Raw genomic sequence first — 72,089 nt, 5'->3', positions numbered from 1 at the left:
GCCCAATGACTCGGCCAAAATCTAAGTTCACTCTTTGCTGGAGACCACTGAATGGCTTTTTTCAATAAAGTAAAAATATATTTTTCAAGTGTCTGTTTGAAAATATTTGCTCTTTCAGATATTCTAAAAGCTATATCCCTTAGTTGATAAAACCATTTCCTGCTAGTCTGAGACTGAAACATTTTGAGCAAGAAGAATGGCATAAAATTAGGCTGAAAAAGAGAGGGTCCAGATCATGTGGGGCCTTTTATAAGCTTTTAAAGATTATGGAGTTTATCCTAAGAACAGCAGGAACCGACCAAAGGGTTTTAAACAGGGGAAACAAGATGATATAATCAGCATTTAAAAAAGACAGCCCTGACCAAAAAACATGAAATACTTAGGTATAAGTCTAACAAAACATATGCAAAATCTAAAATCTATATGTGGAAAACTATAAAAGAGTGAAGATATCAAAGAACTAAATAGAGAAATATATCAAGTTCTCTCCATGTTGTTAAGATGTCAATTCTCCCCAAGCTGCTCTGCAGCTTCAATGTAATTCTAACCAAAATCCGAGTAGGATTTTCTGTAGAAATCAACAAGCTGATTCTAAAATGTATATGGAAAGGCAAAGAAACTAAAATAGCCAGAAACAATTTCAAAAAAGAACAAAGTTGGAGGACTCATATTACCTGATTTCAAGACTTTTTAGCTACAGTAATCCTGATAATGTGGTATTGGCAAAAGGATAGAAACATAGATGGGGGAAATGGGATACACAAACTACAACCCATAGGCCAAATCTAGCCTGTTGCCTGTTTTCATATGTCCCTAAGCTAAAGATGTTTTTCAAATGGTTGAAAAAAAATTTTTTTTAATATTTTGTGACAAGTGAAAATTATATGAAACTCAGATTTCAGTGTCCATAAATAAAGCTTTATTGGAACATAGCCAGGCTCATTTGTTTGCATATTGTCTCTGGTGGCTTTTGTGCTACAATGGAGAGCTGAGTAGTTATGACAAACTATGTGGCACTCTCATCACTTTGCAGTGCTTTTCAGCACTCTACAAATTGCAGCGTTTCCACTGCTACATGAATCACATGTGTGAAAAGACATTTTCTTTTTTTTAATAAATTAATTTTTTTATTTTTGGCTGCGTTGGGTCTTCACTGCTGTGCACGGGCTTTCTCTAGTTTTGGCGAGCAGGGGCTACTCTTCATTGCGGTGCGTGGGCTTCTCATTGCAGTGGTCTCTCTTGTTGCGGAGCACGGGTTCTATGCACGTGGGCTTCAGTAGTTGTGGTGCACAGGGTCAGTAGTTGTGGCTCGCGGGCTTAGTTGCTCCGTGGCATGTGGGATCTTCCTGGAGCAGGGATCGAACCCGTGTCCCCTGCATTCAGGTGGATTCTTAACCACTGAGCCACCAGGAAAGTCCCGAAAAGACATTTTCAAAGATAAAAATATGTGAAATTTCATTACAGATATGCATCAATAGATGAACATTTGTAATCAGTTTTGATGACAGGAAGCACTAACTTTGAACCTGAATTAAGCAAATTAATCATTGGTGATCTTAGCACAAACTATCCCTGTCCCAAAAAAAGAATTCCATTCTTCTTATTAAGTAGAGCTGTGTTACAAAAAACTAAATTCAATTTTTATATTTTGAATTTTGTCTAAACAATTCATGGAAATTTATTTTTTTTCTTGTTATACAAGTACCTATATAATACTTTGGTTTTTGCTTTTTGGCCTGCAAAACCTAAAATGTTTATGATTTGGTTCTTTAAAGAAAAAGGTTGCTGATGCCGGATATAGATCAGAATTGACACAGAACAGAATAGAGACCAGAAATAGAGCCACACAAATATAGTTAACTGATTTTTGATAAAAGTGAAAAGGATACTCTTCAACAAATGTGCTAGAAAAACTGGATATCCATAGGCAAAAAAATGAACCTTGATCCATATATCACACCCCATACACAAAAATGAACTCAAAAGGGATCACAGATCTAAGTACAAAATGTAAAGCTACAAAACTTTTAGAAGAAAACATAGAAGAAAATCTTTGCAACCCTGGGATAGGGAGAGTTCTTAGGTACAACACCGAAAGCATGATCCATAAAAGAAAAAACAGATAATTTGGTCTTCATCAAAATTAAAAACCTTTGTTCTTGTATATGTATAACTGATTCACTTTGTTATAAAGCAGAAACTAACACACCATTGTAAAGCAATTATACTCCAATAAAGATGTTAAAAAAAAAGAATTAAATTCACAGCTATTGACTTTTTTCCTCCTGTATTTTTCTTCCCTCTTATAAAAGAAATAAACTATACTGATATATTAAACAAACAAACAAAAAAAACCTTTGTTCTGACAAAGGTACTGATGGTAAGAGAAGGAAAAGACAAGCCACAGATGAGAAATTTTTTGAAAAATACATATCTGACAAAGAACTCTGTATCCAGAATATACAAAGAACTTTCAAAATTCAACAAAACAAATCCGATAAAAATAAATAGGCAAAAGATTTGAGTAGATATTCTACCAAAGGTAAATGAATTGTATATAAACACCAGAATATCATTAGCCGTACGGAAATACAAATTAAAACTACAGTGAGTACCACCATACATCTATCAGAATGATTAAAATAAATTAAAACAAAACCAAAAACTGGGGCTAGGGAGGATGTGGAGCAAATGAGATTCCCAAATAGTGTTGGTGGGAATGCTAATGGTTCAGCCACTTTAGAAAACAGTTTGGCAGTTTCTTATGAAGTTAAACATAAACTTTCCATGTAACCCAGCGATCACATTCCTAGGTATGAAAAATTGTGTTTACACTAAACACTGAACACAAAGGTTGATAGGCAAAAACTGGAAACAATCCAAATGTTGTGTGGTGGTGTTTATACGCCTGTATGCATTTGTCAAAACTCATAGAATTGTACAGTTAAAAAAAAAGGTGTTTTACTGTATATAAATCAAACCTCTATAAATCTGACTTAAAAAAATAAAAGGCAGTTCTGGTTGCTCTATAGAGAATGCACTGGGGGGGAGAACAGTACAGGAGGCCAGGAGACTGTTTAAAGGGCTGTGGTGGACAAAATGAGATATGATAAGGATCTAGATTAGGATGTAGCTTCAGGGAAGGCAGACAAAGGTATATGCATGAAACATTGGATTTTGGATCTTGAGGTTTTGGGTTTATGTATTCAAATGATTTGTGGGGCCATTTATTGAGACAGACAATATTGGAGGATGTGTAACTTTTGGAGGGAAGATTGTGAGTCCATATTTTGTTAGCCTGCATACTATACAGCAAGTAGCTGAATTTAGAAGTTTGGAACACAGAAGGGAATTCTGCTGTTCTTGTCTGTTTGGGAACTACTAATATAGGAATCTCTAGGCCAAAAGGAAATTAGAGTGAGCTGGGGAGGTAGCCTTGGTGGGTGAACCAGGGAGAAGAGGATAACCCCCAAAGAAAACTCAAAAATAACAGCCTTAAGTGTGAGATATAGAAGCCAGATGAGATTTCATTATAGGGGGGGAGGGGCTGGGGAGGGAGCAGAAGACAGCTACTTCAAATGCTGCTGAGAGGTAACAGAGAATGAGGACTTAAATGTGCCCACTGGACTTGGCAATGTGAGCTCACTGGTGATCTCAGCACAGAGTATTTTGGTGCGGTGGTGGGGATGGAAAGCAGACTGCAGTGAGTTGAAGAGGGAAGAGATAGAGTAATTTTAGATAACTTTTTGGAAAAGTTTAAGTGGGAGGTGGAAGAAAGAACGAGCTGGGAGTATGGAGGAGGGGGTCCAGAAAGGATTTCCTTATTTTAAGATGGTAGAGACTAGATCATGTTGACTACAAATACTGGAAAAAGACACAGGGGAGTGGGAGAGGCTGAAAAGACAGAAAAAAAAGCAGTAGATAATTACAAACCTTAGAATGTTAAAACTGAGCAGGCCCCTAGTTCAATTCTTCTGTTTTATGGACAAGGGAAACTGAAGACCAGAATAGGCCACACAAGTGAATGAGAAAGACTGAGAACAGCAACTCAAGGCTACAGTTACCTACAATATGCTTTGTTTTTAAATTACTTTTTTTGTTGTTATATAAGATATTTTTTCTTTTCTTATGTACGCTCACTGTGAAAACTCAGAAAAGCATAACGAAAATGAAATCATGCATAATCCTGTTATTCTGAAGTAACTTCTATTAGAAATTTGAGGAAGTGCCTGTCAGTCACCAAGAATCTTAAAAAAAAAAAAAAAATTCCTGTCTATGTGGTACTGACGACAAAGAATACGGAGTCCTGGCCTAATATTGTGTCAACCAAGTTAAACCCACTGATGATAAGAGAGGGACTAAATTTTCTCTTTATAAGTAGTACAGTATATTCTCTTTTTCCAAGACTGGTAGATAAATAGTAAAAATAATTCTCCACTTTGAGTGCAAGTAAATTAATTCAGTCAAGAGATGCTGTTGAATTGATAAGCAGCTATCACATTACCAACAGGACAGACAAATAAGATTCACAGGGAACACAATTAGCTTATGTCAGTGCTGTGTGCAGTAGAAAGCTATCAATAAAACTGAGACCTTGGATTTGACATTCTTTTATAAGTTCTGTGTACATCTGTATTCATGCTGTTATAAAACCAAGAGATGAACCATGCAAACAGCTTTAGCAAGCACCAGATGGGGCTGCTGTCTAAGCCACAAAGCCTTAACTATGAGGGTTTCATTTTTCAATACTAATTATGTTTGGAGACAAAGATGTGCCCTTAAAGATACTGTCAAAACTATTTTAACTTATAACAGGCTCTTAGAAAGAGAAGCTATACCAGTTGTAGCTCTGTCCAAAGAGCAATCCTTGGGCCTTACTGTCTTTGTAAAATGACTTCAATGGCAATCAATAACTAGCAGCTTTGCCTGCTCAACAATGACACCTTCAAAATAGGAAACTCTAGCCACCAAAGTTATGCTTGAGAAATAAAAAATGTGCCTCCTGAGGCACTTAAGCAAGGATTTTTGACAGTCTACCCTGGTGTCTTCTATTTGTTTGCCAAAAGAGGGCTGCTATGGAGCATCAAAATGGAATGTTTGATAAGAAAAAACTCATTTGCCTCCACATTCCTTATAATCTCAAAGCAAATCCTGCAGATGAAATGGTCGATGGGAGAGTTTAATGGCTGAAGCTGCCCCGAGGAGCTAGCTAGGATTCCATGATCTAAAATCTGATTTCATATTTGACAGTTTTCAAGGCCAAAGCCCTTTGGGCTATAGATGAAGCTATTCAAGAGTAGCCTAATTTCACTTCCAGTCATGACAGCTTTTTAAGAATCTATTACTGTTTTTTACTCTCTATTGCTATACGGACAATGACATAATTAGTTTGCTTCTAGTCTAACAGTTTCAGGCAGATTTGATACAAAACAACCAAATCCACACAGGATTTCAATCTTGAATAGACAGGCCCACAGAAAGAGCTGGAGCTCCTCAAGCTAGATGCAATTTTCAAGTCAGTGAAGAAGGTGAGAGTGGGTAGGTAGTATATTAAATACCATATATGGAGCATTTCCTAAAGGCACCCAAGGAGAATCTGTTAATAAATGAGGATGGGGAATGGACTGCTCAGCTCCTTCCCCAATCCTGTGACTCCCAGAGTCCATTATCTCTCTTCATAAAATGTGTCACATCACCAAAGAGGCAGAATCAAGAATCCTCACTGTTGTACATGGGCTTTTAAGGATACTCTTCACTGAGAAACTATCGCCTATATGTCATCCGACACATTACTGTAGTCCATCTCCAGGCTACTAAAGTAAAATTTACAAGCCAAGGTTCTCATTAGGCTTCTGTAATGGAGGAAGTAGGTCACTTAAATAAAAAAAGGAAAGGAAAATGTGACAAGTACCCCCATGTCACTGTTTCCAACCTTTCCTCCTTCCACAGAGAAAAATGCTGACCCGATACCACAGCCAGCTGCCAAACCCTTCAGTATATGACTAAAAGGGTGGGGAGAGGAAGTGAAAGCAAAGCTGCAGGAAGAGGCTTTGTAGGAGATAAAACACAGCTTTAATTTGGTGCACAAATGGAAATTCCATGCGTAAAAGGAACCTTCTTAATTTGAGATCTGACCAAAAAAAAAAATCACAGCTCTTTGCTATGACAAGAATAGGTAAGATCTTAAGACATAAGGTTCTTCTGTCTAAAGAAGAAACCAAGGTAAAACCTGCTTAATTTAGAAAACTTAACCAAAGCTCTGTTGAAAGGAGGAAGCCCATCCACTTCCAGTTGTTCTAACCACAAATTTTTTCTAACAATTTATTGTTCCTGTCACATGGTAGTCATCTCAGGATAAGAATTGTGCAATAGCAGATGCTCCACTGTAAAGAGGCACTGCTAAGGTCCCAACTCATCTTTTAAGTTCAAACTCTTTGATGAACCAGTTAAATAATAATCATCATCATCATTATTATAAACTAGGTAACAGCTAGTTGTAAGATTATAAGTTCCAAAATGTTCACTGAACCTACCTCAGACCCCTACTTAAGAAGGCATACATCAGAGAGCAAGTTAAAATGTTATCTAATAACAGCCAAGGACTCCATAGTCTTTTACAGTTTTAATATGTTCAAAAACGATTCCCTCTGCTTGGAATGTATATTCTCTAGTGCTGTTCCATTTGGCAACACCCTGTTTATCCTTCGAGACCCAGTTCAAAATTTACCTGTGATGAAGCTTCACCTAACTCCCTAAATACCTTTATTATAAGACCATGTTGTATTATGTAAGTCCCTAGAAGGCAGGTTGTATCTTTTTGATCTCTGTATCTTTCGGATTGCTTGGAATATACTAGACACTAATAAATAAGTGCTTCCTGAATAATAATAATTTTAGCTAGCATTTACTACTAAATGCCAGGCACCATTTAAAGCTCTTTACCCATGAAAACTGTTAATTCTCACAAAACCCTATGATGTACATACTATTATTAGCCCCACCTTACTGATGAAGAAACTGAGACATATCCAAGGTCACATAGCTAACATGGCAGAGCCAGAATGGATGAACGCATGTACACATAAATGGTAGAGTTCAGCTACCCATGGCATCTGGAGGCTGCTTTAGATATAAGCATGGTGGTACCTGAAAAGCAGTCCACTCAGCAGCAGCAGCAGCACTGCTTACCATAGTGGAATTCCATCTTGAACAAATAAATGTTAGAAGCAAGCACAACCATACCTTCCCCAGCTCATCTCTGAGGTGGCAGAGTCCATGTACTCACTGCAGAGCAAGCTAGGAGTAAACTAAGAGGCAAACAGCTAGCTGGGCTGCCCCAAAGGAGTTTTTTTTTTTTGCTTCAGAGTGTTGGAGTGAATATTCTGAGGCAAATTAAGTATGATCTTTCATCCAGCCCAGACTGAGTCAGGAGCCATCCTTATTTGGAAGGGCCTATGAAGTCGCTGGTTGAGAGCGAATGGTGAGATGCTGCTAGAAGTTGCTTTGCTGTGTTCTTCACTGACCTCAACTGTCAAGTGAAGAAAGCCAGACTGTAGGCTAATTGAGATGTGAAAAGATAGGTGATCTCTGGTTTGAAAGAAGAGAATAAGCAAGAGGGGAAATGAGGGAGGTGAAAGATTCAAAGGTAAGAGAAAGTAGAAAAGGAGAGGAGGAAGAGGTTGGGAAGGAAAAAGAAGTAAGAAACAGCTGATTAGTTTGAGAGAAATTCCACTTGAATGTTTACAGCAACATAATCAGAGGAAGTAATAACGTCCTTTGTTACCACTCTTCACCATTTCTGGAGGCTTTATTGTCTTGCATGACTTGTACATTTGGTAGGAGGCATTATTTTTCCAGTCAAACTAAAATTTACCTTCCCCAGTTACAGAACAGAATGAACAATACATTCTGTAAGACATCTATAACTTAGACTTTTAAAGGGAAAAAGTACTTCTAAATTATTGAAAGTCTGAATTATACAGTACTTTAAAGGAATATGAATTTATTGCTTTCAAAGAGATACCATAGTAAGTTATCAATAGTATAACAGTCTTTCCTGGTTGAGGTATCTAGAGGACTTTTCTAATAAATGTATAAGAATTATTTTTATAATGGTTATAAATAAATAATGGCTTAAAATACATTAAGAGTATCTTTCAACCTGGGATCCAGGATGTATTTTCAAGGGTCTATGAGTTCTCCAAAACAGTTCACATATTGAACTGAAAGCAAAGTTTACAATATAAAATAAATTAATGTAAACATATGATAGAGTATTGTAATGGTCACTTATTAACTAAGCACATCAACATGATTTGTAACATTATTACAAATGTACATATACATTTATTTGTTTTCCTAATCTGAGCTGGTATCAAGCACACTGCTTTAATTGTACAGAATAATGAGAAAAGGAGGCTCACTTAATATGTAAATGACACAGTCCCACTAAGTAAAGACCAAAATGACATCACTGGTACACTGTACCAATCTTGGATTTTCAATATCCTAGAAAGAGTGTGGCAGAAGAAGAGAGCCAATAGTAATGAAAACTGCCAAGAAGCCTGTGGGGCTGCAGGCAGCTCCATATTCATATTGTGAGCTGCAATTGTTTCAGCAAAACATCATCTATTGTATAAAATAATGTTGTTAATTTGAATTTTATTAGTTTTATAGGCTTTTTTTTCTACTTAACTTTTAAATTTGTTTCAGTTTATAGCTAAATGAGAAATATATGCATAAAGAATTTATACCTAATTTTATGTTTGTTCATATTTAAGTAAAATTATAAAAATAACATACATCAATACTAAAAGACCGCAGTTTTAAAATCAATGAAAAGCAGCCTATAAATTACTAAAGTTTGAAAAGCAGGGCTTAAAAACAATATTCTCTTATGTCAGGTAAGCATTCCTCTTGTATTCTCATTTACATTATTAATTTGCTAAGCATCTGTTAAAGGAGTATAATAATCATCTAGCCCACAGAGCTGTTGTTAAAATGAATTAAGATAACATATATTGGGATTGAACTGAATCTACAGATAGCTTTGGGTAGTAAGGACATTTTAACAATATTAATTCTTCTAATCCACAAACACAGAATATCTTTCCATTTGTGTCTTCTTCAATTTCTTGCAACAAAATCTTGTTTACATTGTACAGATCTTTCACTTCCTTGGTTAAATTTATTCCTAAGTATTTTATTGTCTTTGATATTATTGTAAATGGGATTGTTTTATTTATTTTTCAGATATTTCATTGTTAGCGTGTAGAATCACAACTGATTTCTGTACATTGATTTTATATCTCAAAACTTTACTGAATTCATTGATTAGTTTCAAGTGTTTTTGGTTGAGTCTTTAGGATTATCTATATATGAGATCATATCATCTGCAAATAACAACAATTTTATCTCTTCCTTTCTGATTCAATGTAATCCTTGTTAAAATTTTAATAGCATTTTTCACAGAAATAGAAAAAACAAATCCTAAAATTTGTATGGAACCACAAAAGACCCTGAATAGCCAAAGCAATCCTGAGAAAGAAAAAGGCAGAGGCATCACACGTTCTGATCTCAAAGTATACTGAAAAGCTATAGTAACTAAAACAGTATGGTACTGGCATAAAACTAGACATACAGACAAATGGAACAGAGAGCCCAGAATTAAACCCATGCATATATAGCCAACTAGTTTATGACAAAGGAGCTAAGAATAATACAGTGGAGAAAGGATAGTCTCTTCAATAAATGGTGTTGGGAAAACTGGACAGCCACATGCAAAAGAATGAAACTGGGCCCCTATCTTAGAACACACACAAAAACCATTCAAAATGGACTGAAGAGTTAAACATAAGACCTGAAACTGTTAAACTTCTAGAAGAAAACATAGGGAAAAAGCTCCTTGACATTGGTTTTGGCAATGATCTTTTGGATATACATCAAAGGTACAAGCAACAAAAGCAAAAATTGACAAATGGAACTAAATCACACTAAAAAGCTTCTGCACAGCAAAAGAAACAATTAACAAAATGAAAAGGGAACCTACGGAATGGGAGAAAATATTTGTAAACCATATACTGGATAAGGGGCTAATATCCAAATATATAAAGAACTCAAACAACTCAATGATAAAAAGACAAAAAATATGATTTAAAAATGGGCAGAAGAACTGAACAGATATTTTTCCAAAGAAGACATCCAAATGGTATATGAAAAGATGCTCAACAGCACTAGTTATCAGGAAATGCAAATCAAAACCACAATGAGATATCACCTCACACCTGTTAGAATGGCTATCATCAAGAAGACAAGAGATAAAAAGTATTGATGAGGATGTGGAGAAAAGGGAATGTAAATTGGTTAGGCCACTATGGAAAACAGTATGGAGGTTCCTCAAAAAATTAAAAAACAGGACTGCAATATGATCCAGCAATTCCACTTCTGTGTATATATCCAAAGGAAATGAAAACAGGTTATTGAAAAGACATCTGCATCTCACATTTACTGCAGCATTATTTACAACAGCCAAGAAATGGAAACAACTTGAGAGTCCCTCAGCAGATGAATAGCTAAAGAACATGTGGTATATATATACAATGCCATATTATTCAGCTATGAGAAGGAAGGAATCCTGCCATTTGTGACAACATGGATAGACCTTGAGGGTGTTATGTTAAGTGAGATAATTCAGACAGAGAAAGACAAATACTATATCACTTATATGTACACTCTAAAAAAAAGTCAGTCTCATAGAAACAGAGAGTAAAATGGTAGTTACCAGGGACTGAAGGGTGGGAGAATTAGGGAGATGTTGGTCAAAAGATACAAACTTGTAGTTAGAAGATGGATAAGTTTTGGAGATCTAATGCAGAGCATAGTGATTATAGTCAACAATACTGTATTTATTACATATTTCAAAGTCGCTAAGAGACTAGATCTTAAATGTTCTACCACAAAAAAGAAATGATAATTATATGATGTGATAGTGGTGATAGCTAATGCTGTGGTATGCTATGGTGGTAATCATACTGCAATATATAAATGTATCAAATCAACACACTGTATACCTTAAACTTATACAATGTTAAATGTAAATTATATCTCAAAAAAGATAAAATATATAACATGACTAACAGAGGCTGATGAATAATAAGCACTTAATAAATATTAGTTCTTTCCTCCTTTACTAAATCTCTATATCCAATGGAGGACAGGAAAGGAAATGACCTCTTCCAATAGCTTCTACACATATTTGGACCCCATCTTGACATTCCAGGTGGAAAGCTATTTCTATGGGAACCCTGTTAACTATGCTGGCAAGCTTCAATTATCACGGATGGTTTAACTGAAAGTTTCAGCTATCTTGTAAACCTATCTACCATTTATTCTTCCTACAGGAAAGTGTATGCCAAGTTCTGAACAACTGATTTGCAAAGAAACTTTAGCATCCCATTTTGGACTTGTGTTTTGCATTATTTGCAAGAGATGCTGTCAGATTGTATCAGGAAGGAGTTGTTGAGCAATAGGGTAATACGATACTACTGTGCTTTAAGAATTCAGGTGGATATGGAAAGGATACATTGATAAGAGGCAAGGTTGAAGAAGATGTGGTTGGTTCAACTTTTATAATACCAGACCAGGTAAGGCCCCAAACTAATGCGTGGAAGTAGGAATTAATGGGCAGGGGCTAATTTGAGAGGCTGAATGGACAGCACATGTCAACCAGCAGGACATTGGGGGAGAGGGACAGTGACTTAAGATGACCCTGGGGTCTCCCTAGATGAAGACCCAGGATGATTTTCCCAGAGGCATACTGAGAAGTGTGGACAATTAAGTTAGCAACAATTGTACTACTTCAACTGTGGAAAATGAGAAAACTGATGTTTGAATGAAAATATTTAACAAACATAGTCTAAAACCAAATAGTATTTGATTAAAATTCTTCCCATTAAAAAATAGTTTAATTGCTATTTTCTTATATAAACTTGATTCTAAATCTTGAGTGCAAATGGTTTAATGAGAGTAATATAAAAGATTCAGGATACTGACATGGATATGGGAAGGAAAGAAAAAGGCAAAGTGACAATTTTCTAGTTACCTTTATTTTAATATAGATAAAGGCAGAAAAATAAAACTTGGGCTGAGTATCTGAAGTGCTGGAGCCAGTGATGGAGAATGAAGGATGTCAACTGTGGCCAAAGGATTCACACTGTCCAGATGGGCATGAGTATACGCCAACAGGTTTCCTCAGGGCTGGTCTCAAGAAAACAGCAAAAGCTTGGACTCTAGGGAGTTTATTAGATACTAATATATAAAAGGACCACAGTCTGATAGAAGAAAAGCTAAATTACCTTCAAAAGTATGCTGGGTCTTTAACCTCCTTATCAGTAAACATACTTGCCTGTGGTCTGTAACACTGGACCACTACAGAGAGCCAATGCTTCTCTGCACGGAAAGTGACAGGTAGGATACCAGACATTCCTAAATAGATGCTGGGCTCCTGGTCCTTGTGGTTGCCAGAATATCGGGTAGCATTTCCATTCCTATCATAACAACCTACCAATCAATCGAACCCTCAGAGGCACAAATGAACAAGGCTCAAGGCCATTACTAATTGGATATAAGTTTATACAAGTTATCAAACTCTCTAGGCCTCCTGGCCATTATCTTTTTTAAAAAAATGAGAAATAACAATTTCTTATATTATGAAAGCAATTGGAAAATACAGATATGCAAACAAGCAAAACCCCAAACCAAAAATCTTACTATATGCCCTTCCAGGTCTTTTTCCTGTACACAGATCAATTGTACACACATTGATACACAGGTATATTTAACACAATGAACATGCTGTTTGATAACACAAATATCTTTAAAATTGTTTCCAAAATTTACTACCAATTCAAAATTATGTAAATGCAAATTTGGATAAATATGCCATTTTGAATCATTCAATTTTTTTTTTCTTTTGGGCTGCGCCGTGTGGCTTGCGGGATCTTAGTTCTTTGACCAGGGATTGAATCTCTGGGCCCACGGCAGTGAAAGTGCCCAAGTCCTAACCACTGGACTGCCAGGAAATTCCTCATTCAAACAAATTTAACAATGAAAGAAATGAAGTTGTAGTCAGAGCCCTTCAACAACCTTAAACAATTAAAAATATTTCTCATATATAATAAGAAACAACTCCCTATGGAAATAGTTACCTGGTAAGATAACCTATTCAGGGCATATTTGAAAACTAGACAAAGTAGGAAAGAGCCTTAAGGTCTCATTTATAGACTCTTTACTCTTGTTTTACACACAAATTTAACTTGATCAACTGAAATCGGTATTTTTGTACAGAACTAATAATGAATGCTCTACTTATAATCTGATGAATTATTACTCTCTCTCTCACACTGCCCTTGACTTATACACCCCTTATCTACTCTACTATGAACCCACTGAGATAACAGCGTTATTTTATTTGAATGGAGATACGTGTGCCCCATTGCTCTTTCAAAAAGGTGCCCAAATGCCCCTTCCACTATCACCCTTTATGAAAGACTCTCTTTCTGACCATCTATTCTGTGACCTTGTCTATTCCCAAATATATAAGGGTGAAATATCTTCCCAGAACTTATACCTCTTACTCTTGGTCCTCTGAAGCTCCAGACTTCAGCTTCCAAATGTCTACTAGACCACTCAAAACAAAACTAATTCTCCTTCCTCCAAAATGTGCTCCACCTTTTTCAGGGCACTACAACAATTAATGGTATCACAACAGTGGTAGGCTTCCAGGCTGGGTCAACTTGATCCTCCTGGTCCTCCTCATACTATATACAATCAGTGCCAGGTTCTGTCTCTCAAATCTGTCCTCTCCCTTTAACAACCCTAGGTACAACTTTAAGTCCTGGATTTCATCACTCTTTGTCTGAACTACTGGGATAGTATCTTGTTGTCTCCTAATTCCTCTAAAATACAAATCTTTACCACTCTACTTACTTCTTCATAAAACCCTTAGTGGTTCTCAGATGCCAATACAATACATTTGAACTCTTTATAATAAAGTATAATGCTCTTCTGTGATCAGATACTGTTTTACCCTTTAAGAAAATCATCTCCTACACGTCCACCATATAACAACTGTTCAAAATTCTACAAAACTTTTGATGCTTCAGTCAAATGCCAACTCCCCTGTGAAGCTGTGGATCATCTTAGAATTAACTGTTTCCTCCTCAAATTTCCCATTATGTGGTATTTATGACTATTTGTATACAACTTTCTCTCTCACACTCACTAGTCTTAGCTCCTTGAAGACAGGAGACGTTAGTTTTGGTACTTTATATTTCTTGAACAGATGAATAAATGATGCTTTATTATCTGGTTTCAGAGGTCAAAATAACTTAGAAAGGGACAGAAGAATTCAGACAGAAACGGCAAGTGACAAGTGACTACCTGACAGCAAAGGGGGAGGAAAAAAATACAAAAAAACCCCTTAAGAACTCAAAAAGAATTTCAGTGTGGGGCAAATAGCCCTACATCTCTTAGGGGCATCACTGTATTTTCCAGAATAGCACTGTGATTGACACTGATACTAATTATAGCAAGATATCAAGAAAATGTTAAACTATGTTTGGTATCCTGTATTTAAGAAGGGAAGAAAACAGAAGAAGTTTGAAATGTATTTTAGAAAGACTTTTATACAAATGGTTTTATTATTTAAAAGTTTATTTATTCAATTATAAAATAAATACCCATTATAGCAAACTTGAAGATAAACAAAGACAGAATGAAGAAAAAGCACCCCAAATCTTAGTCTGTATTTTTTTAAAAATGTAGGTCACATAAGCACCAAATGATTATTCTAACTAAAAACACTTTAATGCTTAAAGAGCTCAAACTAACAGTTACCCATAAAAATTTGGCCAACTAGAACTCATTCTAGTTCTAGGACACAGAGAGCTAATGTTTTACTGAATCACTACAGTTATTCATCCAACACTTCTGTTTTTAATGGGTGATTGAAGAATGATGGGGTGGGGAAGAGATAAGGAAATGGGGAACAACAACATTGAAAAAGGGGGATAAAAATGGAGGGTGAGAGAGAAAGAAAGGGAACACAAAATAAAGAAAAGGTGGGAGGACAATTAAGAAAAGCGTGTGCCAGGAAGAATAGGAACACAAAGAGAAAGCCCAATATATGAGCAGACACATTCAGAAAAAGGACAGACAGCTCTTCTTGAATTTCCCCTCTCTTGACTTCCTTTGTTCTAATTGATTTCAAGCCGATGTGTATACCCTTAGATGCATGGTGAATTCCAATGAAGTCCTCCTACACATATACTTTATACCAACACAATCCAGTTAAAAGGATTTTAATTAGTGTGCACCATTCCCTATAATTTCAACATTTTAAAAATGAATAGTCTCACTAAGTACCAGATGATGACATGTACTAATTCATCAGGCCTATTCAATGAATGAGCATATTAAAATGAATGCACCTATTAGACATGTGTTGCCAACGCTCCATCCGGAGGAAGCCTCCCCTTAAATGAGTGCCCATGGAAGGTGCAGATTTACTGTGCAATACTCACAAGTGCCTCCTGCAATTATTTGCAGCAGCAATACCATCACTCTTGCCATTCCCTCTAGATCACTCGATATTTCATGCTAAGCAGCCTGTGAGCCCTGCTATTCCTCTATAAACTATTTGACCTTTGTACGCAAGAGTCAGCTAAATATTGGGTCTACCATTTTTCTACTAAAGAGAAGATTTTATAAGCTTATGAAGGTCATTTGTTAAGTGGACAAACAGGTGAGGGATAGGTCAAAGGAAGCTCTTGATCCAACTCTCTTTTTCCTCAATTTGTCTGTATGGCAGTGAAAGCCTTAGCTTTGCTAGGTCAGGGAATAAAATAGTGCAAGTGGAAATCCTGCATGACAGGTTACCATGCTCTGATTTTCTTTAAATATTGTTAGCATTGAAGAGAAAGGTATAATCTATTGGTAGGTCTCAAAATACTGCTAGGTACAATTTTTGTTAGAGAAAGAACTCCTAGAAGCCGTTTGTTTTCTTAGCTTCTCTTACTTATCACTCTTCCATTTTATATTATCTTGGATCATTACAATTCCAAATATATTCTAATGGTAGTAAATTTCCCAAATCTTTGTAGGTATACAGAGAGAGACTAGTTTCTGATTTGCTGATGGCACTAAAAACCAAGTGGCTGATTAAGTAAGGAAGCAGCAAAGCACAGACAAAACCTAGACTTTGGAGAAGAAAGGGGTATTGTGAAACACGTATGTCATGTGGTGCACAGCAGGCACTGACAAATGTTAGTTCCCTTCCCAAATAATAACAAATAGTAGGAAAAATTTCTGTTTGCTCATTAAAAAATCAACCTGAAGGGAAACCTAACTGAAGAGAAGTCTAAATATGAATACATTTGGAGAATTTTGAGATTATGGTAGAAAATGTGATCTTGGGGTATACCTTTAAAATTAAAGACAATATACTTTACCTTACAAAATAAGCCTAGAAGACAGAATTTTGAGAAATCTGTGCTTGTTTATGATAAAGGGCAATGGTTATTGCTTAAAATCAGAGTATTACCCAAAAGAATTCTTAGGGGAGGGTAAACCAATAATAGAAACAACAAAATTTATAGTTATAGACTAGAAAAGCCTCCCTAATGGCAAAGGCCATTTAAATTTTATTACTTTCCCTGGGCTCTTGCCTAAAAATGAGGGGTAGAAATAATTAATTATTCAAGCAGAATTTAATTAATTTAGACATAATTAAAAGTCCAAAATAACATGAACATTTTCATCAAGAGGTTTCTGTGCAATGCTTCAATAATTAAATTTTTTCTATTATTTTAATGAATAACTTTGGTAATTTCTATTATTTTTCAGATTTTGGTTCTACCTTTTTCCTCCTTAGATAAGAGGATATTTTGGTAGAGTGTTCAGCAGACAAACAAGTTCTTCTTAAGAGTTCTGTGTTCTGAGACAAGACAAAACTCAAGAAGACAAGATATCAAAACCAATCAATTCCTAGCCCAAATACTTAGGAAACATGTTAGAAAAATGGAACTCTGCCTAATTGGAGAGAAAGCAATGATTTATACTAACCTAGGTAGACTAAGACGACTTTTGGACAACTCCAAAAAATAATCTATTGTTAAATTATGAAGAGCACAATTACCCCACAAATCCAGACAGAAAGGCAGAAAACACAACGCTTCTTGAACATAGAGGGTGTGAATAGCTTACTGTGAAACTATATGATAAAAGGCACAGCACCCACTTTCATTTTACAGGTAGCTCTAACTAGAAGACTGCATTAATATTAAAGCTTAACTTGATTTGGAACAATATAAGAGTCTAAAGTAAATACTGAGTTTGACAAAAAGCAGATGAGTCAGATGCACAAAGGGAGCTGGTGTGGTCTAAGTCTGACATCTAACACTGGGTTGGGGATTCTACTTCTGTCTCTGTCTTTAAGACACAACTCTGTAGTAACATTTATGCCTCTGGCTACATGGCAAGCTACCTCCAAGGTGCCTGGAATTCCTTGGAAAGGCGCCATCAATATATTAATGTAAAAACAGACTGAATTAGCTTTTCCCAGATGATATACACCAAAACAATGAAAAGCCAATATTTAAAATATGTAGTTTATCTCTTGTCTTTTAATTGTCTGATTGGTAGATCTGAAATGAACAGACTCTCAGCATAAATGAAGAAACAAAAAAAACTTCCACATCTTGAATGTGGTCTTCAAATTGTGAGGGGACTTTCAAATTGTAAAACGTGAAGTTACTATGCCATATTCATGGTTAGATAAAACTTGTTTTTTACAGTAGGGCTTCTTAAACTTTAATGTGCCTGCAAAGCACCTGAGTGTCTTGTAAAATTCAGATTCTGATTTAGTAGGTCTGGAGACACAGATCATGCTTTGAGTAGCAGGTGTTAGAGTATATACAAAATATGGGGATGATAAAAATCTGGGAAAAATAGTATTATATGGAAAAATAATTTATACTGCTCTTTGGACATGTAGCTAAGGTAGAATACCATGATGAAGTTTTATTCCAGAGCTACATAACACAGTCTATGGAATTAAAATCAAGAGCACAACTCAGAAGAGCCAACACAATTTTGAAGAAGAAGAAAACTGGAGGACTGATACTACCCATCTTTAACACTAACTATAAAGCTACAATAATCAAGACAGTGTGGTATTGGTGAAAGAACAGACAAATGAATCAGTGGAACACAAAAGAGAGTCCAGAAATAGATCCATACAAATATAGTAAATTGATCTTTGACAAAGGAGCAAATGCAATTCAATGGAGAAAATATAGTCATTTCCACAAATAATATTGGAACAACTAGAAATCTATATGAAAGAAAGAAAGAGAAGAAAGGAAGAAAGGAAGGAAGGAAGGAAGGAAGGAAGGAAGGAAAAGAAAGAATGGAAGGAAGGGAGGGAATCTACACAAAACATTATACCCTTTACAAAAATTAACTCAAAATGGATCAAAGACTTAAATGTAAAATGCATCACTATAAAATTCCTAAAAGGTAACACAGGAAAAATCTAGATGACCTTGGGTTTAGCAATGACTTTTTAGATATTATACCAAAGGCACGATCCATGAAAGAAAGAATTGATAAATTGGACTTCATTAAATTAAAAATATCTGTTCAGTGAAAGACAATGTCAAGAGAATGAGAAGATGAGCCACATAATGGGAGAAAATATTTGCAAAAGATAGATCTGAAAAAGAACTGCTGGGGCTTCCCTGGTGGCGCAATGGTTAAGAATCCTCCTGCCAATGCAGGGGACATGGGTTTGAGCCCTGGTCCGGGAAGATCTCACATGTCGTGGAGCAACTAAGTCCATGAGCCACAACTACTGAGCCCGAGTGCCACAACTACTGAGGGCCATGCACCTGAAGCCCGTGCCCTGCAACAAGAGAAGCCACCCAATGAGAAGCCTGTGCACTGCAGCGAAGAGTAGCCACCGATTGCCGCAACCAGAGAAAAGCCCATGTGCAGCAACAAAGACCCAACACGGCCAAAAATAAAAAAATAAATAAATAAACTTATTTAAAAAACCCAAAAAGAACTGCTATCCAAAATATACAGAGAATTCTTAAAACATAACAATAAGAAAATGAACAACCCAACTAAAAAATGGGCAAAAGATCTAAAGAGATACATAATTCACCAAAGAAGATATACAGATAACAAATAAGTATGTGAAAAGATGTTCAAAATCATATGTTGAGCAATCATCCTCCTTGGTGTTTACCCAAAAGAGTTGAAAATTTATGTCCATACAAAACATGCACACTAATGTTTATAGTGGCTTTATTCATAATTGTTAAAACTTGGAAGCAACCAAGATGTCCTTCAGTAGGTGAATGGATAAACTGTGGTACATTGATAAAATGGAATATTATTCAGTGATAGAAATAAATGAGTTGGCAAGCCATGAAGATATGTAAGAATCTTAAATGTGCATTACTAAGTAAAAATAGTCATCTGAAAACACTTCATACTAGTATATGATTCCAACTGGTATATGATATTCTGGAAAAGGCAAAATTATGGAGACAGTAAAAAGATTAGTGGTTGCCAGAGGTTTTGGGGAAGAGAAGTATGAATAGGTGGAGCACAGGGGCATTTCAGGGCAGTGAAACTATTCTGAATCACGGTATAATGGTAGATACATGTCATTATACATTGTCAAAATCCACAGAATGTACAACACAAAGAATGAAACACTGGGCTTTGGCTGATAATGATGTGTCAATGTTGGTTCATTTGATTGTAATGAACGTTCCACATTAGTGTGGGATCTTGATGGTGGGGGAGGGTGTGTACGTGTGTGAAGAGCAGATATATGGGAACCCTCCTTACTTTCTGCTCAGTTTTGCTGTAAACCTAAAACTGCTCTAAAAAAGGTCTATTAATTAAAGAAAATCGAGAGCACACATATCTCTAATGCTTAAGAAAAGAATTAATGGTTCACTATAAGCATGGAAATTGTCCATAGCTAAATTAGTATAGCAGTAAACTAATTTTAGTTTATATAAGATGGCACATAATTTTTTTTTAATTTAAAAATTTTCAATGAGACTTTGTTTTCCAAAAGGGTATTGTTTGATTGATTGACGAGACAGAAGGGAGTCCTTCCTTCAACAACAGGGATCCATAAGAGAGCATCCCCTGGTAGTGCCGTGGGTACTAGAGGCGAATGTGCAGGGATGATGGAGGGTTTCTTTCAACGAGCACTATGTTTTCCATTTCCAGTTATATTTTCAATTTTCCCTTCAGGACTCTCACAGTGCTCCTCCTCAGCCCCAGGCTCAGTGCAGGCCTGCCTGAGACCAGGCTGGGCTGAAAATCGACCTGTGCTACTCTGAAATAAGGGGCAAGGCTCTGAGTGCAGCTCTTTCCCCTAAGACTTTCTAGACAGAGTTGGTGAGAAAAATCCAACTTTAAGCAAACTCTGCTATGCCTCTGCCCACCAACTGCAATCTATTGTTTTTTATCCTTTAGTTCCTATTTACTGGGCTACTACTAATATGAATACTATGTACGTCATATCTCTAATTCATACAATAACCTTGAGGGGCAGCAATTACCATTTTAGTAAATGAAGTGAGGGATTGAAGAGATTAAGTTCCTTGCTCAGTGCCACACAGCTTTTTAGTAGTAAGCTGAGATATGAACCCAGTCCTGACTCGCTTCAAAGTCCCACACAATTCTATTAAATCATGCTGTTTCTATATTCCTTGATAACCACCATGTGCCCTCTTTGCTGAGTTGAAACACTTCTCTAGTTTCTGACCCTAGCACATCCCATTCCACTCTGTACTTGGCCACTCCCTTAGCTAAAGCCACCAGTAGCTCTGGGAAAATGATATCTCCATTCTCAGTATTGTTTCCATGGGACTTACACTGGCCAGGACAGTAGCTTCTTCTCAAGGTGAAGAGTATTAGTCATTGTTAACCATTGTGTTCATCCTTCCTTCCAGTTTTGTTAGTTTAACTGCTGACATTATCTAGAAGATCTATGAGTTCTAGGCAATAGTACAGAGGAAAAACACTGTCCTTCTTGTCCAGGAAAAAAGCTAGGAAAATGGCTCAAAAATCAAAACGCTGTTTAGAATAACAGAAACCAAACACAACAATAAAAAGTGATGGATTATGGAACAAAGTCTAATGTGTGAAATGTGTGAAAATATCTGATTTTGGTAAGATAGAAACATCTAACTATGAGAGCTAACCTATTGATGAAAAACTGAAGTCATGGCCTAAAAAAAAAAAACCAAAACAAGTCATAAGCAATTATCAAATAACACATGTCCTTTACCTCCTCCATTATCACTTCATAGAGTAGTTATAAAATAAAGGTTCTGTAACGGGTTCCTTTTAATTGTTATTAATTTTTGAAACACTCTCTCCTCTCTATTGCTACTATTTTTTAAAATAAGAGGTATCTACCGACTAGCAAGTAAATTTACAGTACAGATTCAACTACTTACTGGCATAATGGAAAGACAGGATATAAGTGTTGAAAAAAGTTCTATAAAAAGAAAATAAATTGAAACCAGATTTTTAAAGAAACTGTATTGTAAGATAAACCTTTTATCTCTCTCTTTTTAATACAATACTTAAAAATTTTATTTGTGACATATAGAGATGATATAGAAAGTTCAATATTTCCATATACCCTCAAACATTGAGTCTAAACACTAGCAAAGAGAGATTTTCAAAGTAACTGATTAAAGTCAAACCTCTGCATCCATTTTATCCTTAGCATATTTCTTTATCTTTTAGGAAAAGATGACCGCCCCCCCCCCTTTTTTTTTTACCAGAAACTATCAAACAAGCTAACAGATGGCAAGGGCATTGAATCAGTCTAATTTGGGTTGAATTCAAGTTTGATTATCTAGAGACATGAAAGCAATTTACCTATATTAGCATCAAATGCCTAATACTGATAAAAATCTTATGGAAGTATGATCCAGTAGAAAGCCTTCTGTCTTGGGACTTAAAAGATCCCCCTCAGGCTAACTAGTTATAAAACTGCAGCAAAGTCACACATTACTTCTGCCTCAGGATCCTTTATCTGCCCAAAGGGATGACAATAACTAGTCCTCCTTTCTATGAGATACTGAGAGGATAAAATGGAATCTTTAAAAAAATTTTTTCTTCACTGGGTGTGGTAGGCAGAATAATGGCCTTGCAAAGATATCCACATCCTAATCCCCAGAACCTGTGAAAATGTTACCCTATATAGCAAAAGGATCTTTGCAGATGTGATTACATTAGGAGAACAGGAGGTTATCCAGGATTATCTGGGTGAGTCTAAAGTAATGACAAGGGTCCTTAAAAATGAAGGAAAGAGGTAGAAGTATTAGAGACTGACTGATGCAATAAGACAAAGACTTGACCAGCCATTGTTGGCTTTTAAGATGGAAATGGGCCATAACAGTGATGGTGGCCTCGTAGAATGAATTTGGGAGTGTTCCTCCCTCTGCTATATTCTGGAAGAGTTTGAGAAGGATAGGTGTTTGCTCTTCTCTAAATGTTTGATAGAATTTACCTGTGAAGCCACCTGGCCCTGGGCTTTTCTTTGTTGGAAGATTTTTAATCACAGTTTCAATTTCAGTGCTTGTGATTGGTCTGTTCATATTTTCTATTTCTTCCTGGTTCAGTCTCAGAAAGCTGTGCATTTCTAAGAATTTGTCCATTTCTTCCAGGTTGTCCATTTTATTGGCATGTAGTTGCTTGTAGTAATCTCTCATGATCCTTTGTATTTCTGCAGTGTCAGCTGTTACTTCTCCTTTTTCATTTCTAATTCTATTGATTTGAGTCTTCTCCCTTTTTTTCTTGATAAGTCTGGCTAATAGTTTATCAATTCTGTTCATCTTCTCAAAGAACCAGCTTTTAGTTTTATTGATCAAGTTTTATTCATCTTTGCTGTCATTTCCTTCATTTCTTTTTCATTTATTTCTAATCTGATCTTTATGATTTCTTTCCTTCTGCTAACTTTGAGGTTTTTTTTCTTCTTCTTTCTCTAATTGCTTTAGGTGTAAGGTTAGGTTGTTTATTTGAGATGTTTCTTGTTTCTTAAGGTAGGCTTGTATAGCTATAAACTTCCCTCTTAGAACTGCTTTTGCTGCATTCATAGGTATTGGGTCATTGTGTTTTCATTGTCATTTGTTTCTAGGTATTTTTTGATTTCCTCTTTGATTTCTTCAGTGATCTCTTGGTTATGAAGTAGTGTGTTGTTTAGCCTCCATGTGTTTGTATTTCTTACAGATTTTTTCCTGTAATTGATATCTAGTCTCATAGCATTGTGGTCAGAAAACATACTTGATATGATTTCAATTTTCTTAAATTTACCAAGGCTTGATTTGTGACCCAAGATATGATCTATCCTGGAGAATGTTCCATGAGCACTTGAGACGAATATGTATTCTCTGGTTTTTGGGTGGAATGTCCTATAAATATCAATTAAGTCCATCTTGTTTAATGTATCATTTAAAGCTTGTGTTTCCTTATTTATTTTCATTTGGATGATCTGTCCATTGGTGAAAGTGGGGTGTTAAAGTCCCCTACTATGATTGTGTTACTGTTGAGTTCCCCTCTTATGGCTGTTAGTATTCGCATTATATATTGAGGTGCTCCTATGTTGGGTGCATAAATATTTACAATTGTTATATTTTCTTCTTGGAATGATCCCTTGATCATTATGTAGTGACCTTCTTTGTCTCTCTAATAGTCTTTATTTTAAAGTCTATTTTGTCTGATATGAGAATTGCTACTCCAGCTTTCTTTTGATTTCTATTTGCATGGAGTACCTTTTTCCATCCCCTCACTTTCAGTCTGTACATGTCCCTAGGTCTGAAGTGGGTCTCTTGTAGACAGCATAATAACGGGTCTTGTTTTTGTATCCATTCAGCCAGTCTATGTCTTTTGGTTGGAACATTTAATCCATTTACATTTAAGGTGGTTATCGATATGTATGTTCCTATTACCATTTTCTTAATTGTTTTGGGTTTATTATTGTAGTTCTTTTCCTTCACTTGTGTTTCCTGCCTAGAGAACTTCCTTTAGCATTTGCTGGAAGTCTGGTTTGGTGGTGCTGAGTTCTCTTAGCTTTTGCTTGTCTGTAAAGGTTTTAATTTCTCTGTTGAATCTGAATGAGATCCTTGCTGAGTAGAGTAATCTTGGTTGTAAGTTTTTCTCTTTCATCACTTTAAATATATACGGCCACTCCCTTCTGGCTTACAGAGTTTCTGCTGAAAGATCAGCTGTTAGCCTTATGGGGATTCCCTTATGTGTTACTTGTTGTTTTTCCCTTGCTGCTTTTAATATATGTTCTTTGTACTTAATTTTTGACAGTTTGATTAATATGTGTCTTGGCATTTTTCTCCTTGGATTTATCCTATATGGGACTCTCTGAGCTTCCTGGACTTGACTCACTATTTCCTTTCCCATACTAGAACAAAAAATTTCACAATTTGTATGGAAACACAAAAGACCCCGAATAGCCAAAGCAAGCTTGAGAAAGAAAAATGGAGCTGGAGGAATCAGGCTCCCTGACTTCAGACTATACTACAAAGCTACAGTAATCAAGACAGTATGGTACTGGCACAAAAACAGAAATATACACCAATGGAACAGGATAGAAAGCCCAGAGGTAAACCCACGCACATATGCTCACCTTATTTTTTATAAAGGAGGCAAGAATACACAGTGGAGAAAAGACAGCCTCTTCAATAAGTGGTGCTGGGAAAACTGGACAGCTACCAGTAAAAGAATGAAATTAGAACACTCTCTAATACCATACACACAAAAATACTCAAAATGGATTAAAGACCTAAATGTAAGGCCAGACACCAACAAACTCTTAGAGGAAAACATAGGCAGAACACTCTATGACATAAATCACAGCAAGATCCTTTTTGACCCACCTCCTAGAGAAATGGAAATAAAACCAGAAATAAACAAATGGGACCTAATGAAATTTAAAATCTTTTGCACAGCAAAGGAAACCATAAACAAGACGAAAAGACAACCCTCAGAATGAGAGAAAATATTTGCAAATGAAGCAAAGGATTAATCTCCAAAACATACAAGCAACTCATGCAGCTCAATATCAAAAAACAAACAACCCAATCCAAAAATGGGCAGAAGATCTAAATCGACATTTCTCCAAAGAAGATATACAGATTGCCAACAAACACACGAAAGAATGCTCAACATCATTAATGATTAGAGAAATCCAAATCAAAACTACAATGAGATATCATCTCACACCAGTCCAAATGGCCATCATCAAAAAATCTACAAACAATAAATGCTGGAGAGGGTGTGGAGAAAAGGGAACCCTCTTGCACTGTTGGTGGGAATGTAAATTGATACAGCCACTATGGAGAACAGTATGGAGATTCCTTGAAAAACTAAAAATAGAACTACCATACGACCCAGCAATCCCACTACTGGGCATATACCACGAGAAAACCATAATTCAAAAAGAGACATGTACCAAAATGTTCACCGCAGCTCTATTTACAATAGCCAGGACATGGAAGCAACCTAAGTGTCCATCAACAGATGAATGGATAAAGAAGATGTGGCACATATATACAACGGAATACTACTCAGTCATAAAATGGTACGAAACTGAGTTATTAGTAGTGAGGTGGATGGACCTAGAGACTGTCATACAGAGTGAAGTAAGTCAGAAAGAGAAAAACAAATACCATATGCTAACACATATATGTGGAATCTAAAATAAAAAAAGAACAAAAAAACGTCAGAAGAAACTAGGAGCAAGATGGGAATAAAGATGCAGACCTACTAGAGAATGGACTTGAGGACACGGGGAGGGGGAAGGGTAAGCTGGGACAAAGGGAGAGAGTGGCATGGACACATATACACTACCAAATGTAAGGTAGATAGCCAGTGGGAAGCAGCCGCATAGCACAGGGAGATCAGCTCCGTGCTTTGTGACCACCTGGAGGGTTGGGAATGGGTGGGTGGGAGGGAGGGAGACGCAAGAGGGAAGAGATATGGGGACATATGTATATGTATAACTGATTCACTTTGTTATAAAGCAGAAACTGACATACCATTGTAAAGCAATTATACTCTAATAAAGACATTAAAAAAAAAAAAAAGAAATGGGCCATAAGGCAAGGAATGCAAGGCAGCCTTTAGAAGCTGGAAAAGGCAAGCAAAAGAACTCTCCTTCGAAAGGAATGCAACTCTGACAAAAATGCAATTCTAAACCATTGAGACTCATTTTAGACTTCTGATCTCCAGAACTGTTAAGATAATAAATTTGTGTTGTTTCAAACCACTAAGTCCACTATAATTTCTTAGAGTAGTAACAGGAAACTAATGCACTGGGATCAATCTCAGCTCTGACACTTGGGTCAGTTTTTAATGTTTCTGAACTTTAGTTTCCTTATCTGGAAAATGGGGATTAAGATTGGCAACTACTGGTTGCAATAGATATCAAATAGGATAAGTGCTGAGTGCTATTCAGTGATTTTTTAAAAAGTTAGCTATTTGTTTACTACTTCTTATGTTACACTAAGGCAATATAATGCAATTATTTTACAAAATCTAAATGCAACTCATAGTTTCCATATACTGTACACAAGAAATGTGCATTAAAGCTTCTATCATTATATAGAAGTCATTGGTTTGTTCTCATAGACTGTAAGGTTGATGTTCTTTTAGATCTCAAATTTCCCAGAGAAGAAATATGTGTGTAATTTGTTTTAAACCCGGTTTATACATCCAGTATAAAGTCAAGACTCACCACTAATTTTTATTCTTATATTTTTTTCTTTATCCTTCAGGAAAAGGTGTCTTATATACCACAGAACTTTCGACGACAAAGATAATAAAATTTAAGATAGAAAGATAGATCATCATACTCCCATCTTTTAATTTTACTAGTAAAGAAAGAAATTCATGAGGAAGTTAAATGGATTTGGTTTGTTATCAATACTCAGCCAGTTCATGTCAGAGATGGATTACGTCCTGGGTTTTCTACCTCCAGATTTGTGCTATTTTGTTACAGTAGGGATTAACAAACTACAGCCCATGGGTCAAATCTCATCTGCCACCTGTTTTTCGTAAATAAAATTTTATTGGAACACAGGCACACCCATCATTTACATATTGTCTGCAGCTGTTTTCCTAATACCAAGGCAGAGCTGAGTAGTTGCACAGAGACTGTGTGGGTGGCAAAGCTTAAGGTATTTATGACCTGGCCCTTTTACAGGAAGATTGCTGATCCCTGTACTACAATGCATTGCTTCTCAAGGCATGGAAGCTTAATTTATCTTATAAAATGTTTCAAAACAATAGATTTTAAAAATGAACTTGCAGCAAAGTTTGACACAAATAAAGGAATACTATGCCTTAATGTATCATGCAACATTAAATATGTATGAAATTCTGTGCAGTGCAGGTACTATGGCTCCACTAAGATACCATGGGGGTGAGTTCAACTTTGGCTAAATGATGTTGATTTAATAACAGCAAAAAAATTCACCTCAGCATACAAATGCCAAGCAAAATAAGGTAATAACTTGTCATTGCTGTAATCATTATTTAATAGGAACTACTGTAAACATATTTGATCATAATTTATCTTAAACATTGATAATTATTAAAAATAATGTAAAACACTATGTTTCCTTCATAAAACATTTATTCATTAATATTTATTGAGTACCTCATCCTAGTGGGATTAAACACCTTTTATAAGACACACACCCATGTTTTCTTATGATCGAGTAAGGGGAAAGGAAATAATAATTATTGGGTGTGAAGAAGTACCAGGAACTAAAACATATAACCACTGAATTTTCAAAATAAACATATGAAGAAAGAATTCTTTTTTTTTTTTTTGCGGTATGTGGGCCTCTCACTGTTGTGGCCTCTCCCGTTGTGGAGCACAGGCTCCAGACGCGCAGGCTCAGCGGCCATGGCTCACGGGCCCAGCCGCTCCATGGCATGTGGGATCCTCCCGGACCGGGGCACGAACCCGTGTCCCCTGCATCGGCAGGCGGACTCTCAACCACCGCGCCACCAGGGAAGCCCATGAAGAAAGAATTCTTATTTCCATTTTTACAGCGGAAGAAACAGACTCAGGGAAAGTGAGCATCCCACCAAGGTTACACCAGTAGGGCTATTAGGTGGCTGAGCTGGGACTCTGGCCCAGGCTTTTCAGTCTCTAAGATTCCCTTTTCATTACTTCTCCTACTTTTAATAACATGTTCAGATTCAACAATCTCTTGTATATTTGGTATAGAACTGTGGGTCTCAGATGACTACTTGTTCAAGTACTTTGGATTCAAAGTACCTTCCGAGAAAATTAAAAATTGGCCTTGCCTTTAGTTACTTTCCATGGGGAAGTGAAACAGTCCTAAGTTTGGGCAAAAAGATAAATCAGGCTCCTAAATTTTTAAAAAATAAATGTCAATTTTGCCATTTATACAATTTCATCATGTAAAGTATGTTGATCTCCCTTGGACTCAATAATACAGGATACAGGAGAGAGACCTTCGAGATGGCAGAGGAGTAAGACGTGGAGATCATCCTCCTCCCCACAAATACATAATAAATACATCTACATGTGGAACAACTCCTACAGAACACCTACAGAACTCTGGCAGAAGACCTCAGACTTCCCAAACGGCAAGAAACTCCCCACGTACCTACCTGGGTAGGGCAAAAGAAAAAAGAAAAAACAGAGACAAAAGAATGGGGACGGGACCTGCACCTCGGGAAGGAGCTGTGAAGGAGGAAAAGTTTCCACACACTAGGAAGCCCCTTCGCTGGTGGAGACAGGGGGTGGCTGTGGGGAAGTTTTGGAGCCACGGAGAGCGCAGCAACAGGGGAGCAGAGGGCAAAGCGGAGAGATTCCCGCAGAGAAGATCTGTGCCGACCAGCACTCACCAGACCGAGAGGCTTGTCTGCTCACTCGCCGGGGCGGGTGGGGGCTGGGAACTAAGGCTCCGGCTTCGGAGGTAAGATCCCAGGGAGAGGACTGAGGTTGGCTGCGTGAACACAGCCTGAAGGGGGCTAGTGCACCACAGCTAGCCCATAGGGAGTCCGGGAAAAAGTCTGGAACTGCCTAAGAGGCAAGAGACCATTGTTTTGGGGTGCTCGAGGAGAGGGGCTTCACAGCACCGCCTAAACGAGCACCAGAGACGGTCCCAAGCCGTGGCTATCAGCGCGGACCCCATAGACAGGCATGAAACGCTAAGACTGCTGCTGCAGCCACCAAGAAGCCTGTGTGCAAGCACAGGTCACTATCCACACCTCCTCTCCCCAGAGCCTGTGCAGCCCGCAACTGCCAGGGTCCCGTGATCCAGGGACAACTTCCCCGGGAGAACCCACGGCGTGCCTCAGGCTGTTGAAACATCACGCTGGCCTCTGCCGCCTCACCGCATTCCGTACCCCGCCTTCCCCCCAGCCTGAGTGAGCCAGAGGCCCTGAATCAGCTGCTACTTTAACCCTGTCCTGTCTGGGAAGAAGCAGACGCACTCAGGTGACCTACACGCAGAGGTGGGGTCAATCCAAAGCTGAACCCCAGGAGCTGTGCGAACAAAGAAGAGAAAGGGAAATTTCTCCCTGCAGCCTCAGGAGCAGCGGATTAAATTTCCACAATCAACTTGATGTACCCTGCATCTGTGGAATACCTGAATAGACAAAGAATCATCCCAAATTGAGGCGGTGGACTTTGGGAGCAACTGTACACTTGGAGTTTGCTTTCTGCAAATAATTTGTTTCTGGTTATATATTTATCTTAGTTTAGTATTTAGAGTTTATTTTCATTGGTAGATTTCTTTATTGATTTCGTTACTCTCTTCCTTTCTTTTTTATATATATACAGATATATATATTTTTTTCAGTTTTCTCTTTTTGTGAGTGTGTATGTGTATGCTTCCTTGTGTGATTTTGTCTGTACAGCTTTGCTTTTACCATTTGTCCTAGGGTTCTCTCTCTCCATTTTTTTTCTTAATATAGTTTTTAGTGCTTGTTACCATTGGTGGATTTGTTTTTTGCTTTGGTTGCTCTCTTCTTTCTTTCTTTCTTTTTTCTTTTTTTTTAAACTACTTTATAATTTTTAAAATTTTTAATAATTAAAAAATTTTTTTCAATTTAAGAACTTTATTTATTTTATTCTTTCCTTCTTTCTTTTTTTCTCCCTTTTGTTCTGAGCCATGTGGCTGACAGGGTCCTGTTGCTCCGGCCAGGTGACAGGCCTGTGCCTCTGAGGTGGGAGAGCCGAGTTCAGGACATTGGATCACCAGAGACCTCACAGCTCCATGTAATATCAAATGGTGAGAATTCTCCCAGAGACCTCCATCTCAACGCTAAGACCCAGCTCCACTCAACAACCAGCAAGCTCCAGTGTTGGATACCCTATGCCAAACAACTAGCAAGACAGTAACACAACCCCACCATTAGCAGAGAGGCTGCCTACAATCATAAGAAGGTCACAGACACCCCAAAACACATCACTGGATGTGGTCCTGCCCACCAGAATGACAAGATCCAGCCTCATCAACCAGAACAGAGGCACTAGTCCCCTCCACCAGGAAGCCTACACAAACCACTAAACCAAACTTAGACACTGGGGGCAGACACCAAAAACAATGGGAACTACAAACCTGCAGCCTGCAAAAAGGAGATCCCAAACACAGTAAGTTAAGCAAAATGAGAAGACAGAGAAAAACACAGCAGATGAAGGAGCAAGGTAAAAACCCATCAGACTAAACAAATGAAGAGTAAATAGGCAGTCTACCTGAAAAAGAATTCACAGTAATGACAGTAAACATGATCCAAAATCTTAGAAATAGAATGGAGAAAATACAAGAAACGTTTAACAAGGAACTAGAAGAACTAAAAAGCAAACAAACAGTGATGAACAACATAATAAATGAAATTAAAAATTCTCTAGAAGGAATCAATAGCAGAATAACTGTGGCAGAAGAACGGATAAGTGACCTGGAAGACAAAATAGTGGAAATAATAACTGCAGAGCAGAATAAAGAAAAAAGAATGAAAACAACTGAGGACAGTCTTGGAGACCTCTGGGACAACATCAAATGCACCAGCATTTGAATTATAGGGATCCCAGAAGAAGAAGAGAAAAAGAAAGGGACTGAGAAAATATTTGAAGAGATTATAGTTGAAAACTTCCCTAATATGGGAAAGGATATAGTCAGTCAAGTCCAGGAAGCACAGAGTCCCATACAGGATAAATCCAAGGAGAAACATGCCAAGACACACATTAATCAAACTATCAAAAATTAAATATAAAGAACAAATATTAAAAGCAGCAAGGGAAAAACAACAAATAATATACAAGGGAATCCCCATAAGGTTAATAGCTGATCTTTCAGCAGAAACTGCAAGCCAGAACAGAGTGGCAAGATATATTTAAAGGGATGAAAGGGAAAAACCTACAACCACGATTACTCTACCCAGCAAGGATCTCATTCAGATTCAACAGAGAAATTAAAACCTTTACAGACAAGCAAAAGCTAAGAGAACTCAGCACCACCAAACCAGCTTTACAACAAATGCTAAAGGAAGTTCTCTAGGCAGGAAACACAAGAGAAGGAAAAGACCTAAAATAACAAACCCAAAACAATTAAGAAAATGGTAATAGGAACATACGTATCAATGATTACCTTAAATGTAAATGGATTAAATGTTTCAACCAAAAGACACAGACTGGCTGAATGGATACAAAAACAAGACCCATATATATGCTGTATACAAGAGATCCACTTCAGACCTAAGGACACATACAGACTGAAAGTGAGGTGATGGAAAAAAGATATTCCATGAAAATGGAAATCAAAAGAAAGCTGGAGTAGCAATTCTCATATCAGACAAAAGAGACTTTAAAATAAAGACTATTACAAGAGACGAAGACGGACACTACATAATGATCAAGGGAGCAATCCAAGAAGAATATATAACAGTAGTAAATATTTATGCACCCAACATAGGAGTACCTCAAAACATAAGGCAAATGCTAACAGCCATAAAAGGGGAAATTGACAGTAACACAATCATAGTAGGGGACTTTAACACCTCACTTTCACCAATGGACAGATCACCCAAAATGAAAATAAATAAGGAAACACAAGCTTTAAATGATACATTAAACAAGTCGGATTTAACTGATATTTATAGGACATCCCATATAAAAACAGCAGAATACACTTTCTTCTCAAGTGCTCATGGAATATTTTCCAGGACAGACCATATCTTAGGTCACAAATCAAGCCTTGGTAAATTTAAGAAAAATGAAATTGTATGAAGTATCTTTTCCAACCACAGTGCTATGAGACTAGATATCAATTACAGGAAAAAAATCTGTAAAAAATACAAACACATGGAGGCTACACAATATACTACTTAATAACCAAGAGATCACAGAAGAAATCAAAGAGGAAATCAAAAAATGCCTAGAAACAAATGACAATGAAAACACAGTGACCCAAAACCTATGGGATGCCGCAAAAGCAGTTCTAAGAGGGAAGTTTATAGCAATACAATCCTACCTGAAGAACAAGAAACATCTCAAATAAACAACCTAACCTCACATCTAAAGCAGTTAGAGAAAGAAGAACAAAAACCCCTAAAAGTTAGCAGAAGGAAAGAAATCATAAAGATCAGATCAGAAATAAATGAAAAAGAAATGAAGGAAATGATAGCAAATATCAATACAACTAAAAGTTGGTTCCTTGAGACGATAAACAACATTGATAAACCATTAGCCAGACGCATCAAGAAAAAACAGGAGAAGATTTTGGGCTCCCCTGGTGGCACAGTGGTTGAGAGTACGCCTGCCGAAGCAGGCGACACGGGGTCGTGCCCCAGTCCGGGAGGATCCCGCATGCCGCGGAGCAGCTGGGCCCGTGAGCCATGGCTGCTGAGCCTGCGTGTCCGGAGCCTGTGCTCCGCAACGGGAGACGCCACAACAGTGAGACGCCCGCGTACCGCAAAAATAAAAAATAAAAAAAAAAACAGGAGAAGATTCAAATCTATAGAATTAGAAAAGAAAAAGGAGAAGTAACAACTGACACTGCAGAAATATAAAGGATCATGAGAGACTACTACAAGCGACTAAATGCCAATAAAATGGACAACCTGGAAGAAACTGGCAAATTGTTAGAAAAGCAAAACCTTTCCAAGACTGAACCACAAAGAAACAGAAAATATAAACAGACCAATCACAAGCACTGAAATTGAGACTGTGATTAAAAATCTTCCAACAAAAAAAAGCCCAGGACCAGATGGCTTCACAGGCAAATTCTATCAAACATTTAGAGAAGACCTAACACCTTCTCAAACTCTTCCAAAATACAGCAGAGGGAGGAACACTACCAAACTCATTCTACGAGGCCACCATCATCCTGATACCAAAACCAGACAAAGATGTCACAAAGAAAGAAAACTACAGGCTAATATCACTGATGAATATAGATACAAAAGTCCTCAACAAAATACTAGCAAACAGAATCCAACAGCACATTAAAAGGATTATACACCATGATCAAGTGGGGTTTACCCCTGGAATGCAAGGATTCTTCAATAAACGCAAATCAATGTGATAAACCATATTAACAAATTGAAGGAGAAAAACCATATGATCATCTCAATAGATGCAGAAAAAGCTTTTGACAAAATCCAACACCCATTTATGATAACAACCCTCCAGAAAGTAGGCACTGAGGGAACTTACCTCAATATAATAAAGGCCATGTATGACAAACGCACAGCGAACATCGACCTCAATGGTGAAAAACTGAAATCACTTCCACTAAGATCAGGAACAAGACAAGGTTGCTCACTCGCACCACTATTATTCAACATTGTTTTGGAAGTTTTAGTCACAGCAATCAGAAGAAAAAGAAATAAAAGGAATCCAAGTTGGAAAAGAAATAAAGCTGTCACTGTTTGCAGATGACATGATACTATACATAGAAAATCCTAAAGATGCTACCAGAAAACTACTAGAGCTAATCAATGAATTTGGTAAAGTAGCAGGATACAAAATTAATGCACAGAAATCTCTTGCATTCCTATAAACTAATGATGAAAAATCTGAAAGAGAAATTAAGGAAACACTCCCATTTACCACTGCAACAAAAAGAATAAAATACCTAGAAATAAACCTACCTAAGGAGACAAAATACTTGTATGCAGAAAATTATAAGACACTGATGAAAGAAATTAAAGATGATAAAAACAGATGGAGAGATATACCATGTTCTTGGATTGGAAGAATCAACACTGTGAAAATGACCATACTATCCAAAGCAATCTACAGATTCAATGCAATCTGTATCAAATTACCGCATTTTTCACAGAACTAGAACAAAAAATTTCACAATTTGTATGGAAACACAAAAGACCCCGAATAGCCAAAGCAAGCTTGAGAAAGAAAAATGGAGCTGGAGGAATCAGGCTCCCGTATTTTAGACTATACTACAAAGCTACAGTAATCAAAACAGTATGGTACTGGCACAAAAACAGAAATATAGATCAATGGAACAGGATAGAAAGCCCAAGAGAGAAACCCACGCACATATGGTCACCTTAAGTTTGATAAAGGAGGCAAGAATATATCTTGGAGAAAACACACCCTCTTCAGTAAGTGGTGCTCAGAAAACTGGAAAGCTACATGTAAAAGAATGAAATTAGAACACTCCCTAACACCATACACAAAAATAAACTCAAAATGGATTAAAGACCTAAATGTAAGGCCAGACACTATAAAACTCTTAGAGGAAAACATAGGTAGAACACTCTGTGACATAAATCACAGCAAGATCCTTTTTGACCCACCTCCTAGGGAAATGGAAATAAAAACAAAAATAAACAAATGGGGCCTAATGAAACTTAAAAGCTTTGTACAGCAAAGGAAATCGTAAACAAAATGAAAAGACAACCCTCAGAATGGGAGAAAATATTTGCAAATGAAGCAACTGACAAAGGATTCATCTCCAAAATTTACAAGGACCTCATGCAGCTCAATATCAGAAAAGCAAACAACCCAACCCAAAAATGGGCAGAAGACCTAAATAGACATTTCTCCAAAGAAGATATACAGATTGCCAACAAACACATGAAAGTTTGCTCATCATCACTAATCATTAGAGAAATGCAAATCAAAAGCACAATGAGGTATCACCTCACACCAGTCAGAATGGCCATCATCAAAAAATCTACAAACAGTAAATGCTGGAGAGGGTGTGGAGAAAAGGGAACCCTCTTGCACTGTTGGTGGGAATGTAAATTGATACAGCACTATGGAGAACAGTATGGAGGTTCCTTAAAAAACTAAAAACAGGGCTTCCCTGGTGGCGCAGTGGTTGCGAGTCCGCCTGCCGGTGCAGGGGAAACGGGTTCGTGCCCCGGTCTGGGAGGATCCCACATGCCGCGGAGTGGCTGGGCCCGTGAGCCACGGCCGCTGTGCCTGTGCATCCGGAGCCTGTGCTCCGCAACGGGAGAGGCCACAACAGTGAGAGGCCTACATACCGCAAAAAAAAAAAAAAAAAACTAAAAACAGAACTACCATACGACCCAGCAATCCCACTACTGGGCATATACCCTGAGAAAACCATAATTCAACAAGAGTCATGTACCACAATGTTCACTGCAGCTCTATTTACAACAGCCAGGACATGGAAGCAACCTAAGTGTCCAGCGACAGATGAATGGATAAAGAAAATGTGGCACATATATACAATGATGTATTACTCAGCCATAAAAAGAAATGAAATTGAGTTATTTGTAGTGAGGTGGATGGACCTAGGGTCTGTCATACAGAGTGAAGTAAGCCAGAAAGAGAAAGACAAATACCATATGCTAACACATATATATGGAATCTAAGAAAAAAAAAAAAAGGTCATGAAGAATCCAGGGGCAGGATGGGAATAAAGATGCAGACCTACTAGAGAATGGCCTTGGGGACATGGGGAGGGGGAAGGGTAAGCCGGGACAAAGTGAGACAGTGGCATGGACATATATACAGTACCAAATGTAAAACCAATAGCTAGTGGGAAGCAGCCACATAGCACAGGGAGATCAGCTCGATGCTTTGTGACCACCTAGAGGGGTGGGATAGGGAGGGTGGGAGGGAGGGAGGTACAAGAGGGAAGAGATATGGGGATATATGTATATGTATAGCTGATTCACTTTGTTATAAAGCAGAAACTAACACACCATTGTAAAGCAATTATACTCCAATAACGGTGTTTAAAAAATTTATATATATGGAAATTGAAAGGGAAAAAAATAATACAGGATACAAGAATATCTGAGACTTATGAAAGAATCTGATAAAATTGATGAAATCCAGTTTATTCTGACAGTCTGCTTGCTACTCTTTGGTAGAAGCCAAAAAAGGGAGGTTTTCATTATCTGGCCCCTTCACTAAATTCTATACCCGTGCATAGATCATCTACAAGCAAGAAAATAGGGCAATGTTATCCCAAAAGTCCTGTGAAAAGGTCTTCAATGAATTTGGACTTAATATTATGCATCTGGCTTTCTTATTAAAAAGCAATATGGGAAACATCTAATCTGAGAACATTTCTATCTCTTTTGCAAAACCCCACTGAGTTGTTTATTATACCCAATGTCCCATACATAGGATCCATGTAATATCTCCTAGAGTTTAGTGTAAGCAAAAATCATCCTTTTCATTTACCAAATGAGAAACTTTTTAAAGAAACATATAAACTAGGAATCTGAAAAAATAAAAGGAAATTAGTTTGTTGGATAAATTTTGAGATATCACAATTCCCTATGCTAAATTCCCAAAGCAATATGTTTGCAATCAGAAAAGACTGAAATCCAGTTAACTGGAACATTTCATTAAATGGAATGATGTTCTACCCACTGCTTTCAAAAAGAGAAAACAAATAACAAGATATGCAAAAATCAGACTCTGGGGGATCTAAGATAAATTAGAAATGGTCCCTGCGTCCATTCACCTCAAAATTAGCCTACTAGGGGAGTTGAAATATACAAATAAAATGACAAAATATAGAAACAGAGAAAATGAGAAGTAGCATCCCAAGACTTACAGATAAAGAATTCCGGGAGTTAAGAGAAATGAAATAGTGCCCAGGTATTTAGAATGTCTGATGTTCTTATTCTTTACTGAATGTTTAAGTTTCCATCTAGAATTATTTATCTCCAGTCTAAAGAACTTTCTTTAGCACTTCTTGTGGTGCAGGTCCCTTGGTAGCAAATTCTCCCTGATTTTTTAATCTGAAAATATATTTTGTCTTCATTCTTTTAATTAAATTGATGTATAATTTACATATCATTAGTTTTAGGTGCACAATGTAATTTGATACTTGAATATTGTATATATTGCAAAATGATCACCACAGTAAGTCCAGCCTTCCTTCTTGAATAATATTTTTGCTGGGTATAGAATTCTAGGTTGACAGTTCATTTTTTTCCAGATGCTATTCTACTCTTTTCTGTCCTCAGTGATTTCTGATTAGAAGTCAACTATTACATATCATCTAACAGATCTTTGAGGCTTTGTTCATTTCCCCCCATCTTTCTTTTTTTTCCTCTTGGATAATTAATATTCATTGATTTGAGATCACTTACTCTTTCCTCTGTTATGTCCACTCAGCTGTTTTTCAGTTCTAGAGCTTCCATTTGGTCTTTTGTTGTTTCTGTTTTACTGCCAAGACTTTCCATTTCTCTGCTGAGATTTTCATGCATTGAAAACATGTTTTACTTCATTGATAATAGTTATAATAGCTGTTTTGGAACCCTTGTATATTAATTCCAACACCTGGTTCACCTTGATGTTGGAAACAATAGATCATCTTTTCAACTGAGAATGTGTTTCATTTTCCTGGTTCTTTGTATATCAAATAATTTTGGATTGTATTCTGAGTCGTGAAGACTTTGGATTCTGTTATTTTTCTCTCGTGAGTATTTTTTTGTTTTAGTGATTTTTTTCTTTATTAAAAAAATTTTTTTTGGCTAGTCTCTAACTGTAAACATTTCTTTTTGTATAGATCTTTTGCTTTCAGTTGGGCTGGGCTGAGTCTATTCTAGGCATGTATGGTTCAAAGGTCAATCATAGATGTAGGCAGACAAATATTTGGAGACCTTCTGTCTGGCTCTTTCTTTTGCACACCACACTCTCTTCAGCATTCCCAGTTTCCCATTTTCTCTTTTCTGGTTCACCAGACCACAAAGGCTACAGGTTTTTCTGTGTCTGCACCACTGTCATCCATTTTGCACTGCAAAGACTGCATTTTACTCCCTGGTTGAAAGGGACTTAGTTGTATAGCTCCTTGTCTCCCTTCTCCAAGTGAGTATGGGTTATTTCTGAGGGTGGTATGGAGAAAGAAGTGTAGGGCATTCTAAGCTATTTAAGGAAAGGTATGTAGGTAAGAAAGCATATGAACAGTGAGGTGGGAAATAATGATGAAATGTTAAGTTAGGATTAAATTATGTAACTTGTTGAATGCTAGCTATGTCTAGGAGTATGACCAATAAAATACACATTTCAGGTAGAAGGATGATATGCTCATATCTATATTTTAGCTTGAGATTAATCTATCTGTACTGTTTAAAATGAACTGCAATATGGAGAATGATGGGAGGTAGGGAGAGTAGTAAGGTAGCAGTTCCAGTAGTGCAGGTGGGAGGTAATGAGGTCTTAACTAGGCTACTGGCAGAGATAATAGAAAGGAAGGAATAGAAATGAAATGATTTAGCAAATGACTTACTGATGACCCTAAAATTCATCAATAATCTGAATTACCACAAAAGATTAAATCTTCCTGTTATTAGGCAGGGAGTATCCCTTTCATTATTTATTTAATAGTGAGGACTACTATAACAGCAAATCAATGTAAAATTACTCTTTAGATGTATGAGTCTGGTTCATCTGGTGAGCAACAGATAATTATAGACTGTAATTATCTATATCAGATACCATATAGCAGGTATCCTTCTATCAGGATATACTATATGGTGGGAAATGAAAACCAAACTTATTTCCCACACCCACATCCTAGTAGGGTGTAAAGCTGCCATTGATGCAAGCCCAGTTATAGGACTGTCCATACTACTGTCTCATCAATACTTCTATAACCGACGAGTCTGAACCATAGACTGGAAAAGAAATAAAACCTCTTTTTGATTGATACTGCAAAAACAAAATTGACTTTCAAGCCATCACGGGTTCAATCCCCTGGTCAGGGAACTAAGATCCCACATGCCGCGAGGCACAGCTCCCTGCAACCCCCCACCCCCGCAAAAAAGTAGAAGCCTTTTTAAGGGTGATAAGGCACACATAAAACATCCCCAAACATACAAAGAAACAAAGGTAAAAACAAAAATAAGCACATTAAATACATGTGTTTTGATCTTGCAATTTCTATGAATTTATCTAAAGGAAGGCAATGCTATGCTTTATGATTAACTTACATGCACAAATAATTTTCTACAGGATGTTCAGTACAGTGTTATTTATGGCAGGGAAATGAGAGACAACTTAAATATCCCATAATAGGGGATTGGTAACTTAAGATAGTATGGCAATATGACAGAATATTATACAGTTAATGAAATAGAGATGGTTACTTAAAGACATTGAAAATAGTCTATAAAACATAACTAGGTTTAAAAAGTATACTACATACAGAATAATCCCAGTTTTGCTAAAAACAATGCACATAAACCTAATAAAAGAGATTGAAAGACTAATAAATAAAATGTTAAATGAAAATGTATATATTCCAAATTTTCTACTACAAGCATATTTCACTCAACATTACTTTCATAATCTGAAAAAAAATTACATTGAGTTACTAAAAAAGAGTCGCATATGCCCTTTACCCACATGCAATATACTCTAGATATTCTTGCTCTGATGGCTACACATAAACCTTCTGCTCTGTCACTGCAGTTCTGAATGAGTCTGGCAAAGATAATTCTGAATGTCTATCAATGGTCAGTCACCTGGGAGGGATTACATCAAACTGTTATGAGTTTGGGGACCCAAATGACCGCCCTCTATTGCGGACCAATACTAAAGTAAGACTATGTGTGTCCTAGGCAATATTTGTTCTCTAGAGGTGAGAGGCTAGTGCATTAACCAGGTTTTATATTAAATGTCTTCATCATTTGTGAGCAGCCAGATGGTTGGTAATATGTGTAGATATTTTGAAACATAGGCTGGCTGATTTCAATTAGCTTTGAAGTGAGACAAATGATAGTGTAGATCTAAGCCCAGGGGTACTGAGAGAATATTTTCTTTCAGATGAATACCCCAACCTAGAGTTCCCAATTATATAACAAAGCTAATGGGTTATCCTGGAACATGTGCTGTTAGAAAGAATCTCTGTTATGAAGCACCTAACTGGGCAAATAATTTATGCCCAGGGTCAGGAAAACCAGCTAATGTGAGTGAGGAAAGGGAAATTTTTTTTAAAAAAAACAGTATAGCCTATATGCTTGTGTTTCAGAGTGCACTAAGGTTTGTGAGGGATTTCGACAGCAAATAAAAATACTTCTATGGGAAGGTGAAGTAGTTTTGGGCCAAATCAAAGGCTCTGCCTGAAAAGATTAGTAACTGAACAAATGTTGGCTTTTCCAGGCTTAGCGTACAATGCCAATTTTATGTCATTTTCCTCAAGATGCCAGCTGTGCTGTTCCTGATGATTCTCCTCTCTACTATACTGAGAAAAAGGACACAGAAGAGTCCTTGAGAATGTCACTATGTGGGCATATGTTGGCCTCAAAAATTCAGACAAGTCAGGATAGAATGGAATTAATTCTCTTTTTCAAAATAGGCTGAGAATCTAAAATTTAATTTCATTTATGAATCATAGGGATCTAACAGTCATTGAGAAAAGTGATTTGACTCCAAGTCTCCCAAAGAAATCAAATGAGTTATCTTTTTAAAAACATAAAGTAAAACAGAAACATAAATAAAAATTAAACATAATTTTAACTTTTAATTTTCTTTCACAGGAAACAGTTCACTTTTTTTTCCCTCCTTGTTAGCTACATTGCTAATGAAATCCCTGATGTTAAGCAAATTAAATGGTTTTTAATGCTTGTTTCATCCCTAAGATGAAACATCTTAGTGACTAAGATGCTTATTATTAACTGCTAAATGCCTACCATACTATAGGTACTATACCAGGTACTTCATACACATTATTGCTAATCACTAACCATCCCCATGACCTTATGTAGGTAACTATTTTCATTTTACAGACTAATGAATTGAGAGTCAAAGAAATTAAGTAACCTGACCAAGATCACACAGTCCAGGTCCCACTCCAAAACCCATGCCCTCTCCATATAACCATAATTAAATGGAAAGATCTCTGTTAGTCAATTGCTCTCAGTGACTCAGTTATCTTACAATGAAGAAACAATGAAAGACCACTATGGCCTGAGACAAAGCATGGAGTTTCCACTAATAAAGGGGCACGTCTTCCAGATGCAATTTTCTTTCTCATAGGATAAATAAGCATTCTGAAATAGTCTGAAGTGGCCAAGTAAAAAGCAAGCAGTTAATCTTTTTTTTTTAATGCTTAAAAAAAATTTTTTTTTGGCTGCACCACGCAGCATGTGGGGAACTTAGTTCCCTGACCAGGGATCGAACCCATGCCCCCTGCAGTGGAAGCGTGCAGTCTTAACCATTGGACTGCAGGGAAGTTCCCCAAACAGCCAATCTTATAGGCAAAAAGGCAAACACAGTAAGGAGACAGGAGCTACAAGGTAATAAGAACAATTATTTAGATTCCTCCTACTCAAAATGTGGTACAGTAACCAGCAGCATTGGTACACACATGCTGGCTTGTTAGAAATGCAGACTCTCAGGCCCCACTCCAGACCTACTAAATCAGTGTTTTAAAAGATTAGTATGTTCATGAAAGCTTGAGAAGCAACTGTTTTAATTATAATTAAGTTAGTAATGACTAAATGATGCTCAAAACTAGTCTGAAGGGGTAGAAATTAGCCTATGGCCAACAATACTTCCAGGAAAAAAACAAGTATTTCATGCATTTCCATCATGTGATTAATTCTGTAAATTATGAACAGTAGCTTTTGCTTCACTTGCTAAGAGCACTTTTGCAGCAAATTTTGAAGTCATTATTCCATTCTTTGATTCCTACCTGGTAAGAACTTAGTTTCATCTTTCACTTTTCACCCACTCATCCTTAAAACTTTCAAGTCTAAACAGAAAAGCAATAGCACATGCCTAGTCAGAGTTTTACCTTAGATTGATAAGGGCCAAAGGGCCATGATATGACCTACAGGAATGAAATGCATTTATAAGCAATAGCTGCCCTCACCTAAATTCAAGGTTTTCCTTATGATTTAACTATAGTAGCAAGCAACCTGGATATCACCCTACAAAATGCAATTTTCTCTATCAATGGTGGTCTCTAATACCATGGCTAACCGAAAGGATTTATGATTTGTCAAGACAAAAGATCTTGTAAAAAATATCTTACTTCTCTTATACATCTAGCTGCTACCCAAACCACTAAGACTATTGGGAAGAGTAAAATGCATCTGATTATAGAGAGAAGACAATTACAATTAAGTAATTGATTGATAATAAAATTACCACTGTCCTGTTACATAAACTAAAACATAAAATTACTGAGGGATGCCTCTCCTCACTGAGAACAGAAGCTTTGTCAGACAGTTAAAAACAACCTGCTTGAAGTAAATGACCAGGTGACAATGTGTTAATTTTAAAGGGAGAACAATAGCCTCGCTTGAGAGATTTTAAAAAATTTATTATTTACAATTGTTAGGTTTATAAAGTACTCATGTGGGACAACAATAAAGACTGCCTCTGAGACGAAATCTATGCCTTTGAGTATAATTTAAGGGAATTCTCTCTTAAACCAACATTCTTACTTTTTTGGCAGGGTTATTCTTTACCATATATAAACATAAAAAATATCTGAGTCAAAATCCTCAAAAAGCTTAAAAATTAGGTAGAATATTGTTTTTTTCTACTTTAACTCCAAGAATCTCTCTAACCAAAGAAAAACAGTCAGACAGAGGTACTGAGACACTATGTGGTTTCTAATTCCAGATTCTTCTACTTCATAATCTTATAAATCTAACATTCTTATATCCTATAACAAAAAGGACTGAAAAAGACTGGTGTCACCCAGATAATACCATAAAAACAAGAAAAGATTAGTAATACAATTCAATGTTCAAATTATAATAAAATTTTCTTAATTGACTGGTTTTCACTAATACAGCGTTCTTTTGTCTGATGGTGCCTTCTGTCTTTGCGTCTTTTCTCCTTCAACAAGATTGTTGACCTTGCTTAAAAGAGGGCTGATTTGTCTCTGACTTATCAGATGGTAAAAGTCTGCCTAATTTGAGTAAGCTCTTAAAAAAATGCTGCTTTAGAAAGGTCAATTAGTTCTAAACAAAGGCGTTCAGTTCAGTAAGCATCTCCTATAGAGACAGGTCCTACAGGGATAAGCCAATATTTCCTGTTGTGCTCTAGTGTATAAAGGAGCAAAGGAAACTGTAAGTGAATGCACACATTACCAGCTGGAGTCCCCAGAGTTTATAATTTCTGACAGCACTTACAGGAGATTTCCACTGAGCTGCTACACCAGCATTTTCTAAGATTTTGCTGAATTATGCCATTTGTAGGGAGAGGGGTGTTTAGAAACACAGCCAATCCATCACAAAATCTGGATGTTTTTTCCTCCACAGTGATTTCTGGTCTTGCCCAACTATTTCCACTTCTACAGCTGCACCTTTCATATTTACAGTGTTCTGGCATCTTCTGAGCTGGTGTCTTTGCCTCTAGGCCCTCTCACTCCATACATATACACTCATTAAAATAATGTTCCTCAACTAATTTTATCTATTTATTTATTTATTTTGAGGTACACGGGCCTCTCACTGTTGTGGCCTATCCCGTTGCGGAGCACAGACTGTGGACGCGCAGGCTCAGCGGCCATGGCTCACGGGCCCAGACACTCCGCAGCATGTGGGATCCTTCCGGACCGGGGCACGAACCCGTGTCCCCTGCATCGGCAAGCAGACTCTCAACCACTGTGCCACCAGGGAAGCCCTCCTCAACTAATTTAATCATGTAACTTGTCTGGTCAAAAAATTACCATGACTTCCTGTTTCTCAGGGCACTGAACCCAAATTTCTTAACTTGGGTCTCAAAACCCTCCACACTTCAAATCAATTACTATCTCCACTTTAAAGATGAAGCACTTTGAGATCTTGACCAGGGTCACACAGTTAGTAGAGGAGTTGGGATTTCAGCCCAGGCTATCTGGTTTCAAAGTTTATGCTCTCAAGCATTATACTACCTTACCCCTGTTAAGAGTCTGGTGTGTGATGTTACCTTGCAATTGCATTTATGGGTCTCTGGATAGTTCCCCCACTACATTATTCTCTGAGACAGTCCACTTCTTTGATATGTTCACACAAAGGCTATACAAAGTAGACAACTTAATGTTTCATTGACTGGTGTTACACTAGGATGACTGTTCAGATCTCTGAATGTATAGGTGGTTAAAATGGTTTTTGTCTATTCATATCCTCATCTGCTATAGCTTGTGCATTTCCTTGTCTAACAATAGCTGTGGTTTAAAATTTTCCTATATGCTGTTCTGGTCCAGAAATATGCAATGGTGCAATCTCAGCAGAGGTTTATGAAGAAAAAAATCAAATAACTAATGGAAGACCAGTCCTGATGTGTTAAAGGTAATCCTAGAAATAAAACAAGTAGGAAGGCTACATCAAGCATGATGTTATGTAATCTCTAGCACTTGCAATGCTTAAATTCGAAATAACATTTAATACACTCAGTTTTCTATATATGATGAAGCCAACAAAGTAAATAAAGGGGGAGCTGAGAAGGCATTGTGAATATACATTTCATGAGAGAAATCAGCTAGCCATAGCCTTGTTAAATCCTAGGTAAAGTTTGCGTAAATTAAATATTCATGCTTAGCATTGTGCTCTAAGTATCTGATCAATCCTTAACTAAGAAACAAAAAAGGAAATCAATACTTTCCTTTTAATTCTGTCGAGTTTGCAGCAACTGAAAATAAAAGGATATGTGGGTGATATTATACAGACAGAAAGACCATAACCAGGAACAGAACAGTCTCTCTCCTCTTCTTTCTCTTGTAGTTTTTCACCATTATCAGTTAAATTTACCTGAGATGTTTCAAAAGAAATCTGAAACATTATCATTTACAAATCTACAGAGATTAACCATATAAGCATATATGATGGAGTTGCCAATATAAAGAATTAAGCATCCATATGTTCTTTCATTAACAAAAACCCATTGTTCTAAGGTTTTGGAACTAACAAGTTTATGTCCCAAGTTCAGGATATACCAATAGGCCTGTTTTTATTTTTTTTTCAAGTGCAACTTAGAATTATTATTACTTATTTATTTTTTAACATCTTTATTGGGAGTATAATTGCTTTACAATGTTGTGTTAGTTTCTGCTGTATAACGAAGTGCATCAGCTATATGTATACATATATCTCCATATACCCTCCCTCTTGCGTCTCCCTCCCACCCTTCCTATCCCACCCTCCCTATACCACCCCTCTAGGTGGTCACAAAGCACGGAGCTGATCTCCCTGTGGTATGCAGCTGCTTCTCACTAGCTATCTGTTTTACATTTGGTAGTGTATATATGTCAATGCTACTCTCTCACTTTGCCCCAGCTTACTCTTCCCCCTCCCCGTGTCCTCAAGTCCATTCTCTACGACTGCATCTTTATTCCTGTCCTGCCCCTAGGCTTGTCAAAACCTTTTTTTTTTTTTTTGATTCCATATATATGTGTGTTAGCATACGGTATTTGTTTTTCTCTTTCTGACTTACTTCACTCTGTATGACAGACTCTAGGTCCATCCACTTCACTACAAATAGTTTAATTTCGTTTCTTTTTATGGCTGAGTAATATTCCATTGTATATATGTGCCACATCTTCTTTATCCATTCATCTGTCGATGGACACTTAGGTTGCTTCCATGTCCTGGCTATCGTAAATAATGAGGCCTGTTTTTAAAATAAGACAATGAATAACTTTGAAACTAGATTCAGAGATAATTAGCTACTCCAGAGGATGCTAAGGAAACTGAAAGCCAAGATGCCACCTACTTTCTCTATTATTTTCAGAGTAGTCCGAATGCAAACTTGGAGGAAAGTTCAAAGCCCAAAATAAATCTGTCTAATTAAAAGATAGTTGGAGGAAGTTCTGCATAAATATTTTTCTGGATGCAGGAAAGAGCTATTGTGAGAAAAACTTCACTCTTTATAAGTCAACATGAAAACTGAGGATAACTTCACACTACTAGAATAACAATACTAGCTATCACTTACTGTCAAGAACTTTTATTATCTCCTTTAATCCCCCCAACTACCTTATTAAAGCATTACCATTCCTATTTTATAGACAAGGATATTGAAGCTCAGAGAAATTAAGTAACTTGGTCATAGACCTAGGTTTTGGTTCACACAACTAGATTGTGGCAGACCTGGACTCTGGACTCAGATGTACCTAAGTCTAAAGTCTATGCTTCTTTCTATTTTACTATACTTCAGAAGTTCTCAACCTTTAGTGCCTGTCACAATCATCTGGGATCTTTTTCAAAATACAGATGCGTGGGATACATCCCCATAGATCCTAAACCAGCAGGTCTGAGATGGCACCGAAATATCTTTATTTTTTTTAAATGTAGTTCAGGTGTTTCTGATGTACATAAAAAGACTAGACTGGAAAAAAAAAAAGGCAATCTAGAAGTAAATTCTTTGCCATTTTGTAATACCTGTTTTTCAGCAAATTTACCCTTCTAATAATACGTTTTGTAGGCATCCATTAAATCATCCTGTTTTCTATCAGTATGCTATCCCTAAGCAAATAAGGAGGTTGGAGTAGTATAACTGATACAAAGGCCCATTTACTATAAGAGGAACATCAAATACGCACTGACCATTTTCCACAAATAATCTAAAAAATGGACAACATACAGACAGTAGAGGTAGAAGTTAGAGAAATACTGTTCTAATATCTTAATATAGCACACATTTTGGATTAGACAGAAAAGGATAAAACCCTATAAATAAACAGAAAATAGATTCTGAAGATTAAGCCCAGAATTAAATTGTTCTTTTCTGATAATTTAATTCTGGGCTTAATCTTCAGAATCTTACAATTTGTAGAAATGAAATTTAAATACTTTACATACAACCATCTCCAAAATGTTTTCTGCTATTTTTCTGTAGAGAATAAGAAAAAAAATCCCACTGGTTAATACTTTTTCTGGTAAATACAGATTTCTCTTAAGAAAATAAGCTAATATTTTATATACATCATTATTTTATCCATTCATTTTTACTGAGTACTTACAACATACAAGGCATTTTACTACTTCTAATTTTTTACCAGTTGCATTCTAATACCACATAAAGTGGTATGCTTTTATCATATCAATGCTTTTATCATTTCTGATTTGTACTTCTAACTGGACTCAAAAATATAGGGTGGTTACCAGGCCTATTCTGTGTCTATATGGGTTCTCAAAGGACCTGAGTTCACAATAAGGTCATGTTAGATAACCTGCTTTGGCCTGCAACTTTTCCTGAGCTTCTGATGCAGGACTTCACTGAACAAAGTTTGACCTGCAAAAACCCTCACAGGTTGCTTAATCCATACTCCTCATCAGGCAGATGAAGATACTAAGATGAAGAGAGGGAGAAGAAGTGGATTAAAATATCATACATCTGGCCAAACCTGCTGCTCTTTCACAGTCTAGCACCAACCTTGAGAGGTGGGTAGGTCTCAGGCAGCGATGCATTCTGACCTTTATGGGCCCTGGACACTTTGTCTATCTAAGTCTTTGTCCTTCATAAAAAAATGAAAAATTACATGTTATGGCTGTTTTGGTATGAGGACAAATATATTAATGTCATTTGTTAAAACGTTTTGTTCATTTTTTTCCTTCTGATTTTAAAAGATTTTAAACATTTTCATGAGCCCCTAAAAGTACTGAGGGCCTTTGGGCACTAATGGATAAAATGGCCCTGGTTTTAGATGACCCATTTGACAGTCGAAACCAGCTTTACTCTCCTCCGGGAGACATGGTTCTGCCACAGGGGACTATCCATGTGGCTTCTCTATCAGGCTATTCCAGTGATTCTCATTCCAGCACCAGAACCTACCTCCTCATTCTAAACCAGGCAGTCCCCTACAAAACCGTTCTGAGAGAGTGTGGAGTACTCAACAGAGATCAGCTGCGAAGCCTCTAGGAATGAAAACCATCTTCAGAGTCCCACATGCATTTGAAAGGAATATTAGGCAGATCACTTCATTGGGATTTACGGCATTTCACAACATGGCTGGTTATCACCCACAGAGACACCTTTACTCTAAGAACAGGTACGTGCATTTTTTAGATTAGATAAGATTTTGTTTCCAGTACATTCACTATGTGAAAAGGCTATATCATTCATAAAATGGGGAAAGTTGTAACTCTATTGTAACCAGGGAAAATCAAAGACTATCAAATCTCCCAGTATTTATCCACTTTAAGAAAATTGTCATTTAAAAATGGAATTTATCGGGCTTCCCTGGTGGCGCAGTGGTTGAGAGTCCGCCTGCCAATGCAGGGGACACAGGTTCGTGCCCTGGTCCGGGAAGATCCCACATTGCCGCTGAGCGGCTAGGCCCGTGAGCCATGGCCACTGAGCCTGTGCGTCCCGAGACTGTGCTCCGCAACGGGAGAGGCCACAACAGTGAGAGGCACGTGTACCGCAAAAAAAAAAAAAAAAAAAAAAAATGGAATTTATCATTCTCATAGCACCTGCTCTGATTGGTTTTACTTTAGGGTCCTCAGGTATGAGGCCTAACTCAAGTCCTATCTTCCTCTGCAGTAACTCAACATTGATCACCCCTCTCATGGTCAGAGGTATTTGACTCTTGACCCCTTTTGTCACATATGTTATTTTTCTTTAGCTATTTCTGACTATTTAATTCAACATACATTATTTTGTGACTACTACATGCCAGGTATGACATGGTGTATACAAAGGTCAGTAAAATAAGACACTACTCTTGAGGAGCTAATTTCAAGTAAGGGGGAGAATAATATAAAATATATTAATATTTAAAACAGGGCAATATAAGTGCCACTATAGGGAATTTATTGGATGAAGGAAGTGTCTGGAAAGATATCATGCAGGTGATAGCATTTGAGATGAGTGTGTTAATGAGGAAAGATTACCCAGAATTGGAAATGAGGTGGAAGAGAAACAGTACAGCAAAGACACAAAACAGCAAAGTGTCCAATATATTTATAAAACAGCAAGCAGTATAATTTGTTTTACAACATGCAGTACTAGTATTAAGAAGTAAAAAGCAAAATTAGGGGTGAAATATAAACATCTAAAAGGAATACTAACATGTGAGACCTCATTTTGTATTTTGTTTGTATTCTTAAAGCCCAGCCTAGCGTTGGCCATTTATAACACCTGGTAATTGATTTAAACTGTTAGAAAAAGCATCAACAATGTACATAATAAGGCGTCACCTGTCCAAAAGCATCTAATAATTACAGTAAATATACAATGACATAAGGCACTTGGAAAAAAGTGCCCCCAAATTCAGTATAAAATAGTTGTAGTTAACAAAGAATAGATTTGGGGGAAATCATTCTAACCTTTCTTTTAATAAAATTTGATAGTTTGAAATATTCCAATAGGCCCCACTAATTTCATGACATTTCTTTCACTGAAGCTCAGAAATAAACTATGTGAAAAACTACATATGCACGTTTCAATAAAAAAGAATGTCTAGTGGTTTAGCCTACTCAGTCCACTTTTCATCAAGTCTTCCGAGACAGGTGCAAATTTAATTTAATAAAGGAAAACTGCAATGGCTTACAAAGCAAAGGGAGGCAGCTAAAACTAAAGACAAAGTTTTACTGAGAACAATTTGCAATTGGATAATTAGGTATAACACGGAATTAAAGATGGCATCTTCAATTTGAGAAACTGCCCAAATTGAACTAAAATTCAGAATTTTCTTGCAGTTAAAAAAAAGTTTATTTTCAGATATGGGCAAAATATTGTAATTACAATACACAAATAGATTCAAAATTCCAGAAATCCATAAATGGAAGTTAACTATTTGAGCAATATAATTATTTTACATGAAAAATTATAATGCATGCAGGTACAACATAATAGCTGTTCAATTAACAATGTTTTAAAAGCTAAATTTGTAATAAAACAATTGTTATACTCATTTTCTCTGACAGTTAATCTAGTTACTTCTAAAGTCTTGATGATTAATATCTTCTGAAACACATGTATAAATTCACTTTTTCTTACAAGCACCTCTGCCTGTATTTAAATAGATATACTGTGAAAGTTGAACAAAAACAGATATTTCCTCTAAGACTACCATTATGACTCAAAACTATTGTCAACGTTTCTTCAAGAGTGGCCCACATTCCACATGAATCATATCACACCTGGGACGTTTGCTAGAAATGCAGATCTTTACTCCAACAATTCTTGGATCGAACCAAGATACAAAATCATTGCCCTTATTGTTGTAATGAGCATTCTTATTTCCCTCTTACTTGGAATAAATTCCACGAACAATTATGTTTTCCACTTTGCAAACACTCTCTTGTCCTTTCTTCCTCTTCTCTACTAGTAAAATGCCAATTCAACCCTCTAAGCCTGCTTCTGAGTTGATGAACAGCACCAGAGAAAAACCACACCACTGTGCTGACTGTATTCACTTAAATGTATTACTATATTACTACAGGTCTCAAATGGAGACTTAACACTGTCAGAAACAGAATTCAAATCAGTTCTTTCTACATACTTACTTTGCCACTTTGAGATAACTATTTCACAATTTTTCTTGTCTCCTCCAATCTCTGACATCCTTTTCCCAGGTCACTTATTACTGATGACCCTGCCTCATACTTGAGTGGGAAAATAGATCCAAACAGATGAATTTTATCTCATCTTCCTATTAATTCTACCAACCTGATCTCACACACTTTACCTTCACTGCCCTTACAATGGAAGAGGCGTTTGTGTCCCTCTTTAAGTCCAACTCTTCTAGCTGTGGTCAGAATCTCACCCATTTGTGACTTCTCAAGGACTGTTCCTACAATATCTTTTCTCTTCTGCATCATCAATTTCTTCATTCCAGATAATTCCCATGGGCATATGAATATATATTAATCTCATTCATTTTAAAAAACAACTTTCCCTGCACGCATGTCTCCCTCTAGGTACTGCTGCATTACTTCATTACCTTCCACAACAAAGCTCCTCAAGAAGAGTACCCTTTCCATACAAATTTTAAATTTTTTTCTAGTTCTGTGAAAAATGCCATTGGTAATGTGATAGGGATTGCACTAAATCTGAAGATTGCCTTGAAGAGTACAGTCATTTTAACAATATTGATTCTTCCAATTGAAGAACACAGTACACATCTCCATCTGTTTCTGTCATCTTCAATTTCTTTCACCAGTCTCTTATAGTTTTCAGAGTACAGGTTTTTTGACTCCTTCAGTAGGTTTATTCCTAGTATTTTATTCTTTGTGATGTGATGGTAAATGGGAATGATTCCTTAACTTATCCTTCTATCTTTTATTGTTCGTGTATAGAAATGCAACAGATTTCTATGTATTAATTTTGTATCCTGCAACTTTACCAAATTCATTGATGAGCTCTAGTAGTTTTCTGGTAGCATCCTTAGGATTTTCTATGTATAGCATCATGTCATCTGCAAACAGTGACAGTTATACTTCTTCTTTTCCAATTTGGATTCCTTTTATTTCTTTTTCTTCTCTGATTGCTGTGGCTAGGACTTCAATAGTATGTTGAATACAAGTGGCAAGAGTGGGCATCCTTGTCTTGCTCCTGATCTTAGAGGATATACTTTCAGCTTTTCACCATTGAGTATGATGTTAGCCTTGGGTTTGTCATATACGGCCTTTATTACTTGATGTATGTTCCCTCTATGTCCACTTTCTGGACAGTTTTGATCATAAATGGATGTTGAATTTTATCAAAAAGCTTTTCCTGCATCTACTGATATGATCATATGGTTTTTATTCTTCAGTTTCTTAATGTGGTGTATCACACTGATTGATTTGTGGATACTGAAAAATCCTTGCATCCCTGGGATAAATCCCACTTGATCATGGTGTATAATCCTTTTAATGTAATTTTTAAATTTGTATGGAATCACAAAGGACCCTGAATAGCCAAAGCAATCTTGAGAAAGAAAAATGAAGCTGGAGGAATCAGACTCCCTGACTTCAGGCTATACTACCAAGCTACAGTAATCAAAACAGTATAGTACTGACACAAAAACAGACATATAGATCAATGGAACAGAACAGAAAGCCCAGATATAAACCTACACACCTATGGTCAATTAATCTACAACAAAGCAGGCAAGAATATATTAATACAAGAGAGAAAAGACAGTCTCTTCAATAAGTGGTGCTGGGAAAACTGGACAGCTACATGTAAAAGAATGAAATTAGAACATTCTCTAACACCATATATAAAAATAAACTCAAAATGGATTAAAGACCTAAATGTAAGACTGGATACTATAAAACTCCTAGAGGAATACATAGGCAGAACACTCTTTAACATAAATCACAGCATTATCTTTCTGGATCTGTCTCCTAGACTAATGGAAATAAAAACAAAAATAAACAAATGGGACCTAATTAACCTTAAAAGCTTTTGTACAACAAAAGAAACTACAAACAAAATGAAAAGACAACCTACAGAATGGGAGAAAATATTTGCAAATGATGTGACCGACAAGGCATTAATTTCCAAAATATACAAACAGCTCATACAGCTCAATATCAAGAAAACAAACCAATCAAAAAATGGGCAGAATATCTAAATAGACATTTCTCCAAAGAAGACATACAGATGTCCAAGAGGCAGATGAAAACATGCTCAACAGTGCTAATTATTAGAGAAATGCAAATCAAAACTACAACGAGGTATCACCTCACACTGGTCAGAATGGCCATCATCAAAAAGTCTACAAATAGACTGAACTGCCCTGGAGCCCGAAGGGAGGGCGGCCTCACTGAGGCTGCCGGCTCTGGAGGGGCCCCACCAGCTGAAGCCGCGACAGTCCTTGGGACCGTGGGCCAGGAGTTGCCAGTCTGCCACCTGCTAAGGAAGAGGATGTGTCACCAATACCTGCCGTTGGAATTTCTCCCCGGGCAGAGAGTGAGTATAACTTGGACGAGCTTCAAGATGGCGGAAGAGTAAGATGCGGAGATCACTTTCCTCTGCACAAATACATCAGAAATACATCTACATGTGGAACAACTCCTACAGAACACCTACTAAACGCTGGCAGAAGACCTCAGACCTCCCAAAAGGCAAGAAAACTCCCCATGTACCTGGGTAGGGTAAAAGGAAAAAAGAAAAAACAGAGACAAAGAATAGGGATGGGACCTGCACCATTGGGAGGGAGCTGTGAAGGAGGAAAGGTTTCCACACACTAGGAAGCCCCTTGGCAGGCGGAGACTGCTGGTGGCGGAGGGGGGAAGCTTCGGAGCCGCAGAGGAGAGCGCAGCCACAGCGGTGCGGAGGGCAAAGTGGAGAGATTCCCGCACAGAGGATCGGTGCCGACTGGCACTCTCACCAGCCCGAGAGCCTTGTCTGCGCACCTGCCGGGACGGGTGGGGGGTGGGGGCTGGGAGCTGAGGCTCGGGCTTCGGAGGTCGGATCCCAGGGAGAGTACTGGGGTCGGCTGCGTGAACACAGCCCGAAGGGGGCTAGTGCACCACAGCTAAGCGGGAGGGAGTCCGGGAAAAAGTCTGGAGCTACTGAAGAGACAAAAGACATTTTCATGCCTCTTTGTTTCCTGGGGCGGGAGGAGAGGGGATTAAGAGCGCCGCTTAAAGAAGCTCCAGAGACGGGCACGAGCCGCGGCTATCAGAGCAGACCCAAAAACGGGCATGGGACTCTAAGATTGCTACTGCAGCCACCAAGAAGCCTGTGTGCAAGCACAGGTCACTGTCCACACCTCCCCTCCCGGGAGCCTGTGCAGCCCGCCACTGTCAGGGTCCCGTGATCCAGGGACAACTTCCCCGGGAGAACGCACAGCGCGCCTCAGGCTGGTGCAACGTCACGCTGGCCTCTGCCACCGCAGGCTCGCCTTGCATCCGTACCCCTCCCTCCCCCCGGCCTGAGTGAGCCAGAGTCCCCGAATCAGCTGCTACTTTAACCCCCTCCTGTCTGAGCGAAGAACAGATGCCCTCAGGCAACCTACACGCAGAGGCAGGGCCAAATCCAAAGCTGAACCCCAGGAGCTGTGCTAACAAAGAAGAGAAAGGGAAATTTCTCCCAGCAGCCTCAGGAGCAGCGGATTAAATCTCCACAATCAGCTTGATGTACCCTGCATCTGTGGAATACCTGAATAGACAACGAATGATCCCAAATTGAGGAGGTGGACTTTGGGAGCAACAATATACATATTTCCCCCCCATTTTCTCTTTTTGTGAGTGTGTATGTGTATGCTTCTGTGTGTGATTTTGTCTCTATAGCTTTGCTTTTACCATTTGTCCTAAGGTTCTGTCTGTCCGTTTTTTGTTTTTGTTTTTTTTTTTTTACTTAAAAAATCCTTTTTTCGTAATTATTTTTTATTTTAATAACTTTATTTTATCTTCTTTCTTTCTCTTTCTTCCTTTCTTCCCTTTCTTCCTTTTCTTTCTTTCTTTCTTTTTCTTTCTTTCTTTCTTTACCTTCCTTCCTTCCTGCTTGCTTGCTTGCTTGCTTTTCTCCCTTTTATTCTGAGCCATGTGGAGGACAGGCTCTTAGTGCTACAGCCAGGGATCAGGGCTGTGCCACTGAGGTAGGGGAGCCAAGTTCAGGACACTGGTCCACAAGAGACCTCCCAGCTCCATGTAATATCAAACGGCGAAAATCTCCAAGAGGTCTCCATCTCAACGCCAAGACCCAGCTCCACTCAACAACCAGCAAGCTACAGTGCAGGACACCCTATGCCACAAAACTAGCAAAACAGGAACACAACCCCATCCATTAGCACAGAGGCTGCCTAAAATCATAAAAAGGCCACAGACACCCCAAAACACACCTACAGACGTGCACCGGCCCACCAGAAAGACAAGATCTAGCTTTATCCACCAGAACACAGGCACTAGTCCCCTCCACCAGGAAGCCTACACAACACACTAACCCAACATTAGACACTGGGGACAGACACCAAAAACAACGGAAACTAGGAACCTACAGCCTGCGAAAAGGAGACCCCAAACACAGTAAGTTAAGCAAAATGAGAAGACAGAGAAACACACAGCAGGTGAAGGAGCAAGGTAAAAACCCATCAGACCAAACAAGTGAAGAGGAAATAGGCAGTCTACCTGAAAAAGACTTCAGAATAATGATAGTAAAGATGATCCAAAATCTTGGAAACACAATGAAGAAAATACAAGAAACGTTTAAAAAGGACCTAGAAGAACTAAGGAGCAACAAACAGATATGAACAACACAATAAATGAAATTAAAAATTATCTAGAAGGGATCAAGAGCAGAATAACTGAGGCAGAAGAACGGATAAGTGATCTGGAAGTTAAAATAGTGGAAATAACTACTGCAGACCAGAATAAAGAAAAAAGAATGAAAAGAATTGAGGAGAGTCTCAGAGACCTCTGGGACAACATTAAACACACCATCATTTGAATTATAGAGGTCCCAAAAGAAGAAGAGAAAAAGAAAGGGACTGAGAAAATATTTGAAGAGACTATAGCTGAAAACTTCCCTAACATGGGAAAGGAAATAGGTAATCAAGTCCAGGAAGCACAGAGAGTCCCATACAGGATAAATCCAAGGAGAAACATGCCAAGACACACATTAATCAAACTATCAAAAATTAAATACAAAGAACAAATATTAAAAGCAGCAAGGGAAAAACAACAAGTAACACACAAGGGAATCCCCATAAGGTTAACAGCTGATCTTTCAGCAGAAACTCTGCAAGCCAGAAGGGAGTGGCAGGACATATTTAAACTGATGAAAGAGAAAAACCTACAACTAAGATTACTCTACACATCAAGGATCTCAGTCAGATTTGACGGACAAATTAAAAGCTTTACAGGCAAGCAACAGCTAAGAGAATTCAGCACCACCAAACCAGCTTTACAACAAATGCTAAAGGAACTTCTCTAGGCAGGAAACACAAGAGAAGGGAAACACCTACAATGATAAACCCAAAACAATTAAGAAAATGGTAAAAGGAACATACATAACGATAATTACCTTAAATGTAAATGGATTAAATGGTCCAACCAAAAGACATAGACTGGCTGAATGGATACAAGAACAAGTCCTGTATAAATGCTGTCTACAAGAGACCCAGTTCAGACCAAAGGACACATACAGACTGAAAGTGAGGGGATGGAAAGAGATATTCCATGCAAATGGAAATCAAAAGAAAGCTGGAGTAGCAATTCTCATATCAGACAAAATAGACTTTAAAACAAAGACTATTACAAGACAAAGAAGGACACTACAAAATGATCAAAGGATCAATCCAAGAAGAAGATATAACAATTGTAAATATTTATGCACCCAACATAGGAGCACCTCAATACATAAGGCAAATACTAACAGCCATAAGAGGGGAAATCGACAATAACACAATCATAGAAGAGGACTTTAACACCCCACTTTCACCAATGGACAGATCACCCAAAATGAAAATAAATAAGGAAACACAAGCTTTAAATGATACATTAAACAAGATGGACTTAATTGATATTTATAGGACATTCCATCCAAAAACTACAGAATACACATTCTTCTCAAGCACTCATGGAACATTCTCCAGGGTAGATCATATCCTGGGTCACAAATCAAGCCCTGGTAAATTTAAGAAAATTGAAATCATATAAAGTATCTTTTCTGACCACAATGCCATGAGACTAGATATCAATTACAAGAAAAAATCTGTAAGAAATACAAACACATGGAGGCTAAACAACACACGACTTAAAAACCAAGAGATCACTGAAGAAATCAAAGAGGAAATCAAAAAATACCTAGAAACAAATGACAATGAAAACACAACGACCCAAAACCTACTGGATGCAGCAAAAGCAGTTCTAAGAGGGAAGTTTATAGCTATACAAGGCTACCTTAAGAAACAAGAAACATCTCAAATAAACAACCTATCCCTACACCTAAAACAATTAGAGAAAGAAGAACAAAAAACCCTCAAAGTTAGCAGAAGGAAAGAAATCATAACAATCAAATCAGAAATAAATGAAAAAGAAGGAAACGATAGCAAAGATCAATAAAAGTAAAAGCTGGTTCTTTGAGAAGAAAAACAAAATTGATAAACCATTAGCCAGACTTATCAAGAAAAAAAGGGAGAAGACTCAAATCAATAGAATGAGAAATGAAAAAGAAGAAGTAACAACTGACACTGCAGAAATACAAAGGATCATGAGAGATTACTACAAGCAACTACATGCCAATAAAATGGACAACCTGGAAGAAATGGACAAATTCTTAGAAATGCGCTACCTTCCAAGACTGAACCAGGAAGAAATAGAAAATATGAACAGAACAATCACAAGCACTGAAATTGAAACTGTGATTAAAAATCTTCCAACAAACAAAAGCCCAGGACCAGATGGATTCACAGGAGAATTCTATCAAACATTTAGAGAAGAGCAAGCACCTATCCTTCTCAAACTCTTCCAAAATATAGCAGAGGGAGGAACACTCCCAAACTCGTTCTATGAGGCCACCATCACTCTGATACCAAAATCAGACAAAGATGTCACAAAGAAGAAAAACTACAGGCCAATATCACTGATGAACATAGATCCAAAAATCCTCAACAAAATACTAGCAAACAGAATCCAACAGCACACTAAAGGATCATACATTATGATCAAGTGGGGTTTATCCCAGTAATGCAAGGATTCTTCAATATACGCAAATCAATCAATGTGATACACCATATTAACAAATTGAAGGAGAAAAACCATATGATCATCTAAATAGATGCAGAGAAAGCTTTCAACAAAATTCAACACCATTTATGATAAAAACCCTGCAGAAAGTAGGCATAGAGGGAACTTTTCTCAACATAATAAAGGCCATATATGACAAGCCCACAGCCAACATCGTCCTCAATGGTGAAAAACTGAAACCATTTCCTCTAAGATCAGGAACAAGACAGGTTGCCCATTCTCACCACTATTATTCAACATAGTTTTGGAAGTTTTAGCCACAGCAATCAGAGAAGAAAAAGAAATAAAAGGAATCCAAATTGGAAAAGAAGTAAAACTGTCACTGTTTGCAGATGACATGATACTATACATAGAGAATCCTAAAGATGCTACCAGAAAACTATTAGAGCTAATCATTGAATTTGGTAAAGTAGCAGGCTACAAAATTAATGCACAGAAATCTCTTGCATTCCTATACACTAATGATGAAAAATCTGAAAGAAAAATTATGAAAGCACTCCCATTTACAATTGCAACAAGAAGAATAAAATATCTAGGAATAAACCTACCTAAGGAGACAAAAGACCTGTATGCAGAAAATTATAAGACACTGATGAAAGAAATTAAAGATGATACAAACAGATGGAGAGATATACCATGTTCTTGAACTGGAAGAATCAACATTGTGAAAATGATTCTACTACCCAAAGCAATCTACAGATTCAACGCAATCCCTATCAAACTACCACTGGCATTTTTTCACAGAACTAGAACAAAAAAATTTCACAATTTGTATGGAAACACAAAAGACCCCGAATAGCCAAAGCAATCTTGAGAATGAAAAACAGAGCTGGAGGAATCAGGCTCCCTGACTTCAGAATATACTACAAAGCTACAGTAATCAAGACAGTATGGTACTGGCATGAAAACAGAAATATAGATCAATGGAACAGGATAGAAAGCCCAGAGATAAACCCACGCACATATGTTCACCTTATCTTTGATAAAGGAGGCAAGAATATACAGTGGAGAAAAAGCCTCTTCAATAAGTGGTACTGGGAAAACTGGAGAGCTACATGTAAAAGAATGTAATTAGAACACTCCCTAATACCATACACACAAAAAAACTCAAAATGGATTAAAGACCTAAATGTAAGGTCAGACACCATCAAACTCTTAGAGGAAAACATAGGCAGAACACTCTATGACATAAATCACAGAAAGATCCTTTTTGACCCACTTTCTAGAGAAATGGAAATAAAAACAAAAAATAAACAAATGGGACTTAATGAAACTTAAAAGCTTTTGCACAGCAAAGGAAACCATAAAGAAGACAAAAAGACAACCTTCAGAATGGGAGAAAATATTTGCAAAAGAAGCAACTGACAAAGGATTAATCTCCAAAACATACAAGCAACTCATGCAGCTCAATATCAAAAAAACAAATAACCCAATGCACAAATGGCCAGAAGACCTAAATAGCCATTTCTCCAAAGAAGATATACAGATTGCCAACAATCACATGAAAGAATGCTCAACATCATTAATCATTAGAGAAACGCAAATCAAAACTACAATGAGAGGGCTTCCCTGGTGGCACAGTGGTTGAGGGTCTGCCTGCTGATGCAGGGGACACGGGTTCGTGCCCTGGTCCGGGAAGATCCCACATGCCGCGGAGCAGCTGGGCCCGTGAGCCATGGCTGCTGAGCCTGCACGTCCGGAGCCTGTGCTCCACAACGGGAGAGGCCACAACAGTGAGAGGCCCGCGTACCGCCAAAAAAAAAAAAACTACAATGAGATATCATCTCACACCGGTCAGAATGGCCATCATCAAAAAATCTACAAACAGGGCTTCCCTGGTGGCGCAGTGGTTGAGAGTCCACCTGCTGATGCAGGGGACGCGGGTTCGTGCCCTGGTCCGGGAAGATCCGACATGCCGTGGAGCAGCTGGGCCCGTGAGCCATGGCCGCTGAGCCTATGCATCCGGAGCCTGTGCTCCGCAATGGGAGAGGCCACAGCAGTGAGAGGCCCACATACCACACACACACACACAAAAAAACTACAAACAATAAATGCTGGAGAGGGTGTGGAGAAAAGGGAACCCTCTTGCACTGTTGGTGGGAATGTAAATTGATATAGCAACTATGGAGAACAGTATGGAGGTTCCTTAAAAAACTAAAAACAGAACTACCATACGACCCAGCAATCCCACTACTGGGCATATACCACGAGAAAACCATAATTCAAAAGAGTCATATACCAAAATGTTCATTGACAATAGCCACAATATGGAAGCAACCTAAGTGTCCATCAACAGATGAATGGATAAAGAAGATGTGGCACATATATATACAATGGAATATTACTCAGCCATAAAATGGAACGAAACTGAGTTATTTGTAGTGAGGTGGATGGACCTAGAGACCGCCATACAGAGTGAAGTAAGTCAGAAAGAGAAAAACAAATACCGTATGCTAACACATATATATGGAATCTAAAAAAAAGGTCAGAATAACCTAGGGGCAAGATGGGAATAAAGATGCAGACCTACTAGAGAATGGACTTGGGGACATGGGGAGGGGGAAGGGTAAGCTGGGACAAAGTGAGAGAGTGGCATGGATATATATACACTACCAAACGTAAAATAGATAGCCAGTGGGAAGTACCCACATAGCACAGGGAGATCAGCTCGGTGCTTTGTGACCACCTAGAGGGGTGGGATGGGGAGAGTGGGAGGGAGGAAGACACAAGAGGGAAGAAATATGGTGACATATGTATATGTATAACTGATTCACTTTGTTATAAAGCAGAAACTGACACACCATTGTAAAGCAATTATACTCTAATAAAGATGTTTAAAAAAAAGTCTAAAAGTAATAAATGTTGGAGAGGGTGTAGAGAAAAAGGAACCCTCTTACACTGTTGGTGGAAATGTAAATTGGTACAGCCACTATGGAGAACAGTATGGAGGTTCCTTAAAAAACTAAAAATAGAGTTACTGTATGATCCAGGATCCCACTCCTGGGCGTATATCCAGAACAAACTCTTAATTTGAAAAGGTTCATATACCCCAGTGTTCATTGCAGCAGTATTTACAATAGCCAAGACATGGAAGCAACCTAAATGTTCATCAACAGATGAATGGATAAAGAAGATGTGATATGTATATTTTATAAACACACACACACACACACACACACACACACACACACACACACACACGCAAAATGGAATATTACTCAGCCATGAAAAAGAATGAAACAATGCCATTTGTGCAATATGGAGGGACCTAGAAGTTATCACACTAAGTGAAGCAACCCAGATAAAGACAAATATCATATGATATCACTTATATGTGGAATCTTAAAAAAATGATACAAAGGAAGTTATTTACAAAACAGAAATAGACCCACAGACATAGAGAACAAACTTACAGTTACCAAAAGGGAAAGGGGGGTGAGGGATAAATTAGGAGTTTGGGGTTATCATATACACACTACTGAAACAGAAGAGAAACTGGCAGGGCACAACCTTTAAAAGAATGACATAGTCCTTGTGGATACAACATAAACTGGTAAGAACTTCCAAGATGACGGAAAAATTGACTTCCAGTATACCTTGAGCCTCATTATATGCTCATTGTAATATATTAGCATGCTAAATGACACAACCACAGGTGCCATGACAGTTCCAAGGTTAATCATAAAAAGCCAAAAAGTGGGCGGTGGCCCAATTCCTGGAAATCTTTGCCCCTTCTCCAAATCTCATATCTGACATGGGTAAGCTGAAAGTGAGTCCCTTTTGCACGTCTGAAGCCAAGTGTCAACTCCACTTCCATGCCTCTTATCCCTGTCTTCTCCTTGTCAAACCCACAGTTACCAGTATAGTTCAAAGTCCTCATTTTCTCATTTAAACAATTGCCTCCGCCATCTAACTAGTCTTTCTGTCTCAGATCTCTCGCCTTGTAAGCCACTCTTCACACTGTTATTAGTCAGTGCTCTAAAACCTTTGGTGGATCCTCAACATTAATGGAACAAAACCTAACTTTCTTTTTAGGATATTCAAAACTCTTCCATGATTTTAATTCATCTTGTCTTTTCAGTCCCATCTCTCAGGTCATTTCCTTCAACTATCCTTTAATATGCAAGACTGCATGCCTTAGACATGATATGTACTGAACTACCACTAAGCTTTGGCTCATGCTATTCCATCACCCTAGGAACAATCATGGAATATAAAGAATACTGCACTGGCATTAGGAGACTTGGGTAAGAGTTCCAACCCTGCCATGTGTCCTCTCTGAGTTCAATTCTTGATAGGTAAAATAAGGACAAAGTACCGGCCTCAGGATTAAATAAGAATGCATTTCAGAGTTCTTTATGAATTCTAAAGGTACACAAAATACTGCCAAATTCTTCTAGATAATGACTTTCCAATTTTACAACCCACAATTATTAAGAGGATATCCATTTCTCCACATACTTGCCACCACTGGATATATCAATTTAAAAAATTTCTGCCAATCTGGTAGAATAAAACAATTTTATTATCTTTAAAATTTGCATTTCCCTGACTATTAGTGATATTGAACATCTTTCCCACTGTTTATTGGCTATATTCTTTTCTTTGAATTCCCTGCTCATATTCTTTGCCCATTTTTCTATTTCCTCCTCCCTTTTTCTTATTATGGATATAATTGTTCTGTTTCATCCATTCGAAATATTTTTTTTAGGTCTGGCGCTTGTCCTCTTAATTTATTGAAAGTGTCTTTTGTTACTGAGAAGTTTTTATTTTGTTATATCTAAGTTTAACAATCTATTTTTTAAAATGGTTTTTGATCTTGATAGCTGATTTTAAGGCCTTCCCTACCTCATGGTCATAAACATTTTCTTCTAACATTTGCAAAGTGTTTCTTATATATTTAGACTTTTATTACATTTTGATTTTATTTTTTGTTAATGGTGTGAAAATTTTATATATCTTTCTAAATGCACACCATTTATTGGAATAGTCCATTCTTTAAATATTGATTTAAAATACCACATGTATTCTACATTTAAATTGGGAGATATACATGAGTCTGTCTCAGAATCCTTACTCTGTTTTTGATCTAGTTGTCTTTCCCTATGCCAAAACCACACTGTTGCATTTTACTGAATGCTTTCAGGGGGTGTTATAGAGAGGATTGTGAAGTTTTCTCCTCTAATAACTAACAAAGTACGTTATACAAATAGATTTTATAGTGCTGACTCATCTTTACATTCTTGGGATAAATTCTAACTAAATAATACTTTAATTCAATATTCTAATACTTTATTTATGGTTTTTTTAGTCCTATCTCCAGAAGTAAGGTAGCCCTGTAGTTTTCCTTTCCTTTCTGCACCCCCCATCCTCTTTTCTCTCTCTCTCTTTTTCTGTGTCTCTCTTTGGTTTGGGTATTAGTGCTAATGTATTAGCATCATAAAACCAGTTGGGTAGGGTCCTATCTTTTTATATATCATCCAAGTTTATATGAGTTCTTTAAAAGTCTCCTAGAACTCACCTGTAAAACCTGGGCCGTTGTAGGGACAAATCTTTAAATTTCTTTTCAGTTTCTTCTTATAATTATTAGTTTACTCGAGGTTTTTACCTTTTCTTGTGGTAACTGGAATAAGTCATATATTTCTGAAAAATTACCCACTGAATCTCAGCTTTCACATTTTATTAGTATACATTTATACAGAGTTCTTGCAACTTTACAAATCTCTGTATATTTAGTCGTGCTTACTTTTTAATTTTTAATATTGATTAATATCTTTTTGTTCTTTTCCAGACCTGCCATGATTTATCCATGTTATAAATTTTTCAATCAATCAAAAATGCTACTAATTTCTGATCTTACCCTTATTAATCTGGACCTTTATTTTCTTTGAATTATTTTATCAATTTCTTTTTTAAATCTTTAAGTCAATTATTTAATTCATGAATTTTATTTAAGCAAATGACTTAATTTTTATGAAATGAAACTTGCTTCCATAAAAATTTTAATAACCCAAAAGTACAATATAGTAAGCAACAAACCAACCAGCACCCCATTACCCAGAAAGAAAATGTGTCAATATTAATTGAATGTCATTCCACACATCTCTCTAAGCATTTATGGAGATGAATGGATGACTCCTAATTTATCCTTTTTCTTCCCAATTTTATGGTCTTTCTTTTTAAACTGTTCTTAATTTCAAAAAGCTCTAAAATTTTCTTTTTTAATAAATGCAGTGTCATCCTGCATGTCTCTGAGGATATTATATTTATTCTAAAGTTCTGTTTTGCTCTATTAACTCTGATTCCTTGGGTATTAGTTCTTCCATTTGCATAGTTCGGTATCCTCCTTCACAGTATTAGTTTTCTTTAAATATTTTATGATATTGGGTTGTGGGCTCATCTTTGTTTAGGCTTTAGAGGTATCTTGTTCGTCTGATGTATGTGATTACAGCAGCATTTTTTTAGGGGAAGGGCAAAATTTTACATTGGGTAGTGAACATGGATAGTTAGTATTTGGGGGGGCTCCCTATCCTTTCTGAATATTGACAACACTGGGGAATTGCCTTGGCTTTTAAAGCACCCACATTTCCTGGTTTTGCATCATACACACTAAGGAGAAATGAAGGTAGGAAGAGGTAGATCCATATGTTTGCTTGCCCAGCAGGCTAGACATAAAGCACCCCTATAATCACACATCTTTTATAGTATTCCACTACTGTGCGTGTTTTCTCATCTGCATTCCAATCCTATTTTCAAGGGTTTTTTTCATGGGTTTTGGCCAATTTTGTTTCTTTTCACATTTGTTATTGATCGGTACCATACATTTTTTGGAGGAGGAAGGAAGGATCACTTTTAGGAATGAGCAGTAGCAAAGGGAGGCTTCAGCATGTTCTCAGTGCATTGGAAGTTTCACATAGATGTTTTCGCAGAGATAAATGGACAATACTGTACATACTTTTAAAGGAAAATATGGGTTTTTAAAAAACTATACTTTCTCTTCTATTGATGTATGGTTTCATAATAGTAAGCACAGGGTGTTATCCAGTGGTTTCTAACCCTTGATGCACATTACTTATTTGGGAGAGCTGCTCAAACATATTAAAACCTAACCCCAGAAATTCCATTTTAATTGGGCTGGGGTAAGAGCCACTGGTATAGTGGGAAAACTACAGGCTTTAGGATTAGACAAATTTGAGTTCAAATAACCACTTACTGTGGTCTGTGACTTTAGGCAAGAAACAAACTCTTGAGCTTTAGTTTCATCTGTAAATTGGGTTTACAAGATTGTGGTAAGGATTAGAGATAATGTAAGAAGAGAGACTAGCACCATGCAAGACAAATAGCAAATGGTTAACAAATGTTAGCTCTTCTAAATACAGTTATAAGTAAGCAGACAAAAAACCATGGCATTAGAAAAGAGACCAAGTAAAATAGGACATCCCTTCATATGCTAAAATCTTACAAATGACAAATTTAACTCCCAAAGTAACAAAACTGTTCATATGAGTTGACGATCATTCCCAGATATTCCAAACTAAGAGAGACTGTGGGATTTAGAGTGTTCCCACTACATTTTATTGTACCCCCTGGGCTGTTTTAACATGCTTATTTCAATGCATTTTTTTTTTCAAAGGATAACTCTTTAGGCTATTACAAGGTTTCTGAGCCATTCTTCATTCCTACATTTCAAAACCTGAGAGTAAAAACAGCAGCTAATAATAGTGGCAACCTGGTTATACATTTCTGTCTGTACTCATTCAAATATTTTGTGAGAAATAGATGAGCACTTTGAAGTTGCAGGAAATGAGCAGAATAACTAGAAGACTGTGGGACCCATGAATTGAACCAACTTTAGTGTCTCTGATGCATGAAGCAATCCAATCCTAATTATAACCAGCTGGAGACAACTCCATTTTCAGAGATATTACCCAAACACAATGATGCCCATTTGCTGACAAGTAAATGTGCATACCTTTATCATCTGTATCATTCAGAAGCACAAGTATGCCATTTGGCATAATATAACTTCTTAATTAGTAATATCAACTGAATTCTTTAAAAAGTTTTAACCTATGCCCAGTTACAGCTATAATTATTCACCTATCAACAATAGAGGAAAATTATTTTCTTCTTGTTCTTTAAAATGTTTAAATGTTCAGAAGTTATTAATGTTCATATACATTACATAATAGGACTTAATTTCTCAAATCTTTATTATAAAAGAAGACCCAAAGCAATACTAACAGTCAATTTGACAATAACACCTTAATTTAGAGGCCCATAATAAACATTAAGAGGGCCTGACTCCTACTGTATTCAATGTACCTTAACATGGTAAATTATCTGACATTGATTTTCAATGTGAAGACCCTCTCAAAAACAAATTCTATGGCCAAGAAACACATGGAAAAATGTCCAATGTCATTAGTCACCAGTGAAAAACAAATTAGAATTCCAATAAAATACAACTACAGACTGACTAGAATGGCTAAAATGATATAGCATAATAATACCAAATGCTGGAAAGTATGTGGAATAACTGCAACTCTAATATCTTCAAGGTGGGAGTGAAAGACACGATAAAGGACATTTATGCAAAACCCACAGCCAACATTATATTCAATGAAGAAAAACTGAAAGAGTTCCCCTTAAGATCAAGAATAAGACATGAATCCCCATTTTCACTACTTCTATTCAGCATTGTCCTGGAAGTTCTAGCCAGAGCAATATTAGGCAAGAAAAAAAATAAGAAGCATCCAAACTGAACAGGAAGAAGTAAAATTATCTTTACTCACAGATAACAAGACCTTATAGATAAAAAATCCTAAAGAATAGACACACACACAAAACTATTAGAACTAATAAAAAATTCTGTAAGAGTTTCAGGATACAAGACCAGCACACAAAAATCAGTTGTATTTCTATACACTAAAAATGAACATGAAAATGAAATTAAGAAAACAATTCCATTCACAATAGCATAAAAAAAGAATAAAATACTTAGGAAGAAATTCAACCAAGGAAGTGCAAGACTGTATACTAAAAACCACAAAATATAAGTGAAAGAAATTAAAGGAAGCCTAAATTAAAAAGTATCCCATGTTCATGGATTGGAAAACTTAATATTGTTAAGATGTCAATATTTCCAAAACTGATCCTGTGATTCAATGCAATGTCTATCAAAACCTGTTTCCCTTTATGTAGAAATTAACAAGCTGATTACAAAATTCATATGGAATCTCAAGGGACCCTGAATAACCAAGAAGATCTGATGAAAAACAAAACTGAAAGCCTCACACTCCCCCAGTTCAAAACTTATTACAAAGCTACAGTAATCAAAATAGTGTGGTATGGGCATAAGAACAGACAAATGGAACAGAATTGGGAATTCAGAAATAAACCCATACATCTTTGGTCAACTGAGTTTTGACAAGGATGCCAAGATCATCCAATGGGCCAAAGAACAGGTTCTTCAACAAATAGTGCTGGCACAACTAATATCAACATGTAAAAGAATGAAGTTGGACCCCTACCTCATATCATATACAAAAATTCATTCAAAATGGATCAACAACCTAAATGTAAGCACTAAAAGTATAAAACTTTTAGAAGAAAACACAGGGGAAAGTTTCATTATTTTGGCTTTGGCAATGGATGCTTAGATATGACACCAAAAGCACAAGAAATAAAAGAAAAAATAGATATGCTGGGCTCCATCAAAGTTGAAATTTTGGTGCATCAAAAGACACTATCAAGAAAATGAACAAACCTATACAATGGGAGAAAATATTTGCAAATCATATATCTAATAAAAGATCTGTATCTAAGAAGTATCAAGAACTCTCACAACTCAATAGCAAAAAGACAAGCAGCCCAATTAAAAAATGAGCAAAGATTTGAATACATTTCTCCAAAAGAGGTACAAAATGGCCAAAAAGCAAACAAAAAGGTGCTCAACATCATCAGTCATAAGTAAAGTGCAAATCAAATCCATGAGATACTACTTTAATCCACTAGTATGGCCATAATCATAAAAACAAAAAAATAGGTATTGGTGAGGATATGGATTTTGTACATTGATGGTGGGAAAGCAAAATGGTGCAGCCACTGTGGAAAGCAGTGTGGAAGTTCCTCAAAATTTAAACAGAGAATTACCATATCACCCAGCAGTTCTACTGCTGGCTGTATACCTCAAAGAACTAAAAAGAGGGACTCAGACAAATACTTGTATGTGAATGTTCATAGCAGCATTATTCTCAATAGCCAAAAGGTGGAAGCAACCCAAGTGTCCACTGACAGATGAATGGATAAACAAAACATAGTATATTCATATCATGGAACATTATTCAGCCATCGAAATGAATGAAGTATTGATACATGCCACAAACATAGATAAAACTCAAAAACATTATGATAAGTAAAGGAAGCCAGGCACAAAAGATCACATATGTTAGTACATTTCTATGAAATCTGAAGAACAGTTAAAACCATACAGATAGAAAGCAGATTAGGAGTTGACAGGGGCTGAGAGAAGGTGGGAATGGAGAATGGATAGGTCTCCTTTTGGGGTGATGAAATGTTTTGAAACTTGACAGAGGTGGTAGTTGCACAACATTGTGAATGTACTAAATGCCACTGAATTATGACTTTAAAATGGTTAATATTATGTTACATCAATTTTGCCTCAATGAAAATAAATAAAGGAATAAGAAAAAATTCTGATGCCTCTTATGAGCAGTTATTAAAACTATTCTGGGTCTTGGCCAAAGAGGACACACACAGTAAAAAGGATTTAGAAATTACAAGAAGAAAATGATTATAGCTGCATTATAAAAAATAATCTTTTATTTCACTTAGGAAAGTACAAGAGCAAATACCTTGAGGGATAAACAACCACTAATCATACAAACATTGTTCTGCTTAGTTTCTGTATAATTACTCTTAACAGAACTTTTGGTCGGACATACACATTTTTCTTGCTCAAATATTCCCTCATCAATAAGTCCTATCCTTATCAATCTATTTAAAATTTCAATGCCTACCCTGTCTACTACTTCCAATCCCACTATCATACTATACTTCTGCCCATAGAAGGTTAACACCTACTAATGTGTTAACCTTACTAATGAGGTTCATTTTTTAAAAAATAAATTTATTTATTTATTTTATTTTTGGCTGCATTGGGTCTTCGTTGCTGTGTGTGGGCTTTCTCTAGTTGTGGTGAGTGGGAGCTACTCTTTGTTGCGGTGCGCGGGCTTCTCATTGCGGTGGCTTCTCTTATTGTGCAGCACGGGCTCTAGGCACACGGGCTTCAGTAGTTGTGGCACGTGGGCTCATTAGTTGTGGCACATGGGCTTAGTTGCTCCGCGGCATGTGGGATCTTCCCAGACCAGGGCTCAAACCTGTGTCCCCTGCATTGGAAGGCATATTCTTAACCACTGTGCCACCAGAGAAGTCCTAGGTTCATTGCTGATGTTTATTTCTGTTTGCTAGAATATATGCTCCACGAAGGCAGGCATTTTTGTCTGTTTTATTCATTAATGAATCCTCAGTGCCTAGAACCATACTTAGCACTTATGAGTACTAAACAAATATTTGTTGAGAGAATGAAGTAAATCAGCAGACCAGAGAAAACTGAAAGCTAAGTGTCTGGGGAGGGAGGGAGGGAGAAGAGGGAAAAGACAGTAAGAATCATGTCATGTCTCAGGTAACAGAATCTGTAAGCGAGGGCATGTTGTAGGGATAAAAACAGGAGATTGGTCGAACATATTAATAACTGAGAGCCCAGAGACTCATAATACTCAAAATGTCCATGATATTCAAAATTACTTGACATATAAAGAACCCCATAGGAAAAGTCAATTAACAGATGCCAACATCAACATGACACAGATGGTGAAATTGTCTGACAAAGACAAAATTGGCTATTAAAGAAAAATACTTGTGAAATACATATAAGGGTAAAAATTCTTGAATCAAATGTAAAACTAGAAAGTCTCAGCAAAGAGATAGAAGATATGCAGAATAATTAAATGGAAATTTTGGAATTGAAAAATACATTTTAAATGAAAAAATTCACTGGGAAGGCTCAATAGCAGACGATAAAGGAAAGTCAGTGAATTTGAGGATGGTTCATAGAAATTATACAATCTGAACAATAGGAATAAATTTGAGACAAAAAAAAAAAAAAAAGAAAGAAAGAAAAAGAAGAGAGCCTCAGAGACCTGTAGAAAAATAACCAAAGGCCTATCATCGATGTTACTGTAGTCCCAGAAGGAAAGGAAAAAGAATATGGTGCTAAAAATACATTAGAAGAAATAATGTCTGAAAACTTCCCAAGTTTGGCAAAAGACATAATCCTCCAGATTTAAAAAGCCCAGTGAACTCAGTAAAGGATAAGCCCAAAGAAATCCACGCCCAGGATATCATAATCAAACTGATGAAAACTAAGAAACAAAAGTTGAAACCAACCAAAGAAAAACAACACTTTTAGGGAATCAATTGGAATGACTATAGATTACTCATCAGAAACAGTGGAGGACAGTTGGAAGCGACACAATATTTTTAAAGTCCTGGAAGAAAAGAACTGTCAACTAAGAATTCTATATTCAACAAAAATGTCCTTCACCTGAAGGTCAAATAAAGACAGTTTAGATGAAGGAGAACAAGAGAAGAGGTTGCCAGCAGATTCGTTATAAAAGAATTGCTTTCTCTGTTGCTCAGAGTGAAGCTATCAGAAGGAAATTTGGAGGATTAAGATAAAGAATGAGAAAGAGAAATGGTAACTATCTGGATAAACATAACAGACTATTCTCCCGTCTTGAATTTTTTAAAGTATGTTTGACATCTGAAAGCAAAAAATAATATTGTCTGATAGAGTTTTCAATGCATGTAGTGTAATATATAAGTAACTATAACCTAAAGAGGGCAAAGATAAAGCCATTTATATGGTGATATGGTTTCTACATTTTACTTGAAGTGGTAAAATATTGATTCTCAGTAGATTGTACAAGGTTTAGAATGTACATGGTAATCCTTAGAGTATCTACAAAGACACAGAGTAAAACACACAACAGGTAAATTAAATAGAATACCAAAAGATGTTCAAATAAATCAGGAAAGAGAAAACAGGATAAAAAACAAAGGGAACAAACAGAAAATAAATGGTCAACCTAGGGACCTCCCTGGTGGTGAAGTGGTTAAGAATCCACCTGCCAATGCAGGGGACACAGGTTTGATCCCTGGCCTGGTAAGATCCCACATGCCGCGGAGCAACTAAGCCCATGCGCCACAACTACTGAGCCCGTGCACCACAACTACTGAAACCTGTGCAGCCTAGAGCTTGCATACCACAACTACTAAGCCTGCATGCCAAGAGCCTGTGCTCCACAACAGAGGAAGCCACCACAATGAGAAGCCCATGCACTGCAAAGAAGAGTAGCCTTCGTTCGCCACAACTAGAGAAAGCCTGTGCGCAGCAACGAAGACCCAACACAGCCTAGATAAATAAATAAATAAATAAATTAAATGGTCGCCCTAAACTTAAATGTCAATTACATTAAATGTAAATAGTATAAACATTAAAGAAATTATCAGAATGGATTTGGAAAATCATGACCCAATTATTTGGTAACTACAAGAAACACATTTCAAATATAATTATATAGGTAGGTTAAAAGTTTTTTTTAAAAGAGGAAAAAGATAGACATAACATGAAACCATTAATCAAAATAAAGCTGGAGTGGTTATATTATCAAAGTAGACTTCAGAGTAAAGAAAATTAACAGGAACAAAGAGCAACCCTTATATACTAATAAAAATGTAAATTCTCCAAGAAGGCACAATAATTCTGAATGTGTATGCATCTAACAAGAGAGATTCAAAATACATGAAGCAAAAACTGACAG

The sequence above is a fragment of the Hyperoodon ampullatus genome, assembly GCF_949752795.1.
Source record: "Hyperoodon ampullatus genome assembly, chromosome: 3".
Classification (NCBI taxonomy): Eukaryota; Metazoa; Chordata; class Mammalia; order Artiodactyla; family Ziphiidae; genus Hyperoodon; species Hyperoodon ampullatus.
Note: the sequence above shows the minus strand (reverse complement) of the source record.